This window comes from Coptis chinensis, chromosome 4, assembly GCF_015680905.1.
Source record: "Coptis chinensis isolate HL-2020 chromosome 4, ASM1568090v1, whole genome shotgun sequence".
Classification (NCBI taxonomy): domain Eukaryota; kingdom Viridiplantae; phylum Streptophyta; class Magnoliopsida; order Ranunculales; family Ranunculaceae; genus Coptis; species Coptis chinensis.
This window is the reverse complement of record NC_141459.1, coordinates 58,802,583-58,859,073: the sequence shown is the minus strand read 5'-3', so window position 1 is coordinate 58,859,073 and position 56,491 is coordinate 58,802,583. Positions and strand designations below refer to the sequence as shown.

Here is a 56,491-nt window from a genome sequence, read left to right as displayed (position 1 = left end):
CAGTGTTTGAGTACTGAGTAGTATTTGTGTTGATTATAATGTTGTTTTGGGTTTTTTTGGGTTTGAGCGGTTTGAGGCTGACTTGGGCACTTACCAATATTATTCGAACGCGTCGAGAACACCGGGTTGTAATTGATCATGGGGCTGTTCCTATCTTTGTGCAACTTCTTGGTTCTCGAGTGATGATGTGAGAGAGCGGTTTCCTATTCAGGTTGTGTGTTTGATAACCGAAAACGAGAGGTTGTGCATTTTGTAGAAACTTAGCATCTTTGTTTGGGCATTTGGCAAATGTAGGCTGTTTGGGCATTTGGTAATGTTGCCGGGTGATTCTCCCAAATGTCGGGACCTTATCCTTGGACATGGGGCATTAATTCCTCTGTTAGCGCAGTTGAATGAGCATGCCAAATTCTCTGTTGAGAAATGCAACATGGACTCTATCCAATTTCTCGCAGAGGCAAACCACAACCTCCATTTGAACTGGTTAGTGATGAGTTGCATTTTATTTATTTGTGGGGTTATTAAGAGGTTGGGATTACTAACGATGTTATGTTCCTTTCGAAAACAATATGGCAGACAAAACCTGCACTTCCAGTGCTTGAGCGTCTGATTCATTCAAATGATGAAGAAGTCTTAACTGATGCGTGCTATGCATTATCTTACCTTTCTGATGGTACAAACGATAAAATCCAAGCTGTTATTGAAGCGGGAGTGTGCCCTAGACTTGTGGAGTTGTTGCTGTGAGTACTGAATTTGATTCAATTAAGTTCGGTTTCCTACCATGCTTTATACTCGAGACCTAATTTATGAAAAAGCCTAATTTTGAATAATAAGTTACTTCATTTTAGTTGCATAGAGTTTCGTGCTTGCGTATTGATTTTATTCAAAGGCATTTTCATAAGTTTAAACTAAAAAATAATTCTAAAGTTTCTTAGCATGTCTAGAATTGGTGTCCCATCTCTACATGCAGCTGTCCACGACAATGGGGTTATATAATCATAACTGGATAAAATTGCGGCCTAGAACTTGAAGTCTTGAACTAAATAAGTTCACCCTATTTGTCGAATATTTTTGAAAGTTAAAAATAGCTTAATAAAACAGAATAATATTTAAATATTTGCTCTATCAGAACCGATCTAGATTGTTTAGCATATTTAGCAGTAGCATTTAAAGATGAGAAACTGGTGCTGAGATGCTACTTCTACATATTTGGTGCTTTACTGAATTAAAGAAGTCAAAAATAAACTTTATGGCCTCCCTTTATACTAAAGTCACTATTATGAATTATTTTTTTCCTGTTTGAGGAATAGGTAGCAAGGGTTGATTCCTTCTATTACCTTTTGAACTCCTACTGAGGGCAGAGCGATTGGGCAAGGCCGGACAGAGTGATATTGCTTTGAGATAATATAATCTCAATCAATGACGAATTCTGGCATAGATATAAGTCTTGGGGTAAGCCTTTCGAAATTCATCTCAACATGCAGACTAACTCTTCAAATTCAAAGTGCATGCAAGCTACTCATCAACGCAATGATATCATTTTCATTGTTTCTTTTCATTAGCGTAGAACTGATGGTACAAAATACTCAAAGTGGATTGATTTCTCGATGAGATTGGTGGATGTTAAAGGAATGAAGTAAATAAGGTCTTTTGGCATACATTATTAGTTACATCATTCTCATAACATCCACCGAAGATCTTGAATATTTTGTGCAACAGATTGCTATTCAACATCTGTTGAAGTAAACAAAAGCATTAGCATTGCTCATTGCAACCGGCTATCTTGAAATGTATGAAAGAGAAAAAGGGATTGCTTTTCTATTAAATTAAGTCATTTACATTACCACATTACTCCTTGCAGACTTTCAAATTCAAGTTTCTCCTTAGTTTAGAACCTCTAATTTACTATTAAACATGAGGTTTTTAGATATTGGAACAGATAACTATTTATCTTTCGGGAATAGAGCTTGTGTGTCATCTATTTTCGATTACCTTTCCACCCAAAAAAAAATCGTACCCACTTTAGTTTAGACGGTTTGAGATCAATGATGTCTTTTGGTGAGAAAAGGGTATCATATCTGTATCAACTTTTTTGCTTTCAAGATAATGACAATTCCAACAGAGGAAGTGCTTGGCGTAATCTTATAGCTTGGCGACTCTGCATTGTTTTGTTCAGATTGATTTCTCTACCTATTTCAAATTTTATTTGATATATCAAGAACAACCTGATAAATTATAAGAGTGAAGGGAAAAGGTACACTGTTTCTCTCCTGGGGTCATCTATGTTGTCATGATTTTTCTTTTTCTATATTTTCCTTTCTTTTTTCGCTTAAATGAATGTCAGGTTTCTAAAGAGCCTGCTAAACATGAATTTTCGAAGAACTTGCTAAACAAGTTTTGTGCTGGTTGCTACTGTCTTACAAGTATCTAGATGAGAAGTGATTTTGTTAGGTTGTGTGGTGTACCTACTAAAGCGCACATGGGGAGTTACAACCCATGCTACTTACAGTAGTAAGACACACAGATATTTGTATAAGGACAAAATTGTATAGTTCATAGTGGCACGTAGGACAATTCCCTGTTTGGATTCTCCCTGAGCTAGTTTCTTATTATGGTGCATATATGCAATAGAACCGAGAGTGTGGACAGTTCCCATTTTAAGTTTTATAAATTCAACTATTGTTAGGTTTATGGTTGATGCTAATTGATTCTTTAGTTTTTGAATTCGCCAAAAGGATAGGATTCATGTACTAATTGGTCTTTATTTTTCACTGTAGGGATGAAGAAGTAGATTACTGCCCGCCAATAATATCTCAACCTACTTTCTTTGTCAAGGTCTACATGGAAGGAAATCAAATTGGCAGGAAAGTTGATATGCTCGTGCACCAGAACTACGATGAATATGGCAGAGATGGAAGTGTAAAGTCAGAGAACTTTATCAGGTAACAAACTATTGCATTTTGAAAAAAAAAATCTTTATGCATAGTAATTCACAATCAAATGTTTACAACTATATTACTGTGTTTGTCATTTGATATTTAGTTTTAAATTGCAGGGATTTCTAATTAGATGCCAACTTGGTGAAAGTGAATTGGACTGGATGTCGAGGCAAGTATGTTGTTCACCAAAGCTATTATCAAAAATGAGATTGTTTAGGAGGTCCTGGCGACAATAGTCCAGTCTTTAGGAGGGCGTTTGTCCACTCATCGAATCAATACTGCAACTTAATTAAGTATTTTTGTTAATATTAGTGTCATAATTAAATAATTATAATATGAAGCGCCTTTAATTAAATATTGATAAGGTCCAAAAATGATCTACAAAAGCTACTATGTGAGATGAGAATTTGGTTGTCTCATCTCACAAATAGTGCTTCTACGGCTAACCTTGTGCATTGAAATTTATAAATTTCTTTTTGTATGGTAGCATGAGTACAGGACACTGTTAGAAATGACATACCCAAATATTCACTTTGTATTTACTTCTCTTCCTACTTGCTAATTGATTTGTATTCGAAACTGTTTTTGTTTCAAACAGGCCAGGACTAATTAGGGGTGTCAGATCTTATGGGATACATTTTATCTGAATGTTGTGAAGTTCTGATATCCTTTCCATCTATAAACTTTCTACGTGTCTATTGTATATATATGTTGTAGTAATTAAAATCAAGAACTGACATGAAATGCCCCTGTTCATATTTGTGAGGGAGATACTATGCTTATGTAGAAAGTTTTCCTTGATTAACTTCTTCACTAACAGTTTTGCAGGTTGACACAACACTTTGTTAATCTGACATTGATATATGAATTTGTATATGCACTTAAATGTTAATAGTATTATTTGACTGTTTGTTTTCTGGTTGATTTAAGCGCATGCACATGTTGACAAGTCAAAATGTGTATTCTTGTGTACATTCATATACCAATAGAAGATTGACCAAATGTAATTTTACACATTTCCTATGGAGCACAATTAAGAAATTCTTCAGTGATGAAGATGGGAAGACTTTTACCTTGCTGATGACAAGGCTGTAGTACTTCACCTTACACATTGAAGGAGCCTGTAGGATGAACGTACTTGTGGGCTATTAGATAACCTTTAGCATAAAATAAACCATATTGACTAGCCTTCCTGACCATTGTCCTATTTTTTTTTGTACTGTTTAAATGTTTCTTTATGCAACATAATTACTTGGATACATACGCCTCTTCTTTTTGTTGTCACAGTACTTAGTCCTATCCTTCTTCATATGGTTAGGTGAAACCTCTGAAGCACTCTTCAGATTTGCCACCTCCAGAAACAAAAGGTCGTGACTTATATTTTGCAGTATGACGATTTTCCTGCGTCCCACCAATGGAGCCGAAGCAAAGTAATGAAGAAGTGGATTGAAGAACTCCTGGTCAGCCATGGTCTAGAAAAGCCAAGTCTAACGACCAACCCGCTTTCAACCGCTTTTTGAATAAAACTGGCGGGCCAGTACTCAATTTCTTTTCTCTTGCTATTTCCCCACATTTTATATTTTTGTTGTATAGTGTGTTTGATTTGAATTGGAATGGGAGAAGTGTTTGATGGAGTGAGTATACGGTAATTGTCCATTTATTATAAATAAACCTTTCTGTTTTTAGGATAACAAAAAGGAAAGAACAACTCTTAAAATAGAAATGTTATTCCTCATTCTCGATTGGAGTTCAAGATGAAAAATGATATACTTGAGATGAATCCTTGGGATTGTTCAGTCTGTGTAACCCGCAGCTCATTTACAATTTGAACCACTTTATTTCTGAGCTCATGATGCTAGAATTACAACAGGAAAATGGAGATAAATAACTGGAGAGCAAATTCGGTCCTTATGGCGCTGCTATTCATTAGAATGAATAAATAGAGAAGCAAAAATTCTCCCAAACTCATGAGGTGAAAGTGAGATACTTAGGTTCATCATTTGGCTGATCGTCAAGAAAGTCAGTCAAATCGGGATGATCTGGATCACATAATTAGCAAACAACTTCTGAAACTATCACCTTTGTGGCTTTGCCTCATCTGTTTCTCCTTGAATAGTGTGTGATTTTTTATGTTTGAGTCTGGAAATAGGTCCCTAAACCCTAACACATGTTTCTAAGCTAGACTGTGTTTTTCCATTCTCTAAAATGACGATGTACAATATAACACTAGATTGCTTCTATACAAACTAATTGGTGACTGAAATCATAAACTAAACACAATCAAACGCAATTCGAAAAGGATTGAAAAATGGTGAATGAATAAGTTGTCCGTAACAGACAGTTCAAGACAATTAGTTGGAGTAGACTCCTCTGGTGAAGGTGTCAAGCTGACTTTGGAACCATCAGCTGGTGGTGAGCAGACTACACTAGAAGCTGATGTTGTTCGACCTTATCTCAGCTGGAAGGAATCCATTCACAGCCGGGCTTGATCTTGACAAGATTGGTGTAAACACCGATAATGTTGGTCGTATCCCGTGAATGGCGCTTTGCCACAAATGTTCCCCGTGTCTCACGCTTATTGGTGATGTCATTCCCGGTCCCATGCTAGCTTACAAGGCGTAAGAGGATGGTGTTGCTTGTGTGGAGTTTATAGCGGAAAGGAGGGTCATGTTGATTACGACATGGTACACGGGGTTGTATACACTCACCCCGAGGTGGCATCCGCTGGAAAGACCGAGGAACAGTGAAGACTTTTGGCATTGAGTACCGTGTGGGCAAGTTCCCTTTCTGGCAAATAGCGGGGCCAAAGCTATTGATGATGCGAAAGGGTTGGTGAAAATAATTGCTGATCGAGAAAGAGTCCGACAAGATATTGGGGGTTCACATCATGTCTCCTAATCTTTGGGGAACTCATTCATGAGGCGATCTTGGCCATGCAATATGGAGCTTCAAAGCGAGGATATTGCTAGGACATGCCATGCACATCCAACAATGAGTGAAGCCTTGAAGGAAGCTTCTGATGGCCACTTCACGACAAGGCCATTCATATCTACTCTTGGGTTTTTCTAAATTTTATATAGCTCTTGGGAATGATTTCGGACAAGTTTCTTTGCACTCTACGACACTTAGCTATTTTTGCACACTCGAAATCAATTGTTCATGTTATTACATACTAATATTTCTTTTTGTGTTTTGTCAATGCGCCAAGTGAAATTGTAAGAGAATCATTTCTTTCCCCGGATTTACTCTAAGTGGGGAAGCATTGACGATTGATACTCTGTTCATATTGTTCTATGCCATCTTTTCTACTTAAAATAGAATTATGAGCAGACTTCCTTATGTTATAACCCCAATTTGTTTGAAAAGAAAATTCTATATAATGTGTTTGTCTTTTGTAAATAATAGTTGTGTTCTCGACGAGGGCCATTTGACATTCTGTTCCCAATAGTATATACCTATTACAAAACATTACAGATGTTCTTTTACTTACGTAAAAACTTCGGTTTATGACGATTATGCTTTCCGCTACGCACAATATTCGAAAAGCTTGCCTAATATGTCTCCTCCCATGCTTGCTCTAAAGAGTCCACCCTCTGTTCACCATTGCACAATTGTAAACTCTATTAAAAAAAGAATAAATTCTACAAGGAGAGCCAGAAACCCAGTGTCTACTAAAACTTACACCGTCGCAGAGCTGCAATCAACTACAAGCAGTTTCAGTGAGTATCACCTTCTTGGAGAGGGATCACTCGGTTCTGTTTTATGTCCAATGTTACATCCAGTGAGTTAGAATGTTTAAGACGACTCACCATTTAATTAGTTTATCGATGTTTTACATACTTACAATGTTTTATATAAAGGAAGACAGTGTATATAATTAAGGGTCCTATTACTGCCGGACCCCAATTTGTGTTGGGCGGACTCCAAAAAAAAACGATTATTACAAGTATGTCATTGGTTTCAAAAATCCAAAAAAAAAACAATTATTACAAATATGCTATTGATTCTCAAAAAATTGAATTCGAAACCCCAAACTTAAACGACCCGGCCAGGTCGTTTGGACTAAGTCCCAAACGACTTGGCCACACTGTTTGGGACTTAGTCCAAACGACCACACCGGTCAAGAGCCCAAAAAACAGAACTTTGAATTTTTTTTTTAAAGTTCAAATCCCAAACGACATGGCCACATCGTTTTGAACTAAGTCCAAACGGTGTGACCATATCGTTGGAGACTTAGTCTAAACGGTGTAGCCATATCGTTGAGGATTTTTCTAAGTCCAAACGGTGTGACCATTTTTTTATAAGTCCAAATCTCAAACTACATGGCCACATCGTTTTGGACTCAGTCCAGACGGTGTGGCCATGTCGTTTGGGATTTGAACTTTGAAAAAAAATTTAAAATTCTGTTTTTTGGGCTCTTGACCCGTGTAGCCAAGTCGTTTGGGACTTAGTCCAAACGACCTAGCCGGGTCGTTTAAGTTTGGGGTTTCGAATTCAATTTTTTGGGAATCAATGGCATACTTGTAATAATTGTTGGATTTTTTGAAACCAATGGCACACTTGTAATAATCGTTTTTTTTTTAGTCCGCCCAACACAAATTGGGGTCCGGCAGTAACAAATACCATAATTAATGACCTGCAGTTTATATATTTATGTTATGCATGATTGGCATTCAACTTGCTGGTGTGCTACTTTTATGCAAAAATAAATGTAGAAGGAGTGCTTTATATATGTGATTGACTTAGTGGGTGTTCGAGTGTCAGATATTGCATCAATGATATGGATGTCACATGGATGAAATAGCATATGTAGCTATTTCTTTGGTTTTGGATTGAAAGTTGAACACATTTATAATGATATACAATGGGATCTAAATACTACCGAAAGAAATTTCATTGTTGCATTTGTCACAAAATCTTATTTTTATTATTTTCTATTTTGCTTATAGGGCCAATTTCAGAGGCTACTGTGTGAACAGAAATACACTTACATAAGTTCATAAAAGAATCTCATAAATTGATGATATGGTTTATATGTTTCTTTCATTTGTTATTCATGTACGGAGCACGTGCATTTTGCTAGTGATATTAGTTCACCCATATACATAATAATAAGATTCGTGTATTTAATTAAACATCATCATGTATAAACAATAAATGTTCATTGGCTTTGTAAAGGCCAAATATCCCAACACCTCCTTCACCAGCGTATACTTTTCCTATTAAAAGAAAATGATCATGGATTGTAAGGTGCACTTGATATGCTTCTAATAATAGATAAAAATAAAATAAATGAATGAAATAAAATACAAATACAAATAAATAAATAAAGTATTAGAAACTTGTAACAACTTGATGATCAAATAATTTTAATTCTTATTGATGTCCACAAAAGAATGGTTTACGAAGGGAAGCTATTCAGTCACCTTTTAATTGCTCCACGACTTAAAATATTAAATGAAGATGCCCTTAGAAAACCTTCAATTGTGAAGGGGTTCAATACTTTCATCCATTCCAACAAATCTAAGACCTTTGATAGGTTTTGCATATAAAAAGACTCGATATAGATCAAATCACTTGATACAGTGTGCCTCTAGCATCCTCCTCCATTATTACAGATAGTACTATAGGAAATAACATGAAGCAATAGGGTTAGTTAGGGATGACCATCTATTACTAATTACAATTAGAGATGAGACCACCCACCATTTTCGAAAAATTATGGATACCCTCCCAGTTGCAAAATCCAACTGCTATGAGATGAAGATTTTTTTAAAGATTCATACTTTCCCATGTATCTCAATATAGAAGCAACAAGATTGAGGCCATACATACCAAGGCATTCCTTACAGAACTTCTACCTTATGCCAATAAAATGGTAGTAACTTGTGACTGAAAAAAGATAATCTGGATTTTGAGAAAATGTCATCGCTTTAATTAGCTCAATCACAGCCTCATAGGACACATTAATTTAACTTCGTAAAAAAAAAAACGTGTTTAACCAAGCACAGGTCTGCCACTTTGCAACCTGTTTGTACAGGGCGACTTTGGATTATTGCAGCAAATTGGATGTTGCATTCTGATTTTCAATGCAACATCCACTTCGCACTGAAACATGCAATTTTCTAATTTCAATTCAAAATGAAATATGCCCTGGCCTTGCACACTGCAATATCCATTTTGCATTCAAACTTTTGCAGTAATTATTTTGACTTCGTTGATTATTTTACTTAAAAAAAACAGATATTGCATTGAGAAATTCAATACAAAACTGATACTGCATTGAAATTTCATTGCAAATCCATTTTGCATTGAAATCACATCATGCCCACTTTAGGTTCCAATGCAAAATGGAGTTTTTGCATTAAAATCTCAAAACGAAATAAATTTTCCACGGAACCTCTCTGTTTAGCAGACAGGTATAAGGTCACATACCACGTGGCAGCACACATTTTTTTAAGTTGCATAACTCATTGAAAAATGACCCCCCCTTCCCCCAACGACTGCTCATATAGTGGGACACCATGTCACAGTTAACAAAACAAGAACAATAGGGACTGTATTCATAAAATTAGTCAGCCTGTCCTGTGTGCACAACCAAATTAATTAGGGGGGGGTGGGGGGTGGGGGTGATGTTTGCCCTGTCTCTCTAAAGTTCTATTTGTACGCAGTTAAAATGTGTGAATTTCGATCGGTAAGTTACAAAGGCAACTGTAGTAAAATGATATTAAGATGGAATATAATTAAAACCAAAATGAATCATTAGAATGGTTGATACCTTAGCTCTCTCCAAAATAAGAGTTTCAATGCCAGAAAAGTTCCCAAATAATCTTGTCAGAGCACGAATATAACCATTGTTACGCCATTCCTTGAGGTTCAAACACTTCAGGTTCAGAAAAGAAATGGGCACTGGTTTCAACAGGCTTGGTATTTCTGCAAAATTCTTTGGGAATAAAGGAAAAGAAATTACCAGATTAGAAACTATAGCATACATAGCAAACATTTTTTGGTAAGTAAAAATAAATCTTGTAATCCTGCTTAATTAAATCAGATACATTGACAGCACTACACCATTTTGGTGATTTTGCAACATTTGAGATTTCTCATTAGTAACACATACTGATCCGTTAGGTAATTTCTCACACTTATTATCCGTTAGCATTGTTTATAATCAAGTTAGTAAGTATTTGTGCAAATACTTGAATTATTATCTAACATTTCGATATTTTAGTGACGCTTTATCATGCGACAAAGTAAGCAATCAACTTCGATCAAGTTAAAAATCACCGTGTGAGAAAAAAAAAGAAAACGAAAACATAAGTGGGAGTTTTATTAGTTCTCGGCTTCTAAGACCCATCTAGAAAGTTAACATATCATATGCCCTAGAAAGAAAAAAAATGAAAAAATAGAAACAAGCTTAAGAGGGAAAAAGGGTGGTGTTCTTGCGCACCTCCGGCTTCTTGGGTTTCGATTTCGTAAGTCCTCTCTTTCTCTCCTTTTGTTCTTTGACCTTCTCCTCTTCAAATTTCAACAATTTTGTTTTGATTTCCATTAACACTTGTTTTTATTTTATTTCTAAGGTAGAATTTGGGATGAATTCGTCTCAAATATCAAGCTAGCTTTGCTTAATTAGCATTGCTGATTGAGAATTCAATTTGCTCAAGGTAACAACTTTATATACCAACTTATTGAAATTGGGTTTTAGCTTATGGGGTTGGTTACACTTCGAATTATCATGTCAAAGATGTATCCTTTATTGTTATTAGTTTTTTTAATTGAAAACAAAATTAGATTTGTGTTTGATCTGTTTAATTTTTGTGACATGACGTGATCTTCTGAAGTGTTCCTTGCCTGAGCGACTACAATATATTGTCGATCAAAACATGATCTTCCTCGAAGTTCTTGGAGAGTGTTGTTGTTTCTGGTGATGAAGTTGGTCTTATTTTGGAATCCACTAGTTTCTCTGAACAAGGTGGTTAGGTATTGAACACCATTCCAGTTAATTGACTTAATTTTTGCAATGTGACGCTGAGAGTTCAATAAGCTCCACACCTCTACTTTTTTTTGTTTTCGTTCACCATTTCTGTTATTTGTTGGATTGAACTGTTATTGCTTGGTGAATAACTACAACAAATGGGAAAGGGGGAAGTATCCACATGGCCTAACAATAACATGTCGTCCTGGATTTTGGAAGTTTCCCTCTGCAAAAAGGTGGGGGAGTGTTCCGTACCTAGGTATGACGAAAACGTTTAAGCATGCGCCACGTGAATTTTGTTTTATGTAATTATGTCTGTGCCTCTAGTATTACTATTGCTTAGGAAACATAGGAAATATTTTCCCATTAGTCTGATATAAAGCTTTCTTTCTGTTGGAAAATATTTGCCTTAAAGACCCTAAAATCGCTTTTTGAACGCGGTTAACTGAATTGAAATCACATACAATGTGTTCGAAAACACATGGATATGATCCCGACACTTTTTTTTTCTTCAAAATATGGTGTCCATGTAACATAGATAAATTCAAATTAATATTTGTATTGATATATAGCACACTTTCTATATGACTAATTATCAACTGTTTAGATTGCTTTCAAACTACATATTCTCCATCTCCATCACTAATGGCGAAACTTGTTTGTTAGGTAATCCCGCCTCGAGGTAGGGGTAAATCTGGTTCGAGTTGGGCTTGGCTATGGCCTTTGGTTGAACTCTCGAATGGGACAGTTAAAGATTGACTATGCCATCAACGCCTTCCAGAAAAAGACATTATATTTTGTTGTCAGCAATGTAGTCTCTTGACTCTTGAGGTCTCATGAAACCAATACGTGTGCTGCCGGAGTCACAGGCTTATCAGAGAACTATGTAAGACTTGGGTTCTTATGTGACATTCCCTACATTTTTTTTCTTCTTTGTTTCAGTTTTTTTTAAGTGGATGTGTTTTAGATATGGTTTGGTTTGCGATACCTTTATAGGATGTGTGCTATGCTAACAAGTGTGTTGGGGCACCAATACTTTAAAGACGATGTATGCACCATTAGTAATCACTTTTTATTGGTAGTGTAGGTGAGTTTTTCTGTGGGTTTTAAAAGAGTGATCTGTATACATGTTAAATTATAGTAGACATATGAGTCAAAAAGTAGGTGGGATTTAACTGCCGAACCATGCGTGCTAGCAAAAAACTCTGCTATGAATGGCAGTTGTCATATTCCATACTTGTCAAACAGAAGAGCACTTTGTAAAAAGATGAATATTGTTGTTTTCATATTTATATAGCTTAGGTCGTTCACACTGAATGAACTTGACTTTGACCAGAGATTTTCACCTTCCACACTAGCTTGTAGAGAAAGAATTGAAGCTCACTAGTCACCACTCTAGTGTTTCGTTCCTCCCTGAAATGTTGATGGGAGGTCTTCACCCTGAACTTATCACTTCTGCTCCAGCTCCATTCTCATCTAATCTCTATTTCCCCATTTCACATCTTCAATGATGAGTGTGAAAGAAGCTATAATATTAATGCCCTTAAACTTGTTGCCTGGTCAAATATTGAGGTCCCAAGGCAGCACTTACTCTACCTTATCAAGGACTTTTTTCAGAAACTCGCCTCTATTGTAAATCCTGTTGTAAATTAGAGGAAATTTTATAGCAAAGAGGTAGAATGGCATACCATTTATCAAGCCAAAAGCGAGTGTAGTTACGTACGCTGACCTCGCAAGTGGCTCTTTCCATGAATTTCTCCTTTGCAGAACCTGAACAGCTGCAGCAGATTACACCTCTTCTTGGTGTTGCGATCCTGCAGTTGTATCCTGTCGTAAAAGCTCTAATCTGGTTGAAACATAAGTTATATATAACAGTAAGTTAGGGTACTAACGTCTTGTAAACTTTTGCAGTGAGTTTGTCTTTGATCCCAATAGATGGCCATGGCTGGAGATGGATGCAGACTTCCTTAAATTATCGAAGCTGTTCAATGCTATGAAATATGTTGTACGAGTTCTGGCTTTTGACCACAATTATAAGATCGCAATTTTGGCTTCGAAACAGGTACATCCTGTCTCTTTTCCATGTTCTTTCTTTTTTTTTTTTTTTTTTTTCATTTTTATGCAAAGAAAGAAAAAGAAAAAGAAATTGAGGCTTCGGTTGACTCATCACTGACCTTTGCAATACTACATAATATAATAGTTCTACTATGCCATTGCAGGATCATTGTCTGGTGGACTTGTTACATGGATGGCAAAGTGGGAGGTTCCCTCTAGATATAACTCGTGTAATAAGGTGATTTTTTAGGAGTCTGCATACTTGGTATAGTTTTTCTTACTTTTATGTGTTTACTTATCAATCCCAGTCTGTTCTTACAAAGAATCATGATAGAGGTCCAAACACCCATGTGATTCGGTTTCTTGAAAGACATGACATTCCATACCATTATTTGGGCACGAAAAAAAGGAACTGAAAGAGAAAGTGAGGTCTTGGAATTGGTTCAAACACTGATTTTTTAGTGCTTGCTAAGTATGTGCAGGTATTTTGATGTTTTGTCTTCTGTTTTGCTTAGTATGCAAGCAAGTTTAAAGTCTCAATCACTTTCGATATTCATTTTTTGAAGACTTTATATTCGTGTTTTCTGTTGCAAGTATTTTTTAGATTCTAAATGTTGTGGAGAATATGGTGGATTATTAAATTGTACAACAATGTACAATTTAATGAATAAACTACTTTAAAACGAAATATGAAAAAAATACAAATTAAGTTAGTCCACGACACCCTCATTTATTGTAATCAATCGTGGGGTTGTAAAGGAAAATTAGATATATAGCTGCATTTAGAGATGTGGTGATGCATGGGTTTTTCTCAAGGACTTGATGGAGTGATTTGTCTTTTTCTTTGTCCTTATAGTTGTATGGTTCAACTTTGTCAATGTGTCTTCTATTTGTTCTTGTTTGCTAGCATGGGTTGATGTGAATATTTGTAAAGTGATTCACATTTATTATGTACTTTAGTTGATTAGTTTATTGCTTATGTAGATGGAAGCTAAGGAGAAGGTACTTGATTTTACTGGGCACTTGCAGGGCAATGGGCTTTATGTTTAATTTGCAATTGCATGGGGTTATTTTGCAATCATGATAACCTGTTCACACATTACGCTTAGGCTCTTGTTGACTTTTAGCGGAAAAGGTGTGTGATCTTTACCAGAGACATATATATACTTAATTACTTGGGAAAGTTTTAAAATGATTACACTAGTTTTGGTTATGAGAATGCACTCTTAGTCTAAGAAAGATTTAAGTTAAGGTAATGTTTGTGATAAGCTTGTCATAGTTAGTAAAATGAAAAGTTATGTAATGGATACCTTGAAGTGATATGGTGTGCCAACCGTTGGCAATGCAAATTTTATGTTACAGTTGAATGCCATTATACCTCTTACTCTATGTTAAGTTATGAAGGGTTCTATCAAGAGTTAGAAGGGATGTGTACACCATTGGTAAGATAGAAGGTTGTAAATGTTTATGGAAATTGAGTTTCATTTGGACTTCATATATAAGATACATATGTTTGTTTGTTTGTTAGTTACATTACCAAAGTCGCAACAATTGCAATTCTAAAATCATAGTATCTTTGGTTGCAAGGGTCTTCACTTACACTGTTTTCAATTATTCTTTGTAGGAAAAGTGACATTCGGCCATATGTTGACGAGTCACAAGTGCATAATCAGGATGTCATATAGAAGAGTGAAGGACTACATGCTTTGGAGATATCGAATCAAAGTTCACAAGGTGTTGTAAAACTGTACTTAAAATGGTTATGTCAAGAAGATGAGATCTTTCATTCTAATGCGTAAGGATTGCTTACATGGATAATTATGTAGCTTGTACTTAGGTGGATAATTATGTAGCTTGTACTTAGGTGGTGCAGTTCTATTTAATTTATACTTAAGTTTTACTTTCGTAAGCTATAAACATATGATACTATGAAGTTCTAGACTTAAGTTGTAATTATTTAATGAAGTGTTGTTTGACTATCAATTGTTTCAAGTGAGTATTACTTGTTTTACAGGAATGACAATATTTGTGGGTGTAAGTATTTATAAATTTGAGAGTTACTATAGGTGGCATGTCAAAAAAAAGGCCAGGAAATTATATTAATTTTTTTTTAAAATAACAAATTATTACTAACGGATATGTAATTGTTACAAATTCTTCATGCAAATTATTAATAACTGTTACTAATAAATTTAATAACGGTTGATATGTGTTGCTGAAATTAATTTTAGTAACACTTGATAACCGTTACTAAATTTTCTAACACTTTATAACCGTTACAAATATCCGTTACTAATATTTGTCACGCATTTGTGTCAACGCAAGATAACCGTTACTAATATTTTTTGTAACGGATGCATATCCGTTACAAATAGGCTGTTATGGTGTAGTGCAGGTTGCAAATTGTGAGAAAGATTAGTGGGGTGATTGTAGGGGAGCGATATCTTATTATGCTCGCGTGCAACGTAAGCGAACTCAGGACGCCGACCCTCGAGACCGAACTGTGAGCAGCTCCTTCAAGAACACCCCGCATGCAATGACCTCAAAGAGCGACCTCCCAGAAAGGAGGGACGAAGATATTTCAAAGATTTGGCACATGGCGGAATACCGGTAATGATAACCATCGGGGTAATCATTACCCATCCCCGAAAATAAGGATAACCTCATCAACACCCAATGAGTGCATGACTTATAATATAACCATTTCGACACTCATTCACGATCTCGACCTTACACGCAGTAGCATAAACACACGCGTGTCTTCTAGATTGACCCTTCCCTAAGCCTATAAATACCACTGATTGAACTACGCCGGGCCCGATTCCTCTCTCCCGTAAAAGAAAGAAAAGGAGAAAAACTAAGAAGAGGATATCGTGGGGCGGCGCTCGAAGTTTAACTTCGGTCCCAACAAGAAATCCAAAACACCCCTTTACATTGGCGCCCTGGTTTCGATTACTTGAGAGCCACTTTAAATCGGTGCATCCCTCTCTAACTCTCAAGCCCACGGCCATGGTTAGCCTAGAAGATCAAGTCCAAAGACCTTGCCCACCAATTGGGAATAACGAATGAGAGCATTTCCTTGCTCGGGGAGGAAAATGCTACTTTACGCGTTTCAAAGTGGATAGTTACCAAGAACAACAAGTCGAACGGAGCGTAGAACGGATCAATGACGTTAATCAACAGATTAATGAAGTTATCCCAAAGGATTGGCCGAACGCCGCAAAGAAGGATTCGACACGCATTGTGCACAAGATGCTTAAGACGTGTCAGCGCATCTCCGTTCACAATCGAGGGTCCCTCAATAAAGCCTCTCCACAAGACTTTATCCAGCCACGCTTTCCCATGTACGACGGCAAAGACGCGTGCCTGGTCGATGTGGCTTGCTATATTCAGAGTTTGGCACTTTACACCACCGTGAGTTTGATCATCTCCACTGCAGATTATTTCCAGCCCGCTTCCGAGGATGGCGCCTCGATTGGTTCTTTTCTTTTCAATCGAATCGATTCTATAAAACCTTCAACGAAATTTTCATCGATTTGTTAAGCCGGCCAAGACGTCCACAACAAAGCGGAAGAAGGCGGATCTTGATTCTTTGTTCCAGATTATCATTCAAGGAGGACGAAAACTATTCGTGGAATTCCTGTAGGGCGGTTCAAGGCCGAACTGTTGTGCATGGAAAGTGGCTTGAAAGAATCTTTCGCCATTACATCGGCCTTTTCCAATGCTTGCCGAAAGTCGCGAAACACCGACCTCGCTAGGTCGTTGATGAAGGAACGCCAGAGACACCGTTTCGAGCTCTACCGCCGCGGACAAGTACATCAAGTTGCAGAAAACTTTAAGACTCCACGGTTTAGCGAGAAACGTGAGGTCGTAGCGTAGCTCTCGAGATCGCATTACCCACGGGCAAAGAAGCGCTAGCCAGGTCGCTTTTGCACCAAAGGCCGCACCAGCCGAAAAAACGAGTAGAGAGTTCGCCATCCATCGGCGCTCCCCCACTACATTCTCGGTAAAATTAAAAGCGAGCCCCATTCTTCCGCCCGAAGTGAGGCAGACCCGAGATCGGCCCGACAAGCCATTTTGGCGATTTCACAACGCCAAATGCCATGAAACCGATGCTTGCCGGGGGCTTAAACACTATCTCCGTGATCTAGTCGGCCGCCACATCAAACGGTACACTCGCATTCCTCGGCGGCGACCGCGACACAAACCGATGGCTTTCGTCGAGTCCGTAGTCGTCTCCATCTCGCCCCACTCCCAAGAGTTTCAAAGGTCGCCCACGCAGCAGCAGGACGCCCACGATCGTCGTTAAGCGCCACGAAGCCGGCAAAGACTCATCCGATCGTGACAATGATCGAACTATTCACGGATTACTTTTCCGGATGATTCCGTAACCTCATCCGTAGAGAAAAAAGACGCCGCGGTGTCGGGCGCTCTTCGTGAAGTCTATCATTTCACCTCTCTCAGCTCACGCCCGCGTGGTTCAGTCGCAGCCCAGCGATATCACTTTTACGAGGCCGATTTAAGCAAAGTCCGCCTTCCCTCATAATGATGCATTGGTTGTCCATGTAAAATTAGCGAATCGGATATCAAGCGCCCGAGCTTTACAGTGCTCTACAACCTTTCCAAGTCTTGTTACGCCGAGGACCTATATTTCTAGGATCGACCACACGAAACGCCTCTCGCGAAAGCATATAGCTCGAGCTTACAGGCTCTACAACCTTTCCAAGTCTTGTTACGCCGAGGACCTATATTTCTAGGATCGACCACATGAGAACGCTTCCTCTCGCGCATATAGCTCTCTGGAGCTTACAGGCTCTACAGCCTTTCCAAGTCTTGTTACGTCGAGGACCTATATTTCTAGGATCGACCACACGAGAACGCTCTCCGCGAGCATACAGCTCTCTGGAGCTTATGTGCTCTACCTTTCTTCCCAAGTCTTGTTACGCCGAGGACCTATATTTCTAGGATCGACCACACGAGAACGCTTCTCCTCAGCATACAAATCCGGAGCTTACAGTGCTCTACCTTTCCAAGTCTTGTTACGCCGAGGACCTATATTTCTAGGATCGACCACACGAGAACGCTCTCATGATCTGACTCTTTTAGAGCTTACAGCTCTACGAACCTTTACAGGTCTTGTTATCTTTGACTTATATGTCTACGATTGACTACACCGTAACGCCCCCATGAGCGGATCGCCCCTCGAGCCCGCATGATCCATTGACCCCTCCAATTCCTGTCACGTCGACGACCTATATTTCTAGGGTGACCACAAGACAGGACGCATATTACTAGAATCCTAAGCAGAGCGCTAATTACACACCAATCCACGGCAATATACATACGGAACATCTCCAATCAGATTATATAACCATGCATCATAACAGCTACATCCACCGATCTGCTGGGATTACCCAGGAAATCCAGATCGATGATCATTACAAAAAGTAACTAAGTGTGGAACTGCCACTTTCGTGGAAACCAGTTCCTTAAATAAAAATGGCGAACTGCTCAGGCAAGCCTGAAAACACAGCTCTATTGTTGACTCTCGTATAAGAGAGAAAAATGTGAACGAAACTTACAACTCAAGACTAACAGAGTCAAATGACGATCACCTTATCGATTCTCAGTGATGACATGCTTATCTTCCGGGGCTGCGCTAGTCGAAGCAGTATGCCGAGTTGACCTCAGCATCACACGCATCTCATTCCCTCCTTCATCGCCAAAGAACCGCTTTTCCTCAGGTTGTCATACTTTTCGTCCGGTAGCGGCATAGGCGTCTACAGTTTCAAAGATATCGCTTCTTCGCCGCTTTTTCACCTTCACCTCGACATTTCTTCGCGATAAGCAAATCACCACAAATGGTTCCCTTTCTAACTCTGTCCGCGTCCACCACTAACGCTGCATTCTCCGCGGCATGGCGTTCGATATACTGGTCGCCATCAAATCCAAATTTCTTTTTCCCCCACGCAGCTTCGCGATACATCCTAGCTCGACGTGAGGGTTACCATTCATCTCCGCGTTTTGTACAACATCTTTCAGCTTGTCATATCCTGCAAAAAACTGCATGAAGCAAGTCAACGAATCAGTTCGCCTTAGTAAATGACATAACAACTCAAGATGTCCGAGTTTACCAAACAAGCGGCCATATCCATCGCCCCTGCGTGTCCATGTCCTCATCCTTCACCTCTGCCTTGTCACCATCCAGAACGATCCCCTTCAGGACACTGGTCGCTATGGGTGCCGAGTGGAAGCTACAGTCTGAGCGTTTCACCATACGCTTCTTCCCAGTCCTCCCCACGTAGTAGAACTCGCTCCCCACATCACCACAAGTGGGGACGAAGCTCACCCGATCGGGCGGCCTTGCCCCAGGTCGCTACACTCCGCAAATGTGATCGACCGATTAATCGCCTACCCGTTGCGGCGACCTAAAGACAATGCCGCCAGTGGGACGCCCAGCCCTCCTAGAACGATTATGACTCTTCGTCTCTACAACATCAGCTTTCCTCTTCCCGCGATCATCATGCACGTGCGGTTGAAACTCCATCTCTTCCATTATCAGCGGAGAAGTTTCCCTCATGCTGTTCCTTCCCCTCGCATACGGACGACATCTCGCCATGATAACAACCTAGAGCACAAACGTACTATCACACGAGCTATAGTTTTTTACCTCAACCTTTTATCAACAAGAGAATCCTCACAGAAGAGAATAACCGTACCTGGATAAGCGGCAATGGAGGAGAGGCACAGCAAATGAGCAGAGCAAATAGGCAGACTGAAGCTTTGGGAAGAAGGCAAGCAAATACTTGTCTTGGTCTGTGATAAGCCGTTTTTATTCAAAAGGAAACGTCTTTTCCTAAGCGCCTCTTAATTACCTTGAGACGCCAAAACGCCATCTCGCTTCGCCATCATTACGCCTTTGAACCGCCAGATCCCTCCACGCGGTCGCACGCCACGGAACACCGCTGTTAGCGACCAACACGGCGTTTCGACTTGCATCACAGAGCTGAAGCCAGCGATCTGATCCCCACATTACGAGCACCACCTCAGAGCTGCAGATAATTTAACAACACGACGCTCATGCAAACATCTTAGCCAGACGTCGAGAAGTTGTCATTACAACATACCTACCATTCTTCGCCACATGCACCGTCACCACACACAATTATAGTTGAGCAAGCAGTAATAAAGAAATAAGCAACAGTCATGGCATACGCACAAGCACCGATCTATATTAGCAAGATAGCAAAATAATACGTTAACCGGGTTGCTGAGATTACTCAGGAAATCCAACCCGGCTAAATAACCTTCGTTACCACACGAAAGTACCCGGCCGACAACGGAGCACCGTGTCGTTTTTGTACTTAAGCATATAGGTAACAAGACGAACCGCCAGGTTACCCCCAGTGAAACCAAATTTATTGATCCGCGGCTTATAAGCCGACAAAGACTAAAAAGCAAAATTACAAATCGCCACCTCTGGGCTCCATAATTAGTTCTCCTGGCTGAAGCAATTCATCAATCTCAAAGATCCGTATTCCGATCACTATCATCACGATACTCCATCCAAATCTAAACTCATCAATGCATCGCGGTAGCATCGGTTAAGCGATATCACGATCGCGGGGCAAAACCTCAAGGCAACAGGGAGCACTATTAATTCCTCCCCGCACCCGCTCTACCCCGGTAAGGCGACGCGGCGTGCATGATCCGCCTTCAAAGCGTTGTAGTCGGCCTCCGTTCCACGAAATCTGCATCCGAACATCATAGGCTTTGGTAGCGTCGAAAGCAACCTTCTTGCGGTATAAAGGCATAATCGTTCAACCTACCAATCTCCACAAATACTGCCGGGCGTTCTCTTCAAATCCACAGAAGTTTTGCCTCCGGCTCTTCACCTCCGTGTCTTTCAACATCTTGGCCAGACTCAGCTCTTGATGAGTTTTCTTCAGACCTTCCAGTTCCTCGCGTTCCATCTTCGAGGCCTCCTGGACGTTCTTCAGCTCATCAGACAGCTTCACCACCGTCTCTCTATCTGCCTCTGCGAACTGTGCAATCTCCTTTAATTTTTGAAACCCACTTACCAGCTGCAAATACATACGTATGGTTAGTAGCCACAACACAATAGCGTTTATACGGAGACAGTTACATCAAACAAAAATAGACACGCATACCAAACATTGGGCAATTTCCATTCGCCTCAGATTATTGGCCAGCCCTTTATCATCCAGCTCCCTGCGATTGCCATCCAGAGCTATCTGTTCTAGTAGGCAACCCGATATCTTACTCGATCCGGGTTACAAATGACTTCGCCCGCTTCCGCATTTAGTTGCACCCCATTCTCATCCAGAACATGAACGCCCTCTAAGTCGCTCACTCACCATAACGGCTTTTCCACTTGCCTTTACGTGGAGCTTTTCGCTTTTCGCTAGGATCGGATTCACGCCTCCGTCGGGCGCACTAGATCCAGCCCGAAAGTGGCCAAGTCCATGACCGCCAGTCGTGGTTCTCTACTCCGGGCGAAAACAATAGCCCCATTGGGCCACCATCGAACCGCCACGGGCGCTAGAGCTCTCCAAGAGTCGCCGAAGCTACTTTCGTGGTTCGGGCAAATGTTTTGCTCAAAGTCGTCGCGACCTCTTCTCCGACCTGCTCCTCGCCGAGGGATTGAAAGCCACCGTTTCCAACTCCACAGGGTATCGATCGAACCTCGCGTATGAAGCTTCGATCCTCCCGCTCGGAGGTACCACCTCTAGCAGTCGCCTCGACCACCATGCGCCCGTTGCCTCTCTTCTTCTAAGTTACTAAGTCACTCGTTCGCGCCTCCATCAGCTCTTCCCTTTATTTGACCTCGAGCTCGGGTCTTTTTGCCTTCCTTTTTTTCGGATCGCAGCCCCACCTTTTTCCACAAAAAGTGTGCAACTTCAGTAAACTTCGCTTTTTTTTCTTCACGAGTCAACCGCTACGAACCTCTCTATTTCCCCACGATCGGTTCGCTTCTTCACAAAAACTCTGCGATCAAAGTAAAACAAGGACACTCGTTAGAGTAACTATCAAACGTTCGACAAGAAACAACGGATAAATGTCCTACCCACCGATATGTTACAAATCCTAGTTTGCGGATACACCCGTTCACCGCAAGGTGGTTGCCAACTAGCAACAACGGCCTCTTAGTCCAGGCCTCATTGCTTACTCCATCGATCGATCACGCCGAGCAGCGTCGTCATGGTCCGCAAGCTAAAGTTCATGTTCCCCGATCGCCCGCACCACATAGTGTTCCACTATGTCGATACCCTTATGTCATATTCCCCACTCGCGCGTCAAGCAGGTCGAACACCTTAAATAATCGCCCGGGTGTTACCTACTGGCCCGACAGGGAGACTTCCAACAAAGCGCCAAGAAGTCGCATACCGGTTTCGAAACGGTATGTGCATATCGCTCTCGGTAGCCCTCACAGATTATTATTCCACCATTCGGGTTGTACCCCTCACTACTTAACATTTTCACTCAATCGTGGTTCAGATATTTCCGTGTCGTGGACAAGGGCGGTAATCCCATATGCTGCCCTCGGTTCGGGAACGAAGTTAGCGACGACGGTTTACACTTCTAAGGGGCACATCGCTTGATCCCTCGACCTGACGTACTGGCTACGTCACCTCCTGACCTAGATCGGGCATTACCCTCACCTATCCTATCCTCTTCTTCCAAATCAACCTCTACACCAACACTCACTGCTTCTTCATCCTCGTACTCTCCACAACTCAAGGATATCTCTCGGACCTCCTCCGATCGAGTGTCATCAGAGTCAGACATTATGGCAAGTTTTCTTTTTCTACCAATTACTCAAGCTGAAACCCTATACTCTTATGGTGACCTACCTATTTAGCAAAACGCACTGACAGGGAGGAAAGCAAATTGAAAATGGAAAGATAACAGCAGCAGAAGCACTCACCGAGGAACCCTAGCTTGCGTTTTGTGGAAGAAAAAACACGCAATGCCTTTTCAATGTCCCAAATTCGATTTTGTATAAACCGCCGCTGTTCAGGTTACCAAAAGTTATGATTACAGACCTAGGCTATAGCCCGCGACATCGTGTTCCAAGGTAATTGTTTTTTCAGTTCCCGATAATGCGCGGCGACACGTTTCTCCCCCCACCACTACGATTACGTCGCGTGCATGCTACGACATAACTTCCCTTTCCCGCCAAAGCATCGGATGCGTGAATTCGAAAGTCATGTCGCCCTAGTCGAAGTCGTCCACCACCACGGCTTCACGCTCCGTTCCACCGTTCTTTCTCTCAAAGATAATGTTTCCTATGGCATAAACACTCTACCGGGGGGCCGTAGTGGGGGCGATATCTTATTATGCTTTCGCGTGCAACGTAAGTTTAACTTCGAGCGCCGACCCCGAGACCGAACCGTGGAGCAGCTCCTTTCAAGAACACCCCGTGCAAATGACCTCAAAAGAGCGACCCTACGAAAGGAGGGCGAAGATATTTCAAGATTTGAGCACATGGCGAGCACCTTCGGGTAATGATAACCATCGGGGGTAATCATTACCCATCCCCGAAAATAAGGATAACCTCATCAACACCCAATGAGTGCATGACTTATAATATAACCCATTTCGACACTCATTCACGATCTCGACCTTACACGCAGTAGCATAAACACACGCGTCTTCTAGATTGACCCTTCCCTAAGCCTATAAATACCACTTCGATTGAACTACGCCGGGCCCGATTCCTCTCTCCCGAAAAAGAAAGAAAAAGGAGAAAAACTAAGAAGAGGATATAGGTGCGCCGGGCGGTTAAACTTAACTTCGGTCCCAACAAGAAATCCAAAACACCCCTTTACAGTGATGTCTAGACAATCTACATAAGAAAATAGAGCATTATGAAGTTGATCACACTGCCTACTACTTTGCTCCCTTCGAAAAACCTAAGGGTAAAAAGTTCCTTGTTTTTGAATTCCAACTATAGGCAGTCCATACTCCATACAAACAATTGATACTATCCAAGTAGGGTCCATAAGCAATTTTGTAAGTTTGAGGAAGGCAGTGATTAATCCATCACCACCCCACACACACACACAAAACACAACTACTAACTAATTCCTTCTTACTTTATATTGGCAAAAGGAGCAAACAGCTACGTATGAGGCCTGTCCTGGCTCCAAGTGAATCTTACAGATGTGTTTCAGCTCATAGCCATACTGTCGTGCCCCCACCACTTAAATTGGAGAACAGATATAGTTGCTTCTGGCTTACATAAAGTGCAAACACAACACAGGAATGACAGGAGCACTCCAACATGGGTACTGGCAAGTAACGTCTCAAAATATGCTCCTAGGGCCGCTACCAAGTATTTGGTGGCCCAAAGCGAACTCCATAAATATGTTCCCAGTTTGGAGGCCTAAGCATCTCAATGATCTTAGATGTTCAGTGGTTTGCACTTTGCATATTATGTTTGTCACCACGGATGATTTTATATTTCAATAAGGAACACTAGGATTCTCATAAACTGTCACTACCGCAAGTTAAAAGTGAAACTTTAATGTGCATGTAGGTTGGATTTTGTTTCTATACAAATCAACTTTATCTTTTGGGCCACTAAGTTTGCCTTGTTAATTGCGCAGACCAAGAACCTTATGGTGTCCTGCAGTTGTGGTTCCACAAATGCCATTATTTTCCCAATTTCCATTTTCTAAAACGGTAATCCCCATTCCCCAGGTTACATTTGTGACGAGTCGGCCAACAACTCCCATAGACATTGCCTGATATTCAATTTCCATAACAGTTGACATCACTAAAAGTGCAAGACGGTTAAAAACATAGGTATGATTGTCAGCAACAAGTAGAACATAACCATACCTGAATCCCATGTACAAATACTGTTATTGTTTTTGCATTAGTAAGTCCGCTGAGTATATTATCCAAACACCTGCTAAGCACTTCCCTCCTGTTCTTGATGTCATACAATCCATACATCCACGTGTCGAAACATGCAGTAACTAGAGATGACAGGTTCTTAAGACTATAGTCTTGGTACATGTAACCTGTGCACTCAACAGACACCAAATTTGGAGCACATATCTTAAGCTCACATTGACTAGGCCCAAATTGCGCCAAATGCACATCGTTTTTCACCCTCAAGTACTTGAGCTGAGAGAAGATATATTAATACATTCAAGATAATGGTGACGACACTTGTCTACATTGGAGCCATCACGACAAAGCAAGACTTTGTCTACAAAATTTGGAAACTCCGACTGTCTTTAGAGGTGTTTGGATCTTATTTATTTATTGCCAAAAAATATTTATTAGTGAAAAAATATTTTTTGAAAAAATAAATGTGTATGGTTTTTATTTAAAAAAAAAATAGTTTTTCATCCAAAAAACACTTTTTGGTCTCAAAAACTTGTTTTATGATAATTAGGTAAAATTTGTTTTTCAAGTTGAAAAACTATTTTTCTTTGAAGGAAACACTTTGGGTACTAAAAGCAAATGAATTCTCCGGATGTTTTAGACTTTAGTGATTTATGCCACGATATGCCAAAATATATCGAGAAACATAATGCGAAATTTAATTTGATAAAATAGCTTTTAAGAAAAATCATAACCAAATATATTTATTGAAAAACTATTTATAGAATAAATATTTTTTCATAAAAATATTTTTTAAGAAAAAATGATTTTTAAGAAAAAATGATTTTTTGAAAAAATGATAACCAAAACACCCACCCACTTAGTCTTTTGCCTTCCTTTAGGCTCTGTTTGGCAGTAGAAAAATTCGTAGTAGCCAACCTGGATTAGCTGATCTAGTTTTGTAGATGTGCAACTTAAAGCAGATTAATCTGGAAGTTGTTTGGCTGCCAATCGTTCTGTCACAAGTTCAGCGTGCCCACTGTTTGGTTCATATTGTATCTGTTACACTGATAACCTATTACATATTTGAAAAAAATAATAGAACAATATAAATCAAAAAGAAAATAATAACTTAAATACAATGTCCATATTCTCACCAAACAAAAAAGTTCCACAAAATATTTAATTTGAAACAAGTATAACCGGTCATTTCATTCTTAACATGAAACAAATCCAAAGCAAAATCAAAAGTATTACATCAATCTGCATTGTGATAGTCACAATAGTCATTCCACATTACAATGGCAATAGACTTTCTATAATCTGATGCAATTTCTCGTATTCTATTTCTACTAAGGTTTTCTAGATCTTGTCTCCTCATTCCAGAGTCTCCTTAAAGTTCTTCTTGCTCTCTTTGATCCTTATCAAAAAATTCATCATTAAGTTTCTCTCTTCGTATGTGATTGTGTAGAATGCAACATGCTATTACTATCTTTACTTGTGTTTCAAACGGATATGGAGGTGGAAGAGCCAAAATAGCAAACCGCTTTTTCAAGATTCCAATGATACGTTCAACAGTATTCCTCAAAGATGAATGACGAAGATTGAATAGCTCTTTGTAATTTGTAGGATGCAACACTCCAAATTCTTTTAGATGATAATGAGTGCCACGAAATGGAGCAATAAAATTTGGTGCATTGGCATAGCCCGCATTAGCCAAATAATATTTACCTATATTTCAAATTAAATAAAATTAAGCATTATGATCATAAACATGTTCAAATAGTATAAAGGATTTTGGAATATTAATCATGACAAAAGAATCCACAAGATTTAACATAATAATAAGCATTATGTACCTTCAGGTACTTGCAATTTGTCTTCCCTTGTTAGTGTTGAATTTAAAACACGTGAATCTGTAGCCGAACCTTCCCAACCGGCAAGAACATGTTGAAACTGCAAGTCAAACGAACATGCCACCAAAACATTTTGCGTAACAATTCCTTTCCTATTTATAAAAGGAACTCTCTCCTTTGAACCAATCAATGCAGGGATATGTGTTCCATCTATTGCTCCAACACAATCCTAATAGAAGTATATTTTAAGTAATAAAAAAAAACAAACTATTTAAAATGTATCATGCAATTTAAGTTTAAAAAAAATTATAATCATACGTAGTCAATACCTTAAAATACGGATAAAATCTATAACCACCTTCAAGAATTTCAGGAGGAGTACTAGATCCTGCTGGTTGTAGAAAATCTTCAGATAGTGCTACTATTGCATTCAAGACATTGTTGAAGTGGCAGCTAATAGTTTCCCCAGAATGATGAAAACGTTCTTGAATGGTTCGATTACATTCGTTATGACCAATTGTATACATAAATATTGCTAGTTGTTCCTTGACCTGTACTGTATCAGAGTGAGTGAGTTGACCTTTCGTTTGTAAAATATCACACAATCGCAAGAACACGTGTTTTTCCATACGAAAGTTTTCTTGGCACCGCGCACCATGTCCAGTAAGCACTTCTTCAACCCACTCTGCACCACTAAGAGCCGAAGTGCAGCAAGGAATTTTACTGACATAATATTGATAATAACCAGTCGTTAACATGGTAGTAACACATGCTGCTTGCATTATCATATCTTCTTCATCAAAGTCGTCAGACATAGTATAGCCCCCTGTCAACACATTTATTAAGTAAATAGTATATTTAAGTTGTATTACATAACACCTGATAAACATAATTTTCATAGCAAATATAAAAATATTACTTCATTGCATAAATAGAACAAAGTTCACGTTCAAACAAGTTTTGCATTCTCATTAAATACATAGAACAAACACATGTTCAATCAAACAAGTTTTGCATTCCCATAAGTGACCATAATTAACAAAATAAATATATATCCAATACGTACCCTTGCAAAATATATACTACTAGACTCATAAAGTCTACGACACCTGGACACCTAATGATCCCCAATAGACCAACAAACAAAGTATGCATTTTTCCACATCAAATATATTGAGGATCAACAAAAAATAAGTTATAAACTTGCTTATCACTTTTCTTCAAATTGATAAAGCAACCATTCCTTTCGCCTTTCCATACGCAGCCCCATGAACACCCTCGCTTTCTTTTCATCTTCTAAGAAATCCAAAGCTCGCATGAAAGTACGGTCATCAAGATCAGGAATGGATTCTAATTCAACAATCAACTTTGCTTCAGACGATGGTTCAGAATTAGGTGTTGCAATTTCTTTCTTCTTGTTTGCTATTTCAGTAAATGTTGTTGCCATGCTTTGAATAGCATCTACCATACCCTCTCCAGTGCTTTTAGGACGCGACTTTCTAGAATCATGAGGGTTTGGCGTCATCTTTGGTCGTCTCTTTTTGAGTTGGGCACAAGCTTCAAACTCACTGTCCAAATTGATAGGTTTTAGAGTATTATTACCCAAATCATCAGAACCAACAAGTGGACTTTGGGACCCCTCTCCATTCAGATTCCCCGCATCTTTCAGAATATGTTTTTCATGGTTCATAACTTTCTCGCTAGGCGCACGACTATGTTTCCCACTAGCCCCACCATCACCAAATATTATGCACAAGTCCTCATATCCTGTAATAGACTTAGTTCTCCAAATTCTGAAATCCGGGTGTGCCTGCATATGGTGGACATAATTTTCTAGTGATAAATTATGATTCTCTGGAAGACAAAAAGTTCTTAAAGTAAAGTAAGAAAATCACCTTGACATAATCATCCCAAACCTGGTCATCATCAGCATACACCATTTCTCTATTATTATCCCAGCCAAATCCACTTTGATCAATTAAAGTTCTTATAGCACTATGGTTCTTCTTCAATGCTCTATAGTGATTATTTAAAATTTCCAGATCATAATTGGGACCAAATTTAGCTTTGAACTGCTGTACTATATGCTTCCAAGCATGTTTACTAAATTGGCCATCAAGGTATTGTCCATCATGCACTTGCGCCACCATAAGTTTCATAAAATTTTTATCCATTGGAGGCGTCCACACCGTCCTCTTACTACTTTGGCCTTTAACATTCTGTGTCTCTTTCTCCATTCTTTCAAAGTTAAAAACATAATAATCCAGTGGTCGAGTGGCGCAAATAGTATAACCCAAGTTAGTTGAAAAAATATATAAAAGTGCGAGTTCTCAATTCTCTACAATATCACACAGATAAATAAGAAAAAAAAAATAGTTTCGACATTGAGGAGAGACTGGATTGAATGGACGCCAAGTAGAGAACAACAAGCTATATTTCATTTTCCCTTTTATTAAACCTTAAACAATTGATTTTCAAGAGCCACTTTTAGTTGGTTTTTTGTATGTAAGGCTAGTTTAGCATCATAATTAACAAGCAACAGTTAAACCTTAAATTATTGGGTTAACTAGTATTACCCCCCACTAGATGAGCCAATTAGGATTCCCCCCCCCCCCCCCCACTAGATGGGAAATTAGGGTCTCCCCCCTAAATACGCACAAAAAAATTTTGGTCAACCCACTTTGACTCTTTTTTTGTGTGTATTTAGTGTGTATTTCCCATCTAGGGGGATCCTAATCTCATCTAGTGGGGGTAATACTAGTTCACCCTAAATTATCTATTGACATGCTTAAATTACTCAGTGAAGTAAACTTGTACAATATTCGTTACATGTCCCAGCTTTCTGAAATGAAGCATGGGAAATTTAAGCAAAAGCAGCAAAGGTGAATTCTTCTGCTTCTAGATAATCTTTGTATGTATGCCACAAGACAAACACGTACTTTTAGGCCAACCTAATAAATTGTCTTAAAGTTGTCTATCCAATTATGAAACCAGAACTCCATAATGACTCAAAGAGTGTATAATTTAAATAACCTTGTTTATATTTCACAACCTTGAGTGTACCTTACTTCAGACATGTGACTTAATTTCACTAATCACTCTCTACGATCTAGTTAATTTTTCACAAACGTCACTTTTGGTCCATGTTTTCCATTCAGGTGGTTAGATAATCAATAGCAAGAACTAAGGTACCCTGCTTCTAGTACACTTCCTGGGTGGAAATACAACAAAGAAAAAGTAACAGAGTAAAAAGGGTAGTGAAAGTGTGCCTTTAGATACCTATAAGCAATCTTCATGTCAATCATGAAGAACTCTGCAGGTCTCCTACAAACAGTAATTCTAAGTTTATTTTCATTAAGCTATTCTGATAGAGCTCAATATCCAAGCTAAAATGTTACGCATCAAAAAACTTTTTGTTCACCACTGGACCACTGCGATTTCTATGTGGTGCAGTATAAAGACTGTGAGTTAAGGAAGATCATTTATGATTTTTGCAATCTCTGAAGTAAAGGGAGCGAACCAATAAAAACTTCAGATTATATAATCCAATCTATTATTCTAGTTTGTGGTAAGCACAATCAAAATCAAAGTTGGTACCTATAAAAAAATAGTAATCAAAGTTGGAATGTTAATCTTTCTCTTTCAAGGTGTTAAAACTTAAAAAGTCATGGTTTAACATTGAATGGCTTTCTAGGTAAGCACTAAGCACATGCTTGGGTTCGAGTTCCTACTACCGAACGTAACAATTCAATGTCGTAAATAAGAAGAAAAACAATTCAAACTGCACGAACCATTATGTAAATAGAATTCCATAAACAAAACATCCTAAAACAACTACCAGTGTAAACCCAAGGTTGAGGTTTATCGAAGAAAAAAAAAACACTAAGGTTAAGGTTGAGTGCCATGTTGCAATGGTACAACTTTACACCGTTTCTATAAGGGAAAGCTATACTAAGCAGTTGCAGAAAAACTCAAATAAAATATCATAACAAAGATGGTAGCACAAATATAAAAAGTTTTCTTAAATTTTGAAACTTTAAATTCACACTTCCATTACCTTACAATAGCAGAGAGAGAGAGATGGTAGCGAAAAGAAATCGAGAGACGCCGAGGTTGAAAGATCAATGGAGAACAATAGTGGGAGGCTAGGTGGTGGACGGTACTGTTCTTCAGTTTTTCGCAATCATTTTTTTTTTTCTTCTCGTGTTTTTTTTTTCCTTCTCGTGTCTTTCTTTTATTTTCTGTGTATGCTCTGATGTAGATCGAAATCCATTGCCTTCCCATGGATACCATTATCCGCACTTTTGGGGTTGGCCAGCCAACTAATAGCATACGGTATACAGACTTTGGCCCAAAATATAAGAACTAAACAGAATAACAGGGATAGTGCACCCTAACCCATGTACAGGTTGGCCCATTCGTGCTGCCAAACATGCCCTTAGCCAAAAACTATCATCAATGTTCAACGTACAACGTATGAAGAGATACCCACACGTCTCTCCATTTTCTTGAAAGAAGACTAGTTCGAACTGCTTGTTTCATGTCGAGGAAAGATAGTATGTGATGGGTTAATACCTTGGATAAGCCACTTATCCTATCTACATAACTCGTTTTGATAGTTGACTCCTGCTTCTCTTTCTTTTTCCCACTCGTGTTTCCCTTAAGGAATCCTCTTTGCATTTTGTGGAACCTGAAAACACAAATATTTAACCATTTTAAAATTACATTCCAACATGCTACATATAAAAAAGCCTCCGTCTGTTTTAACATTTAACTTAAAGTAAGCAAACCCAACATTACTAACCAGAAAACCCACACACGTAATAGTAAAAGCAAGCCTTGAAACTACAGAACCTTCACTTGTATATATTTTTGAAGAAGAAAAAGCCCATATTCACGTTTTTTACCCATTTAGTACGCCAAAATAGGTCTTTTTACAGTTTTACTACTGATTTTGAAGATGGCTTTCAATAGTTCAATTAGCAGTACCGTACCCTTGAGTTGAGTATTAAGCATGTTCAAAACTTGCTCGAATTGTTATATAATACACACAATAATGCCTCAACATGATATTGATCCTTAAAAAAGTATAACCACGTAATAGAATCTAGAGACTAAACAAGTTTAATTACATACATCTACCCAATGGTCGATTACTACAAAGTACAAACTTGTTCATAATAAATCAAGGGAATCCAGTGGGACTATTTTTCGACCAAAAACTTCAAAACAAAAGAAAGAAAAGACAACAACCAAAACTTTAGAATGTGTGATGAAGTTAAACAAAAAGGCATTGACGATGTTCTCCAGTTTGGCTGGAGTAAGGGGCGTAAAGTTGTTTGTTGTTTTCTTGTTACTATACTCTAGATTTTTGAAAATGAGTTTACATAGTGTATTCATTCCTAAATTTTATTTTATTTTTTTTTGTCTCTAACCCAAATAATTCTCATGGACTCTACTATATATATGTTTCAAAATCGCTGCTACTATATGTCTAGGATGGAATTCTCTTGGACATTCGCATGGGTAGTCTCTCTTTGTTTTTGGTAGGTAAAAATGTGTGGGCAAGTCTGTTTTTAAAGAGATCATTAACTCAATTGTGTGTAGCAAGTTTCGAACCCCAACCTCTAGCATCATCACTCAAAAAATTTACCAACTAAACTAGAAAGCAATTACTGGTAGTATAACACCCCGTGTTTTTATTCTTTTATTTTTTCTTAAGAATAATAATAATAATAAAGATAATAATAATGAAAATAGATAAAACAGATATAGGATATCCAGCGGTTTCGGATAAAAATCCCGTAAGTAATAGATAAGTGTTGTCCTTGTTTTTCGGTGAGTTTTCTCATGTAGAGTTTTTGAGGAAAAAACACAGCGAGAGTTTTAGAAAAAAAAAAAAAAAAGAGTTTTACTGAAAAGGTTTTGAACAAGGAAGATAGTCTTTTCGCACGACAGTCGACGTCGATCTTTCGGGGTATCGCTTTCGGGAAGCTGTTCGGTTTTAAAAACTGTGAGTAGATATTTTATGAACTTCTTTTATAAATAAAAATTTCTCGTTATTTGTTGGATACTGGAAAATGGTCTGTGCTCATACTGTGTTTTGATACAGTTTCGATTTTTTTTTGTCTTTATTCTATCTTTCTCTCCTCTGGTATAACTATTGAATTTGGTTATATGTTATAGGGGTGGGCAATGGGCCAGGTCGGGCTAGCCCGGCCCTAAAGTCAATATAGAGTCGGGTCGGGCCGGGTCACAAGTCTAAATCTCAAGCCCTGACCCTACCCTAAGCCCTCTTTAAAGGCTTTAAAGCCGGGTTTTAGGGTCGGGTTTTAGGACCGGGCCTATATATTTTCTTCGTTTTACAAATGCCATTTTTCAGACAAAGGTTGTTTTTTTTGTTTCTGTGTTACAAATGTCTGCTCTGTATTTCGTTTTAATGGTGTGGACGAAAACCTTTAGTTCTAGACTTGGCTTGCATGTGAATAAAAATATAATTTATAAGAAGTAAGTGGGAAAATAAATTGAGAATAATAAGTTCTAAACTTTGATTTAATGATCAAAGGAATAAAGTCTTATTTTTTTTATTAGGCTAGTGCTCATTGTTCTTCATGGCTGCTAGATAGGTTGACAAGTTTTTGTTATATAAGACAAGTTATTGGAAGTACTCTTGGATGTAAGTGATAAATTACAAAGGACAATGTTATTTTAATTTAAAATATTTAACAAAAAGTTAGACAATTATGGTACGTGTATTTATAGTGAAAATGTAAAACTATAACTAGGGCTTGGTTAGGGCTGAATTAGGGTAAGGCCTATGTTTCAAAACCTTAGCCTTAGCCCCCGCCCTGAAGGCGCTTAGGGTCGTCATCGGCCCCCCTAAACTCTGTGAGGGCTTTAGTTGTGAGGGCTTTATAGGGCTTAGGGTCGGGTCGGTCAAGGTCGGGTTAGGGTCGTTAGGGCCAAATTCTCACCCCTAATATGTTAGCATAGAGATTTGATTAATAACTGAAACTCTGGATTGAATCTGCCGGAGCTCGGAACAGAGCGTTAATGGCGGCTTAAGTTAAACCAATAAATCGTTCTGATTATATATATATATTTTTTTTGTGAGTTGGACTATTGTGGTTGTGATTGGAACTGTTAGGGTTATACTTGGTGATAATTGGTTGTTGGTGTCGCGAGAGGAAGCTGTTGAAGCTCTGGAGGAGCAGTAATGGCGCCCAAACCAAACCAAACTGTCCTGCGTTTTTGTTGTTTGAATTAGTGTTTTTGCTTGGATTTTTGTTGTGAGATTGTTGTTGGGTTGAGGTGGATGTGTTGGTGGTTGATTGGGTGCTGGAGAGGGGACGATTGGAGCTTTATGGTGTAGGTCGCGACTTTTTACAGTATAATAGAATCATGAATTTTTGGTATAGGTACATGGGGTTTTTCTCCATGAACCAAACCGCTGGGTTTTTGTTAGATATGGATGGCCGGTGGTGGCTGTATAGGCGGTGGAAGCGCTGGTGGAAGTTTTGTGAGGAAGGAGATGAACAGTACATTTCGATTTGGGCTTGGGCCAAATCGTGGTGGGCTTATATATTTTAACTTTTGGGTTTTTATTTTTATTTTTTATTTAAGTTTAGACTATGGGCTTTAGGTTTTGGGCTTTTGGGGTTAGATAAGTTTAGACTGGTTGACTGCTATTGACCCTTGGCAGGTCGACTTTGACTTTGACTTTGACTAGAGTTGACTTTTGACTAGAGTTGACTTTGACCAGTTAACCCAATTTGATCTTTTAACTCGAATTATGATTCGGTCTATTAGGATAGGTCTAGGGCTATTAGCATGCTTGGCTTTAGGCTAAGACCTTTCTATATATACGTGTGTATGTGTATTAACTACTATGTGATTTTTGCAGTATTTTATGATATGCAACGTTATGACACTTAGACATCCATATAATTAATAACGCGTAAACTAATAATACTTGAATCAAAATACCCTTTCGTTCTCTGAAATAATATATGCAATAAAGTTCTATAATGCGTAAACAAAACTTACCGCACTCTTTTAGAATTCTCTACGCCTTAAGTTTTGGAATTGAGTTTTATGATTGCTGTTGTCATATATTAGGTGGGCATTTATTGAATGTGCCATAAATGACCCGTTAGCGTTATATAGGGGTATTCATTGAATGTGCCATGAATGACCGTGATTGTTTGACCGCCTTGCCTGAGAGGAACTAAGGTATTCGCCTTGCGGGTTAGTGGTATTAATTTGATTATGCGAGTGTCTGGGTTTTATTTTGAATAACTATAGGATATCTACATATGTTATATAGAAGTTCTAACTCTCTTTTGCAGGAGGGTAAGACTAAATAACATTTTGTACAGGGACGCGGTCCTATCCTTATACAGCAGTAGATATCGGTAAGTTTTAATTTAATGACTTAGTTATTAAAACAAGTTATTATAATGAATTAATAAAATAGAAGTCTTGCTTGGAAAGAAACTATGCCGGTTAAAATGACGGAACTACCTATCTTCCAAGCTGAGAATGATTAAGTTAGGATATATTTAAAGTGATGGTTTGATAAGTAAAGACTGGAAATGGTTATATGTGGTTAGTCTACTCATACCAGCAAATCCCATTTTGCTGACCCATGTTTGCTTTGTTTTGGCAACGTGGGTGTGTTCTTGGGAACATAGGTGGAAGGCAGTGGAACCGTGGCGTGTGATTTGGATTCTTGCCTGGAGCAATCCGGGAGGTTATTTTATTAGGTCTAATCTTTTGAAAGTATGTAATAACGTAGTTTTCTTTTCATATGACATGAAAAATACGATGTTGAAGACCTGTTATTCTTAGAGTGGTTTGATGTTTTATTGGGACGGAAGATAGACTTTTTATAAAGTAATAAAGAGAATTTTTGGAGATTATTTTTGTTGTTAAAATTCTTTTATGATGTGGGTTTTCGGTTTTGGCATGTGTAGTATCTACCCCGTCATAGCCTGGGTTTTTAGACAATTGAATATAGTGATGTTTGAGATATTTATATTTCAAATATTTATTTTTTAATTGTTTAGAAGTAGTCTCTCTCCTAGGTTTCTCTTAAAATCTCTACTTGATCTTCTCCGTACCGTAGTAAAGCACAACTCCCACCAGGCCCTCCCATCGTCCCATTCATAACAGCAGTTCAATGGATTGGCAAGTCCATTTCTGATGTCGAACGAACTCTGCGGCACCTCAGTTCCAAGTATGGTCCCATAATTTCCCTCGGAATGAATAACAGTAAACCTCTCATCTTCATTACCACACATGATCTTTCCTACCAATCCCTCGTCACTCGTGGGGCTATCTTCGCTGATCGCCCTCCTGCTCCCCCAGCATCTCGCTACTTGAGCAATGACCAACATACCATTTCCGCAGCTCCATACGGTCCACTAAGGCATCTCCTTCGTCGAAACCTCACTTTTGGAGTTCTCCAATCATCTCGAGTCAATTCCTATGCTCACACCCGTAAATCGGTACTACAAAACCTTAAGAACAAGCTCAAAAAAGAGGCTGCGGCAACTGGAGCTGGAGGTTCCATTTGTGTAGGGCTTCATTTCCAGTACGCCATATTCTGCTTGCTTGTGATCATATGTTTTGGGGATGACAAACTTGATGAAAAAACAATGGGAGATATTGAAAAGGTTCAGAGAGATCTCCCAGCTTACCAGCTTCAATGTCCTCAATATATTCCCTAGAAAACTTAGTAAAATTTTGTTCAGCAAAAGGTGGAGCGGACTCGAAAAGCAACGAAGGAATCAAGAAAGTGTACTTCTTCCTCTCATACGAGCTCGTAAAGTAAAGAGGTCCTCCTCCCCGCCACTCGCTGACTCGCTGTTGAAGTTTATGTGGATACTCTTCTAGATCTCCGTTTACCAGAAGGAGGGAGGAAGCTAAGTGAGCGAGAAATAGTGGGTTTGTGTTCAGAGCTTCTAAACGCGGGTACGGATACTACAGCCACAACGTTGGAGTGGATCATGGCTAATCTGGTCAAACATCAAGATATCCAACTCAAATTATTTGAGGAGATCAAGGGGGTCGTCCAGGCATCCTCAAAAAGCGGTAGTGAGATGACGATCCAAGTAGAGGATATACAGAAGATGCCGTACTTAAAAGCTGTTGTTTTGGAAGGGCTGAGAAGGCATCCACCTGGCCACTTCGTATTGCCACATGCAGTTACCGAGGACACAATGCTGGAGGGCTACGTCGTACCAAAAGATGCTATTGTGCACTTCATGATAGGGGAGATGGCTATGGACTCAAAGGTATGGGACAATCCCATGGAATTTAAGCCAGAGCGATTTCTTAGCAGCAGCAGTAATAAAAAGAACGGGGAAATAGCAGCAGCACTTGATATAGCTGGGAGTAGGGACATTAAAATCATGCCTTTTGGTGCTGGGAGGAGAATTTGCCCTGGTCTTGGGTTGGCCATGCTGCACTTGGAGTATTTTGTCGCCAATTTGGTAATGGAGTTTCAGTGGGCTTGTGAGGTTGGACATGAAGTGGATTTGTCGGAGAAGCAAGTGTTGACTGTTGTGATGAAGAAACCTTTGCGAGCTCGTCTGCTACTTCCGGGAGTCTGGATAATGTTCCACGAGTAACTAGTAAGTAAATAAGTAATAAGTTCATGTGAGTTACTTGTTCACTTAATGAACACAAGTTGGGATTTTGCCGTTGTTTGTTCCACACTTCTTTTAGAATGAAGGCTAAATTCACATTTGACTAAGCAATGGAATTTAAGCCAGAGAGTTTTCTTAGCAGCAGCAGTAGTCACATTTGCAGACATATCTACCTTCCAGAAAGCACATTGAAAAGCATATTTTTCAGTATAAGAGATTTTCCTTTAACATCGTAAGATGTTTGAATTAAAATCACCCATGAACTCTTGAGTGTCGCTCATGGACTAACAAAGACCTATTTGGCAACAACTTTAAACTCTAGCTTGGTTCTCTGATACAAGTCAAATAACTGTTTGGAGATGCTGTGCAATACAATTAATTGTAACAAATAACTGCACACGTATTGTTTTTAACTGCTAAAAAAATTGCAGACTTTTCTGGTGCGGCCGAATGTTACACCATTGCGCCAGTGCAGAGGCCTGAAAACTCTCTTTATCTTTCATATTCTGATCCAACCTTTACATGGAACACAATGGTTTGCAATACGGCTACGATGAATAACATCAATACAGAAAAAGTAAAGTTGTTCCATTTCCATTGCACAAGAGAACTTTGAACATTATATCCATGAAAGTTGTATATTTATATTTCATTTTAGCTTATACATTGATAATGCCAATCCAAGTCAGACCTGAAAGTATTTCAGAATCCTGAAGGGAAAAACCAGGCATGGAAAACAATACAAAAGATTACCTGCGAGAGTATTTGATTGCATTTGCATTGATTTTCAACATTTCATAAATCAAGTCCCCATGTGGAAGCTAATTGTGACATCAGTTGGTCCGGTGTTGCTCCTTCCCAGTCCTCAGGTGGGTCAATTGTTGAAGAAGCTTCGTGTAAACTCACCAGAAGATCTCTCTTGCTTTCAATTGCAATGCCTAGGAAATCAGGACCATTCTCTATCACAAGATCTACCAACTGCAAAGGCCAAAGGAAAAATGTGTGGAAAAAGTAAGCTCAATTAGTCATCTCAATAAAGAATTCTGCTGATACTACAAGGAAGGAGTTGACAAGTATGAAAACTTCTTTTGCCAGTTGGAACATATACATGTGCATTAACTGAGATAAGCATTGGTTATATTGGATGATGAAAAGACCCATTAAAAGAACGGGAGAAAGTGAGGGAAAATTTTCAAACCTGCTGAATCCAAGATAAACCAATATCAAACAAGTTTTGTTCCAATAGAAACAGCCCAATGACATTCAAAACATCACTGGCTATTTCATTAGAGAGCTGATCCCATATAGGCCCTGACCTATCCATCAGCTTCACAAGCAATAGTTCATCCCCTGTAGATAAAACTTCAGCATATGCTGTATCAATGTCGCCTACATGAAGCGCATCCATTGCATTACTCCATGAAGTCCATATTGGCCCCCGCTCCTGCCCTCCGTTGTCATCGCCCATTGCTTCTGCATTTAATTCGGGAATAGCCACTCTTTTTGAAACTCTAGTTGTGCCATTGTCTTCCCCAGCTACTCTAATAGCTTCTAAAGTAGCCTCATCCTTTGAAGCTTGCCATACACTTCTAGCAGACGGTCCCTCGCCAAACCTAATGGATCCTGGTCCTTTATCCCATGCTCTCCTGTTACTTACTTGGTCGTCATCGTGTTCAGTTCTAGGTGACCGTACATCACTCAGTGTACCACCTACAGCTCTTCTTGAGCTCATATTCCCATTTCTTGAATGTCCATAGGGATAGGAATCCCATGCTTCAGACATATCAGGCCTCCAAAGTGGATCTCTCCCCCTTATACCTTCAGATGTTGGGAACCTCTCCATAAAAGGAACCCGCCCATCACCACCACGGCCCAACTTGGTGCTAGAATAATCTGGTGGACCGTTATACTTGCTCAATGGCCGACTAGAGGATCCTTCAAATCCCGTCATAAAATTGCTACTTCTCCTACCTGATACAGACAAATCCCGTGCCATGTCCTCCACGACTCTCTCAAGACCCCGTACTCTGTTCTCCAGTGTTACCATGCTATCGTGGGACCCACCCATGAAGTCCTGTCATTAGGAAATGTGAGTTGGCAAAACATATTCTCAAAATCATGTTTTACCAGGATATAAGTATAACAGACCTGCAACATGTTCATAAGATGAGTTTGTTGTCGTTCCAGTTGAGCTAATTGCCTCTGGATGGCCAACCAATTTCCTTTGTTATTCATGAAGGATCCTTCAATATGACCATACCCGGTCCGGGCAACAGTAGAGTCCCTTTGGTTAGTTTGACCCCTGTCATCGACATCTGATGCTTTTGTTTTTGAATCTTTTCCCCTATATAGTCTCTGTTCGGCCCACTTATCCCGTGGGATATCATCTGCTCCTCTTTCGTGGTTATGAAACTTAACACTGGCTGATCCGTGAACACCATCTACCTCATCATTCCCATTACAACTTGATCTGCTCCCATTTTCCATATCATTTGCCTCTGGTTCATCCTCACCTTGTGAGTTAGAGGAGTTGAGACATTTTCGTGGGACCACCACTTCTACAGGCAAATCATCTGAACTCCTTGATGCAAGTTTCTGGAAAAAATCTGGGTTAAATTCTTTATCGCTCAAGGCGGGTGCTTTTTTCTTCAGTATCCCAACTGATTTGTCTGATATGCTACTACCCTTGGCTTTCGATAGAGAATCAGATGCAGAGGCAGAAGCAGTCGCCTCATCCTTCGCTGACTCCAATCTTGTGTTACTAGGAGTCATACTTCTAGGATCCAGCATCTCTTCTGGCTTAGCCAACTGTGATGCCTTTCCATCTGAAGAGTCATGATAAAACCAAATAAGCAAAATGTTGCAAAAACAGTACAAGGGGATGTCTCTGTCACTCGGATCACAAAGTTTAACTTTTCTGTTGAGATTTATAATCCCACATTGGGTACTTCAAACCTTGCATAACAATATAAAGATACTGGGGCCTCTCCACTCATTGCCAATTGGTTTCGAGTTGGATGCCCAAATTTAATATGGTATGACAGAAAGCTATTTCGCTTGACCAAAAGGACCATTCACTCCACGACACCCATTTAAAAATTTGTCCATGGATTATGCTCAAAATACGCCACAAGTGAGAGGGCGTGTTGAGATTTACAATCCCACAGTGGGTATTTATTGCCTTGCATAATAATATAAAAATCTTGGGGCCACTCCATACATTTCCAATTGGTTTTGAGTTGGATGCCCAAATTTAATATTTTCAACATACAGTTTACTTTTTATCCGACTGGTACAATTTAATTTACATACTCACCATGACATACAGAATTTGGGCTTTCGGAAACTTCATTCCCTCCCTTGTCTGCGATCTTCTTCCACAGCTGTAATGCCTCATTCAGGCTATCTCTTACGGGTTTCACCTAAAGAAAACAATATATAGTAAATTTATAGAGACTTAGGTGTAATGTACATATAACAACATGAGTAACACAACTTTGGAAAGACAAACTTGCAACAATGGAACATTCAGAACTAGAACAAAATGCGAGCGCCAACATTATCATCTGTAAAGAGTACTTAACCTAGGATGGCCGAAAGCCATCCACTGACTCTTCCATACACACTCACAAGGCTTGGTAACTACCGAATCTTGTGCTATGGATGTTCTCCATGCTAAAATTTGGCCCAATATAATGATAGATCTTACCAAGAACTTTGCCTAACTCAGTGCCTGATATTGATAGGCAATTATAAGCAAGACACGACTGACTCCTAATTCAAACACTAATACAAAAGTCAATCTCCTCTCACAAGTCCTGTCAATTTAGTATAGGTCTGAATGCAGATGCTTAGTAAAACAAGACGGGCCAACAAACACCACTTTTATAACTGTACTGTGGCAGAAATTAAGAGAAAATGATCATCCTACTGCTACAATTCTATAAATCTCATGCTCTGGAGTGACACAGGAGCACAAATGACATTAGTTAACTAGTATTTTATGTTAATTAGGATTAGCTATTATTTCTCTAATAATGGGCAAAGCATAAGTTGTTAATCTTCCAAAATAAAAGAGTGAAGATATTGGTGTTCAGAAAAATAACATTCTGTGCAGTTTTCTTGAAAAAAAACATGTCCAGATCTATCAAGGACAATCTTAAGAGGCAGTAAGACAAGAAAACGGACGTCATTTCACCTCTCATAAATAAACAGTAATTAAAAAAGGCAAGCAGTCACAGATCCATTTTATGATCAGTGAGCACTGTTTAAGATATACGTATATCAATGTATAGTTTCTGCTTTTAGCTTCTATCTCTCATGTCTCATCTTGTTTCTGAAAATGACACCAATACAACCTACGTAGTCAAAGGCCAAGCCTGGGTGCCGCCTGGGATATTTTTTTAGCCTACTGCCCTCACAGTACAGTGTTGCCTCAGCCTGCCCCACTCACCATAGGGTAGCATCGCTTGCATGTTTGCCGACCTTGTCACCTACCATACCGCCCCGCGAATGACTACATAGTTTAGGATGAAAGGCAAAAATTATAGTGAAAAAGTCTTCCCCGAGTCCCAAAATCCCTTTGTGACCCCTCCAATTTGTGTCTGTTTGTCATTTCTAAAAAGAACGAGTTAAAAAGGGTCTACGGTCAAGTCAAGGTTGACATGAGAGGGTACAAAAGTGTATCACCCAGTACAGTTGTATTATACCATACGTAATATATGTATTGTGTCTTGAACGTAATATAAATTACTGTATGTATCGTGTCTCAGGCACGCATAGATTTTTTTTTATCTTCTACGATGCGTTTCTTGATACTTATTGTCGCACGTACGAAATTGATAACGATGTTCATTACTATGTTACATGGACACACCATATTTCAACAATAATCCGTGTCAGACACACATGGACACATATTGTATGTGATATACCCCAATTTTATCTATGTCAAACACTTTGTATCCGTGTCAATGTAACTTAGGTTCATTACCGTTGACTGGATGAAGTCGTGTGGTACCTTCTTCCGTTTATTCGTAATTGGTTTCTTTCGAAAGAAAGATAATGGGACGTCTAATGGTAAAGCATGTTTCAGCTCCATTTATGTTTCCTATCATGTCGAATCTAGCCCTTCTAAAAGCGTAAGGCGCTATGAGGTTCACGACTTTATTAAGGGTGACATATTGAGGGGGATCCTTGAGCAGTTCTGCATGTGAGATTTCCTTTCAGAGTCTTTTGAGTTGCTGCCCTTATCCTTCTTATTGCTTTACACTTCCCTCAAAAATTTGGTCTAAGGATGGATGACGATCAAAATTTACCCACAGAAGGAGCAGATCCATGTCTTAAAATTTCATCAATCCTTTGTTGTATTTGTTTGAAGGAGAGTTTGAGGCTGACATCATGATGGTGATGTTGTAGTGGCTTGAAAGTCCAAAACATAGAAGGCTAAGCTATGTAAGTGTCTACGTTTTGACAAGTATTAGCGCAAGATTAATGATATAAATCTGGTCATCCTTCTACAATGTGCTATAAATGGTTTATACTCAATATAAGCTACAAATGATCTCATCAATTAACATATATATAAGAGAGAATGGTATGTTCAGTGCATGATAAATAACAAAAAGCAATCAGAGTTCATCAAGATACCTTATCAAAGCGACATGCCTCGAGTGCAGTTATTGTTGAAGTGGTGTCATCGGCAATCAAATGTCTTGAATGGGCCGCAAGGGCACTCAACGTTTCAGCTGCCGCCTTACGAGTTCCCCAATCACTACTTTGTAGACATTCATGGAGGACTTGCAGAAATGTTGGAAGGCTTTGGGGTGCAATTGCTCCAATCTACAACATATAAAATTCCAACATCTATAATTTACAAAACACAGACAACCTTTCCTTCAAAATTCTGAAATTAGCTCATTACTAACATTCCATCAACTTTTCCCACCAAATAACGTATAAAAAAAAACGAATTGGTATGAAACAAAACCAAATGGCAAACGATTCCATGTAGCATACCCATTGTAAACAATAGTCGATCACATTATAATTCTTCCTAAAACCCCAAATTCCAATCAACTCAACAATCAATCATATGAAACAAGCCCATTTCAAAAGCATAGACAGTAGAAAGAGTCCAAACCTGAGATAAACACGCAACAACAGGCAAAAGCGCAGACCTGGCAAGAAAATTCTGACTAGACAAATACTTGCAAATCCTAGGACAAAGTTTCTGAAAAGCAGAAACCTGTGGATTAATAGCACATTCCACCATTCTAGCCATACAAATAGCAGAACCAGCTTGAACAACTTTATTCTGTTCACCCATAGCTTCAAACAAAGGCTTAACAAACAAAGGAACCAAAGAGCCACCACCTACATTATCCCCACCCTTAAGATACTGCATTGAAAGAACACCAATAGCGTCCCGACAAGCGTCCCTGACACCGGAATCAGAGTCTTTAAGTTTACGAACAATGTGTGTAACAATTTTGGACAAGTGTGGGAGTGTTAAATCAGGATGACAAGTGGAAAGGAATGAGAGGAGACGTAAAGATTCTTTTTTGACAGCGGGTTTGGGATCGTTGGAAGCGTCGTAAAGAGAGTTGAGTAGCATTGGGATTGGTTCAGAAGAGAGGGTTTGGATTGTGGTTTCGAGGTCTTGGATGGCGATTTGGTGTGTGTCGCGGTCGGAGAGTTTGGAGAGGGATGTTAGGATTCGTTGTTTTAGTTCAATCATTGCGAAATGGGAGGAGAGTGTGGAGGATGTGGAGGAGGAGGAGAGTCTTGTTATTGGAATGGATTGGTGGTTTGTTGGTTTACTTGGTTTTGAAGGTTTATTATTATGAGAAACTTGTGAGCTCATTTTTTTAGTTTCTTGGTGAGAGAGAGAGAGATCTGATGAGTTGTTAGATGTATTCGATGAGTGAAAAAAGGGGTTTTTTAAGGTGAACTGTCAAGCGCGAGAAAATAAATGAGGTCGGGACTCGTAGTCGGGTGGGTTATGCGTGAGGGAAATGAATGTGGTTGCCAGTTGCCACCCCGTCAGAATCAAGTAGCCAACGCCCCAACGCACAAAGCCACCTTGTTGAGCCAAAAAGAACTTTTAGGGCTGTTCGTTAAATTTTAACTAAATGAAAGAAAATAAAATAAATAGAGTGGTCTACTACGGAAAGAAAATAAAATAAATAGTTTCAAAATTGTATCTGTTTTGTTATCAAAAAAATTGTGGAAAGAGAAAGAAAGTTGGTAACAGACATCATAATGATCATATTACCTAATAAATTTCTTTAAACTCATAGTTCTTGGGAAAAAAAAATTAGCATGACCTATCCCTTGGTAAGTGTATAATTTAAACCAAGTTTAACTCATGTTCATCATAAGAAATCAATCAAAAACCACTTTTTCTAAAAAAAAATTCGTTTTTCTTTTTATCTCTAACTATTACAAGCAAGTTCTATTAATTTATCCTACTCTATTACACAATCTGGGTTCATCACAAACCAACCACGTAGCTAAAAAACTGGACCCACGTCATTGGAGGTGACTAGGCGGTCGCCCCTTGGCTAGCCTACGGTCGCCTGCGCGGACGCCGCTTGACTCCGACCAAAGTCGATCGTCATCCGGCTACTTCTTCAACTCCTCTTTAGGTTCTTGGTTCCGCACCCTGATTTGTAAAAAAATAGATCAGTAACGAAATAACAGCGAAATAAAATGACGAAAAATAAATGAAATATAAATGAAATTGTGAAAAGGGTGATTCCTCCTTAGGTGCTCAACCAAGCTCTTCTCCTTCAATCCATGACGGCGGTGCCATTTGAAACTGTGTATTGTTATACTTTATTGTTATTTATTTTCTTGTATTTCAATCTTATTATTTTATCTTGTTTATTTCAATCAATCAATATTTTCTTGTTCTTCTTGTTTCAATATTTTATTCAATCATTTGCTTTCAATGTTTTGAGTCATTTCAATCTTCAACAACTTGTTTTTCAATGTTTTCATTCACAACTAAACTAGCTAAGTCCTAAACTAATAATCTACCTTCTTCTCTAAATTCCCAATCTCTCAACTCTAAACAATATAGGATGAACCTCAACTTCTTACAAATCTTTGAAGTATACTCACCACAATACACAGCTTCAAATACTAGACGAACCCAAGTTTCTGACGCACTTACTGACGATCATCGCGAACATGATGTTCAAGGTCAACCTGGCGGTAACGGACTAATCCCTCCTACTCCTTTTCAACACCCGATTGCACACGACCCTACTACTGTTCAACCAATATGCCAAATTATTCAGCACAAAGTTATTGCCTCTGGAGATTCTTCGTCATCTGTTGCGCATACTGTAAGTCATATGTCTCGAGAAAAACTTCTTAAAAAGTTCAAGAGTGTACGAAAACAGAACAACTACTATAAACGTCGTCTTAAACGAACCATTCCTCTTGAAGATGATATTGTATCTGTCACACCACAACGTCACACATGCTAACGACATAACAATGTGTGGGATCGTTTAAGTGGTGATCATGAGATTCACGATGTTCGCAACAATCATCAACGAGTTCCAAATAATGGGTGCAAAATTCCCCCACCTCCACCAAGAAACAGCTGACCCAACGGTCATGCTATCAGTAGGCAAAGTAATGCTACTACCTGTCAGACTGCACCCCAAGGTCTTACAAATTCTCAGCAAGTCTCGAGAAATTCGGGTAGAGAACAGAATAATGGTCGCACTCATGATCAAAACCGTCACTATAGAGAAACACCTCAGCGACGCGATTCTTATCATTCCGAATGATATCGTACTGAAGGCCCAACGTATTAGCCACAATCATCTCGACACAGTCACGATGAATCTTCGTTATTTTCTTCTCGTTCCGTTCGTTCCCATAGGCATCATCACAACTATGATTATGAGCCAGCTAATATGGATCTGATGACTCATCAGCATGGCAAAGAAATAATTAAAAAAGCTCTTATTGATAGTGATCCTTTTGAATCAACACTAGAGAATCTTGCAGTTGAAGATAGTATTTTGGACAAATTTTTTCTCGCCATCTAAAGGACTACTCACAACAAAGATTTCAAACAACCTGAGTTTGATCAATATGATGATGTCGAGAGATGTCTTATACTTCATGTGATTAATTTCACCAACAACCTGGTTTTATCGAGAGGTGATGATGCTTTGAAATGCAATCTTTTTCCTTCTATATTAAAAAGGGAAGCGTTGGTATATATGGTTAGCGAATTACCCCCGCGATCTATTCGTCGGTTCAAAGACTTAACCGAAAAGTTTTTGAAGCGTTTTCATCATAATCTAAAATGTCCAAATGGTGTCTGGGTTCTTTTCAACATCAAGCAACAATGCGATGAAACTCTCCGTAGTTTTGCTGCTCGTTTCCGCCAAGCTGCAGTTGAGATTTCCGAGCAGTCCGATATAATGGATTTCTCTAATTCTAGTGAAGTTCATGTTTGTTTCATGGCTTTATTCTTCCCAATTTTGTCCTTTTTCTCCTTTGTCCATAAGCTTACAATTTGTTTCAACATTAGCATACCCCACTTGCTCCAAATTATTACATCTCGTCTAGCTTATTTATATTAATTTCATCAAATTCATATACCCAACCATTCACTTTTCCCTTGTCATCTTGGTTTTTGTTTTAATACGTTCTCAATGTGTTTGTTCTATTATTTTTCGAATGCTACGCCCATAGTTTGAGAAATAGCAGTAGAGTTTTATTTTTTTTACCAATTCATTATCCAATCATGCATTCGTCCACTGTTCCACTCCTTGGGCAATTCTAATTCCAAGACCAAGTTCAAGTGGGACACTACTAGCTTATACATCCAAAATAAGGGTGGGGAACTTAAGTTCCATGAGTCGAACAATCATATTGAGAGATGCTTGTATACTTGCAGTACACCTTATATCACTTCTTTTTTCACCCAACTCCTACTGTCCTACATAGTCTTTTTTCATATATATATATATATATATATATATATATATATATATATATATATATATATATATATATATAGCATAATATCAAGTGTTATACGCATTCACACTTATAATGCACCCTAACCCATGAAGAGGGTCCACTATCCATGTTATCAAACAGGGCCTATATGCATCATGTACTGGCCTAGTCCACGTCAACTTTATTATTTAGTAATTATTTCGGTACAGTTTTTGCCATCTATTTCTTTTTCAATTTTTGTGCCACCTATTTTAATTCTCACTTCAGCCTCTCTCAATTAACTACATTGCATCCTCATATAAATTAATTTTAAATTATTTAGTTTACATTGATTCACGCCAATTTATCATATTTACTGATATTACATTTTCACATATAACTATTCGTTTAAATTCACACAACCCCTGGTTGTTCCTTCCACTTATTCTTTTCTCATTCTTTTATCTTATTTGCCATATGAGTTTCGTTCGCATGCCAAAGAGAGGGCGGTGTTTCGACCCAACCTATGTGGCAAACATCCATTAGTAGGGGTCTCCACTTTATTCATTTAATCGACAAGGCTAAAATCCAATTTGCAATATCATGGATCAATGTACAGGCCCATTAACTCATGTGTCTAGGGCTGAACCCTAGCCACATGGCTTGCCACTTACGTACAATATTAATTTATGTCTAGATTCATTTCTTATCAAAGAGATAATCATTAACTAAGAGTCATACTCCATTACAAGAAATCTCTATTCTATACATATAAATACCAAACTATTTTTCATAAAGAACTACGTTCTTGAGACTTGATCCTATCGATAATTTGGGTACGGAGGCAACCGAAATGTACAGTCTCATTATTCTCTCGATCACCATCACTTTTCTCACTACTTTTCTATGTTCTTCATCTCTTCTGTCACCACTTAGTGTTTTGATCATATTTGGTCGAAACATCATCTATGCGACTATGCATAGTAAGGGTACAATAATGAAATTATGTCAGAGTATTGATAAATGATAAAATGAATAGTTTACCTACGAAATGAACGATGAAACTCAAAACGTAAGTAAACTAAAACTAAGTTATGTGTCTATATTTATCAAGTTTTCTACTCTCAATTCTATCGAAATAGAGTGGAGTAACAAATTCGTTCCACTCCTAGTTCTCTAGCATGGAATGATTTCATAGTTAACTAATCGGTCTTAAGTCTAATGAGAGATTTACGAGGGGAATTCTATACTATGAGGTGAATGAAATTAACAAGTTTCTTAATAACTTAAAATGATAATTGAATATTGAATGTGAATCTAGATAAAGAATTAGAGGGGAATTGATTCCACCTCGAATCCAATTTAATCACCTAGCATAAACTGTTGTAATCCAATTCTTACGTTCTTACTGTAAGGATTGCTCGTTCTAATCCCTAATTAACATGGCATTTCTACCAATTATAACTAGCATGTGAGGTCGTTACCCTTTCTCATGGCAAAACACGACCTTCTAGAATAGAATAGACTCTACAACGATTCTACACTTATACAACTAAGCTTTCATCAAGGCTTCATCAACCCCTCTAATGGAGGTTTAGCCTTGATTCATCAAACCATCATTTTCCATATTATTATAACTAAACATCATATCAAAATTCTAACTTGACTAATTTAACTAACAATACTTCAATCTAATTTAACAACTCAGAAATGATAATCAACAAGAATTTAAAACTAGATCTATAATTTAAAATGACAAAAATCGAAATTGACAAATAATTATTTTATTTATCAAACTAATTAAGAACAATGATTCTAAGAGTTTAATCTAAAACAAGAATTGAATTTAAACTAAACTTAATTTAATTAATGAAAACGAGATCTAGAATTATCTATTGTTTTAGGTCTAACTAGCTACCATTAACAAAGAGCTAAGCTTTTGTTTTTATATGTTTTCAGATCCAAAAATCGTGCATGGGCTTGGAGCCATGTTTTGGGCCAGAGAATCAGGCCCAAAACCCAATTCTTTCATTCAAAAGGCTTTTTCAGTTGCAGTTAGCTTCAACAGACTTTTTGTCCACTTCTGCTCCTCTAATTGGTTCAACGCTTAGACCATTGGAAAGCTCTTTCCGAGCCGGTCGTTTTGACATAAGGTAGGCCCAATTTCGAGGTCTGAGTCCAAAGATACGGCTTTCGGAAGTTCTGCTAACTTTGAGTGCTGTTTCTGCCCGCGTTGACTTTGACTTTTCAGCTTTGACCGGGCTTTAGAAAGGCTTTATCTTCTTGAATCTTGGCCTTTAATCACAGAACTCCTTAGCAACCAACCATTGCTCCTTTATCTCATCAAAGTGGCATATTTCTGCACATAATTAACTTTGAAGCCTGAAACGCATAAAAACACGTAATAAGTATTAACTCTTAATTATTACTCACATAATTGGGTCTAAAAAAGTATGATCAAGCATTCTGGGTTAAAACTACAGTTTTGGGCTTTTATCAAACCACCCCCAAACAGCATTTTGCTTGTCCTCAAGCAAATATGAGAAATTAGAATAAGTGACCGAAAATGGAGTTCTAACTACTCTCGTTTCGCTGAGTGTGATTGCATTGACCATATGCAACAAGGCCTTAAACCACTAGGAGTTCCCTAGTGGACGAGTTATAGCCTCGTGAGAGTTTTCCAGTGAAGGTACTCACAAACTACATCTATACTACAACGACTAAGAAATAAAACTATTGTTTCCTCATTCATGTCTCAACTATCTATTCATCTCACTAGCAATTGAATAAGAATAACCAACTTAAAAACCAAAACTAATATATGCATAATAATCAATCATCTATGATACAAATATATATACTATGAGTAATACTATGAAATGCCTAGCGTGTTTAGTTTCTGAAAACTTCGAATAGCATCCTTAAGTAGGTCCTCACATAAATGTCAAGACAAAACCACTCGATTTTTCCGCTCAAGTTTAAGCTACTCCGGTGTCGCGATGGGCACACTTTACCTTACAATCTCAATGACAACAAGGAAGTCGGAGTCGATCAAACACATCTGCCACTTCCTACACACTAACCTATTCCTAATTGAGCTAGATGTCTTTATTAGGTGTTGCGGGGATTAGGAGATGGTTTAAGAAGGAAGGAAATGGATATTCAAAAGGACAAGTCTGAGATAGTAGAGTCTTCATATTATGTAACTTAGAGAAAACCTTGTTATTTACTTTTGCTTCTACACTTTGTTTCCATCCTTAGCCATATATTATTATTTTTTTCTTTTTCTTTGGCTTTTGACTCCTTTTATTCTATTTTTTTGGAGTTTTTATTTTATTTCTATTTCTATTTTCTTTTCTTTGGATGGAAACTTCTTTTCTTTATTTTCTGAAGCAATTAACTAACTTTTGTTTACACCGGTTTTTCTCTTCTTCTTTCTTCCTCATTCTATTCTCAGACTTATTCTAGATTGGGTAGGTTGATTTTTTTTTTTTATTTTTTTATTTTGTTTTGTTTTTGTAACAGGGTAAAGGATTTGTGGGTTATGAAAGGCTAAAGAAAGGCTCGAGGGGCTTAATAGCGGAAAATAATTCATAGATTTGAATTTCCGGCTATATCGATCCAAAGAGGGCCTAAATTCTCGCTTAGGATATGACATAGTGATCAAGCAAGTGGACGTGTGATTTCTCTAACCGGATTTTACTTCTCCCTTTGTGTCATTTCTCAAATGTTTTAAATTCATATAAGGCTTTAGGCTATATTCTCACAGGATTTGTAGAATAAGTACTCTAGCCTAGATTTGAAACTTATTGCTAACAATCATAGATACTCATGTAATATATTTATAGATAGATGCAAAGATTATTATTACCTACATATTAACCTAAGTTTCTAACAATTATTCTAATGCAAAAGCTACGTTGAGACTTCTAGATTGTTAAGAGCATAGAGAAAGAAAACAATACCAATATTCCTAAGTGTATAGCATAAACTATTTATTTATATTTTTGAAAATTTTAACTAGAAAACAAATGCATATTATATCTATCTATATCCTAACAGATGCCTTAATTACACGTGTTTCTATGCCCCAAACAAGAAGCATGCATGCTTTGTCTTCAAAGCATTTAAATAAAGAGGGTAGAAAAAATACCATGGAAACGCGTGAAATTCTGGAACATCTGCAAAACAAGGTTAGAACATACTAATATAGGGAAAATAAAAATACTGACGCAACTTTATAAGAGTTCCACCTATTATGGGGTTAACAGAATTAAAGTGCTTGGGACATAAGCAGACAATAACAAAACTAAAAACTTACCTTATCTCCCGCTTAAGCATCCTCCTCCTCATTAAAGAGATGAGGTTCCTTCGCATCCTGCCAGTCCATTATAACTTGCCAAGCTTGCCGCCATTTATCATCTACTAATGCTAACTTGTTAAGTATTATTATGTCTGATGGGATGTACGGGGCGAAATGAGGCTGCACCTGCCATCCCGGCCAAGTCATAATTCGCAATGAGCGAACCACCCAATTGGTGGGTCTCATGAATTCAACCCTTTTCCAATCTGTGAATTGGGCACAGAATACAGGTAAACAACTACGCATGATGCGGCTTACCAAAACAGGCATAATAAGATACTTATGCCTCATCCTTTGGGCTCTCTTAAGACTAGCGACTAAAACTCGGGGAATGTCATATCGGCGACGTCCCCTCGCCTAAAGCGAGGAAAATGTCACCAGCGATCTTGTTTGCGAAATGAACTACCATTCCCCAAAATATTCATCGGGATGAATAACATGGTGGTGCCTACGTTTAGGGAAAAGACTACCAAGCGGCAATGCTATATAAGCCCACGGTCCATTACTCGAAATACCCCTCCCCCATAATACTCATGGAAATATGTATAATCATAAAGGTATGCATTATCGGTCATATATGCCCATGTGTGAACAGGATCAGGTATTGGTAATCCTGAAACTAAAGCGACCACATTTTTATTGAATTCTAGTGTCTTGTCATCGACTACGACGGAGAATTCTTGTTCTCCATCCTGATTACAATAGAATTTAGCGTGGTCGTAGAAATAAGCAGTAAGCTGTGGTGAATATGAATCGTCATCACTTACCAGTAGATGATGCCATCCTAACTGCAGGATCCTGTGTCGGAACCAATGTCCATAGGTCTCGGTTCTCAACACGTCTTCGAAAGACTGTTCAGGTATGACTATAGGAGATGTCATCTCAACGACTCTTTGAACAGTTCCAAAAATCCTGGAATGACCCTCAGAAAATTGGAATTTCCCGTGTTCACAGAGGGCAGGGCGCGGGTGCAGTTAGGTTTTCTTTTCTCTTTTATTTATTTATTTATTTATTTATTTATTTTTATTTTTATTTTATTTTGGTGTTTAAGGTTTGTTTTAAACCTTGGTAACCGGCGGGATTGGAAAAGGAAACAACTGTGCCTTTTTGGGAAGGAAGGAGACGCACAGACGTGCGTGCGGTTTGGGCCCAAGCCCAATTCGTATTCCGAACTTTTCCGATATTTCGCGCAATTTCAAATTCAATTTGCCGGTTCGTTACTGGTCCGATTTTGGCGAATGAGTTATGGAAATGATCAGTAGAGAATTTCCAATCCAATGATCCATAAAACACTCACTTCCAACCATGGGTGACGTATAATAAGGTAGAAAAATGCCTCAAAGTGCGTGTGTGACGTAAGTTATGCGAACGAAGGAAATCTAAGTTTTAGATTACGTCAACCCAATTGAACTACAACTATTGGGCCTAAGCAACACAAATGGAAAGTTCGAGCAATCTGGATGGAATGACCGACTGCCCACCCCCAAACAAATTTCTAAACACAAAATTTGTTCTAACGTGGGTCGTTTAAAGTCAGATTCCCAAGACTTGTTGGATTGATATTTCTACGATTTAAATTTTTTTTATTTTTTTATTAGTTTATTATAAGAAAAATGAAAAACAATAAATATATAATTCACCCCATAGAGGAACATGACTCAAAAACCGAGAAAACATGCAAAAGTGGAAAACGTGAATTATGTTAACCGTGGACTTAGGATCCGGTACTTACAGCCACACACTCCATAGGTAGGGCCCGTTACAGAATGGTGCACTTACCACTATATGGAAGTGAAAGGAAGTACACCAAATGACAAAGGTCAATCCTCATAGGCGGGGTCCCGTAAAAAGACTTCCTCTACATCGGGGGATGGTTCGTGAAAATGTTTTAACCGTTGACCATTAACTTGAAAGGTACCGCTGTCATTGGGATTTACCAAGGTGATTGCCCCGTAAGGGGGTGACTTCAACGAACTTAAAAGAACCATACCAACGGGTTTTAGTTTCCACGGGAAAATATGTAGACGGAGTTGTAAAGCAAGACCTTTTGACCGACCACAAACTCTTTGCGCAAGATTTGCTTATCATGAACATGTTTCATGTTAGCTTTATAATCCTTCATGAGATCGTAAGAATCGCTCTACGGATTTCTTCAAGCTCATTCAATTGCAACTTCGTTTGACACCTGCCTCATCAATATTGAAGTTAAGGCTTTTATAGCCCACGAGCACGGTGCTTTAATTCAACGGGCAAATGACATGGTTTCCCAAATACAAGTCTAAAGGGAGACATACCTATAGGAGTTTTGAAAGCAGTTCTATCGCCCATAAGGCATCCGATAGACGCTTCGACCCGGTCTTTCCTATCGGGGTTTACACAGTTGTTTCTAAAACTTTTTGATTTCCTATTAGAAACTTCTATTTGTCCGCTAGTTTGTGGATGATAAGGAGTTGCTACTTTGTGTGTAACTCCATACTTTTTTCACTAGGGATGCAACAACTCTGTTTTGCAAATGTGTTCCACCATCACTAATGATGGCTTTTAGGAATGCCAAACCGACAGAAAATATATTCTTTAATAAAAAATACAACTGTCTTATGGTCATTGCTACGGCAAGCTATGACCTCTATCCATTTAGACACGTAGTCCACAACAACTAGAATATAAATGAAACCGTGGGAAACAGGGAAGGGACCCATGAAATCAATGCCCCAAACGTCAAAAATTTATACTATCAAGATTGGATTTAATGGCATCATATTACACTTTGTGATTCGCCCAAGTTGTTGGCAACGAATACACGTCTTGCAATGCACTTGGGCATCCTTAAAAAGGGTAGGCCAATAAAATCCACATTGAAGAACTTTAGCGGCTGTTTTCATTCCACTAAAATGGCCACCACACTCTTTGTCATGGCAGAACGATAGAACTTCATTATATTCCCACCGGGAATGCAACGATTTAATAATCGATTCGCACAATACTTAAAAAGGTAGGGCTCATCCCAAGAGTATAACTAAACTCTGGCCAAGAACTTCTTACGTTCATTTCTTGACCAATTATAAGGCATAACATCAGCCGCTAAATAATTTACAATGTCAGCATACCATGGTGCTGAAAATTGGACTCAGAATCACTATTATCGTCATTTGTAAGTCTAGATAAGTGGTCGGTAACTACGTTTTCGACCCCTCTTTTGTCCTTTATTTCTAATGTGAACTCTTGCAGGAGAAGGATCCATCGGATTAATCTCTACTTAGCATCCTTCTTTGCAAGAAGGTACTTAAGGGCTGCATGGTCCGTGTAAACTAAAGTTTTAGAACCAACCAAATAAGGACGAAACTTATCTAAAGCATAAATGACGGCTAAGAATTCTTTTTCAGTAGTTGAATAATTTTGTTGAGCATCATTTAAGGTTTTACTAGCATAATAAATAACAGTGGACTTATTATCTAGTTTTTGTCCCAAAACTGCACCAACTGCATAATCACTAGCATCACACATGAGTTCGAAAGGTTTAAACCAATCGGAGGTCAGATAATTGGTGCAAAGGTTAGATGCTTTTAAAGTTTCAAAAAGCCTGCTTACAGTTAAAATTAAAATCAAAGATTGCATCTTTTAAAAGCAGATTAGTTAAAGGCCTAGCTATTTTCGAGAAATCTTTAATAAATCGCCTATAAAAACCTGCATGGCCTAGAAAGGCTCTAATATCACAGACAGTCCATGGTTTAGGTAGAGTCGCTATCTTATCTAGTTTGGCCTTATCTACTTCGATGCCATCACTAGATACAATGTGACCTAGTACTATGCCCTTTTTCACCATGAAATGACACTTTTCCCGCTTAAAAACGAGGTCAGCTCTTTTCTTCACACCGTGTCAAAACCTTAGGCGGGTTAGACAAACAAATCAGTGAAGGAATCTCCATAGATAGAAAAATCATCCATGAAAACTTCCATAAAGCTCTACCATGTCACTAAATATATGAAGCATATACCGGAAGGTACCGGGAGCATTACAAAGGCCCAAAGGCATTCGTTTATAGGCATACGTTCCAAAGGGACATGTGAAGGTAGTCTTTTTCTTGGTCATCAATATCAATAATAATCTAAAAATAGCCCTCGAGTAGCCATCCGTAAAACAATAAAAGCATGACCAAATTTAGGCTGCTCGAAAGCATTTGATTTATAAATGGTAAAGGAAAGTGATCATTTCGTGTCATAGCATTTAAACGCGTCAGAATCAATACAGATCCTCCATTTTATAGGACCTTGTGTGACAACATAGTCACCCTTTCCGTTACGTACCCTGGTAACTCCCGATTTCTTAGGAACTACATGAATGGGGCTTACCCATTCGCTATCAGAGATTGGGTATATGATGCCCACATCGAGTAATCGTAAGACTTCTTCCCTAACCACCTCTTTCATGGCAGGGTTCAGACGACGCTGAGGTTCGCGAGAAGTCTTTGCGTTATCCTCCAAATGGATGCGATGAGTGCAAACATTAGGGTCAATTCCCTTAATGTCAGCTAGGGACCAACCAATCGCAGACCGATGTTCCCTAATCATCCGGATTAAACGTGTCTCTTCATTCTTAGATAACAGAGAAGATATAATTACCGGATGACTACCATCCGGATCAAGTTGAATATATTTTAACTCCGGGAAGAGGTTTAAGACCGGGGGTGGAAGGAAAATCAATAGATGTTTCGGCCGTGGTCCTCATTTTGCATAATAAATACTTGCTTAGGTAGCAAGTCTTCATACTCGATATATGGAGCAACCGGGCGGTCTACAATTGGTGTGGACTCAAGGAT

At 38.6% G+C, this 56,491-nt stretch overlaps 4 protein-coding genes, 1 long non-coding RNA gene and 1 pseudogene across 7 annotated transcripts; 2 read left to right on the top strand and 4 right to left on the bottom strand.

Moving 5' to 3' along the window:
• Positions 1-7,930: 7,930 nt before the first annotated feature.
• Positions 7,931-25,252, bottom strand: LOC147504195 (uncharacterized). 2 transcript variants are annotated; one of them, XR_015220356.1, is made up of 3 exons: positions 24,835-25,243; positions 9,715-9,879; positions 7,931-8,155 (listed from the first exon to the last, which is right to left on the bottom strand). XR_015220356.1 is itself a non-coding variant. In XM_086604039.1 (3 exons), the coding sequence occupies exons 1-3, from the start codon at positions 25,012-25,014 to the stop codon at positions 8,799-8,801; spliced, it is 390 nt and encodes a 129-aa protein (XP_086460165.1). In that variant the 5' UTR covers positions 25,015-25,252; the 3' UTR covers positions 8,293-8,798. The 2 variants fall into 2 exon arrangements, 1 of the variants encoding a protein (XP_086460165.1); XM_086604039.1 differs by lacking the exon at positions 7,931-8,155 and adding an exon at positions 8,293-8,843 and having other exon boundaries at positions 24,835-25,252.
• On the top strand, positions 11,619-14,108 carry LOC147504196 (formyltetrahydrofolate deformylase 2, mitochondrial-like). Its single transcript, XM_086604038.1, has 4 exons — positions 11,619-11,797; positions 12,823-12,973; positions 13,131-13,204; positions 13,951-14,108. The coding sequence occupies exons 1-4, from the start codon at positions 11,748-11,750 to the stop codon at positions 14,048-14,050; spliced, it is 375 nt and encodes a 124-aa protein (XP_086460164.1). The 5' UTR covers positions 11,619-11,747; the 3' UTR covers positions 14,051-14,108.
• LOC147504197 (uncharacterized) lies at positions 11,941-12,942 on the bottom strand. The gene is made up of 3 exons (XR_015220355.1): positions 12,804-12,942; positions 12,635-12,725; positions 11,941-12,550 (listed from the first exon to the last, which is right to left on the bottom strand). It is a non-coding gene; the product is annotated as an uncharacterized LOC147504197 (long non-coding RNA).
• A 2,457-nt stretch (positions 25,253-27,709) lies between the features above and the next one.
• LOC147504194 (uncharacterized) lies at positions 27,710-31,786 on the bottom strand. 2 transcript variants are annotated; one of them, XM_086604036.1, is made up of 4 exons: positions 31,489-31,786; positions 30,742-31,374; positions 28,580-28,922; positions 27,710-28,494 (listed from the first exon to the last, which is right to left on the bottom strand). In XM_086604036.1, exons 2-4 carry the CDS (start codon positions 31,014-31,016, stop codon positions 27,895-27,897), a joined length of 1,218 nt encoding a protein of 405 aa, XP_086460162.1. In that variant the 5' UTR covers positions 31,017-31,374; positions 31,489-31,786; the 3' UTR covers positions 27,710-27,894. The 2 variants fall into 2 exon arrangements, with proteins under 2 accessions (XP_086460162.1, XP_086460163.1); XM_086604037.1 differs by lacking the exons at positions 30,742-31,374; positions 31,489-31,786 and having other exon boundaries at positions 28,580-29,246.
• Positions 31,787-35,794: 4,008 nt separating this feature from the next.
• LOC147504193 (cytochrome P450 89A2 pseudogene) lies at positions 35,795-37,572 on the top strand (annotated as a pseudogene).
• Positions 37,573-37,903: 331 nt separating this feature from the next.
• Positions 37,904-44,389, bottom strand: LOC147504192 (microtubule-associated protein TORTIFOLIA1-like). Its single transcript, XM_086557239.1, has 6 exons — positions 43,479-44,389; positions 42,986-43,177; positions 40,653-40,758; positions 39,485-40,161; positions 38,535-39,410; positions 37,904-38,314 (listed from the first exon to the last, which is right to left on the bottom strand). The coding sequence occupies exons 1-6, from the start codon at positions 44,199-44,201 to the stop codon at positions 38,132-38,134; spliced, it is 2,757 nt and encodes a 918-aa protein (XP_086413365.1). The 5' UTR covers positions 44,202-44,389; the 3' UTR covers positions 37,904-38,131.
• Positions 44,390-56,491: the final 12,102 nt, after the last annotated feature.

Coding starts and splice junctions, on each gene's coding strand:
- LOC147504196 (XM_086604038.1), top strand. CDS start 11,748: ATGAAACCAATACGTGTGCTGCCGGAGTCACAGGCTTATCAGAGAACT. Junction 12,974..13,130: donor CAATTTTGGCTTCGAAACAG/GTACATCCTGTC, acceptor ATGCCATTGCAG/GATCATTGTCTGGTGGACTT. Junction 13,205..13,950: donor GATATAACTCGTGTAATAAG/GTGATTTTTTAG, acceptor TTGCTTATGTAG/ATGGAAGCTAAGGAGAAGGT.
- LOC147504194 (XM_086604036.1), bottom strand. CDS start 31,016: ATGCTATTAGTTGGCTGGCCAACCCCAAAAGTGCGGATAATGGTATCC. Junction 28,923..30,741: donor TCTCTCTCTGCTATTGTAAG/GTAATGGAAGTG, acceptor TAACTTTGAAAG/AATGGAGAAAGAGACACAGA. Junction 28,495..28,579: donor TTTGGGATGATTATGTCAAG/GTGATTTTCTTA, acceptor CACCATATGCAG/GCACACCCGGATTTCAGAAT.
- LOC147504192 (XM_086557239.1), bottom strand. CDS start 44,201: ATGAGCTCACAAGTTTCTCATAATAATAAACCTTCAAAACCAAGTAAA. Junction 43,178..43,478: donor TTGTTGCGTGTTTATCTCAG/GTTTGGACTCTT, acceptor TATATGTTGTAG/ATTGGAGCAATTGCACCCCA. Junction 39,411..39,484: donor ATCTTATGAACATGTTGCAG/GTCTGTTATACT, acceptor TCCTAATGACAG/GACTTCATGGGTGGGTCCCA.
- LOC147504195 (XM_086604039.1), bottom strand. CDS start 25,014: ATGTACCAAGACTATAGTCTTAAGAACCTGTCATCTCTAGTTACTGCA. Junction 9,880..24,834: donor TATTTGTACATGGGATTCAG/GTATGGTTATGT, acceptor TTATTCCCAAAG/AATTTTGCAGAAATACCAAG. Junction 8,844..9,714: donor TTATTTTGGAGAGAGCTAAG/GTATCAACCATT, acceptor CTCAAAATCCAG/ATTATCTTTTTTCAGTCACA.